General features: G+C 43.4%; 1 long non-coding RNA gene across 1 annotated transcript; it reads left to right on the top strand.

The window, feature by feature from the left end:
- The first annotated feature begins 20,991 nt into the window (after positions 1-20,991).
- LOC123426042 lies at positions 20,992-22,402 on the top strand. The gene is made up of 2 exons (XR_006621994.1): positions 20,992-21,878; positions 22,323-22,402. It is a non-coding gene; the product is annotated as an uncharacterized LOC123426042 (long non-coding RNA).
- The last annotated feature ends 49,687 nt before the right edge of the window (positions 22,403-72,089 follow it).

Below are 72,089 nucleotides of genomic sequence, written 5' to 3'. Positions count from 1 at the left end.
CACGCTTTTGTGACGTGCTCTCTTGAGCCAGGCGGGCGAGCTCTCCCTGGAGGGTCTGGGTCGCCTCGGTCTCCTTCGCCAGCTGAGCCTGCACCTGTGTCAAGGTGGCGTCCTTCTCCTTCAAGGCGGCGTCCTTCCACTTCGCCTCCTCAAGATGAACCTTCTCCAATCGCTCCAGGTCGGCGGTGTGGGAAGAATCCTTCTCCTGCAGGGCGGCGCACAATTGCTCTAGTTTCGTCTGGTGTGCCGTCTCGCGGTCCTTCTTCTCCGTCTGGAGAAGACCCAGCTGCAGGCGAAGCTGCTTGTCCTCTTTGATCAAGGCATTATGCTCCGAGACGGCAGCGTCCAACCGGCTCTGAAGGTCGCCGGTTCGGCCTTCAGACCCCTGGATCTGGGCCAGCAGCGTGTTGTATGCCTGCACATGGGCGTCATGGAGTTCCTACGAACATCACAAGCAAAGAAAAGAATGAGATTCAGAACGGCAAACTCTTAGCCGGCCTGATTCTCGGGGTCTACACCTAGTGGGTGCACTAGCACGCCCCCACTAAAAAAGAAACAACAAGCAAGGCAACAATGACATTCGGCATGACTAACTCTCAACCGGACCGATTCTCGGGGGCTACACCCAGTGGTTGCGCTGGCGCCCCCCACTGACGCAAGAACAACGGGGAAAACCAAACCAAAACAACTAAAAGTCGTAGGTTTCAAAACTTACTGCAGTCCGTCCATCGAGGCGCTCCAAGTCGCATTTAGCCACCACGGCTGCGTGCGACACCTTCTCGCGACTACGGGAGAATTCTGCCACCAGCTCCCGGATGCCGCTCAGAGCAGCGCTTGGAGGTAGATCTGCGTGTTCAGCATTAGCCACGTGCAAGGTCTTCATGGGCCGGCTCTCGAAGATGGGGCCGGCTCCGGACGAGGACGAGTTGCGATTGACTACGACTATGGTGTCGTCTCCGAGCGGTGGTCTTGCGGCCGGCTTCCTTGACGCCTCGGCCGACGCCATCTCCGCAGCAGGAGGTGGACTTGCCGTCTCCGGCACCTCCGTCGTCATCTCCGGCGCGCCGTCTACATCTGCTTCAGGCGCGTCGGGGATCACGTCGAGATCCCCTGGCATGGAGGGCTCCGGCTCGGCGGTCTGGGCTGTCCCGGCCGCCTCGGGGCGGTCCTGAGCTGGCTCGCCGGTCGGAGTCTGCACACGCCTGTGGGGTGGGGTCATGCCTCGTCTTGGACCGCCTCTCCTTGGCAGCCGGCTTCTCGTCCCGGCTGGGTTGGGTTCGGCCTTCGGCCGCCTCTTCCCACGGGCGGTGTTCTTCCTCGACCAGAGCCTTCCTAGCAGCATGAGCGGCAGCCCAGGCGGCTCACTCGGCGGCGGAGGTAGTATCTTCCTCCGCCTCCTCAACATCCCAGCCGGAAGGAAAACTGATAAAGGAATGTCTTTCTTTCCAAAAAACTAGAAAGGAGGGGAAAAGTGTTCCCTTACCTGGAAACGAGGGGCACCACCCTCCTGCCGGTGGTGGCTTGCTGCTTCTTTGTGCCGCCGCCTCGGCCTCCACCCGTAGGTCCCGTTGCGACATGCTTGGGAGCCGGCTTGGCAGTGGCAAGCTTCTTGCCCTTCTGTCGGGCAGCTTCGCCCTGTGCCGCCGTCTCGCCGGCGGATCGACGAGCTTGTGTCATGGGAGGGCTAGAGACCTCCTCTAGGTCCTCTTGGCCCTCTCCGAAGGCTGCATCATGCAGAGGAGGTGGAGTTTTATCATCATCCGTCCAATCGAGAAGAGTAGACTTAAGATGCTCACCAGGAGGCTCGGTGCCCTCCGACTCCGCTGCGTCTTCCACGTCTACGGAGGCGGAGACCTGCGGCTCCACCAACCCTTCATCCTATATGTCAGTCGGATCCGACGCCTCCACGTCGGCAGCCGGCTACTGATAGATCTGCAGATGCTTGAATAGCTGGAGAGCGGAGCCGACATCCGGCGTCAGAAAATGAAAAGTATACTCAAGATAAGAAAAGAGGATCTGGGAAAATGCTTTCCACTTGAGCCATATGCTTCGGTCGTAGGGGGCCATGCCCCATTCCCAATCTCCACCTTTGTCCATGTTGGCGGAGGAGATCAGGTGTTGGGTAACATAGCATAAATTCAAAAAAATTCCTACGCATGTTCAGATCTTCCTATGGAGAGACCAGCAACGAGAGAGGGGTAAGAGCATCTTCTTACCTTTGAAGATCGCTAAGCGGAAGCGTTGCTAGAACGCGGTTGATGGAGTCGTACTCGCGGCGATTCCGATCTAGTGCCGAACAACGGCACCTCCGCGTTCAACACACGTGCAGCCCGGTGACGTCTCCCGTACCTTGATCCAGCAAGGAGGAGGGAGAGGTTGGGGAAGAAGTCCAGCAACACGACGACATGGTGTCAGTGGAGAGACGAGGTCTCCCGGCAGGGCTTCGCCAAGCGCCGGCAGAGAGGAGGAGGGAGAGGAGCAGGGTTGCGCCGAGAGAGAGATCAAACGGTGTGTCAAACAGCCCCGAACCCTCATCTATATATAGGGGGAGAGGGAGGGGGCGCAGCCCTTAGGGTTCCCACCCCCAAGGGGTGCGGCAGCCCCAGATGGGAGAGGGGGTGGCGGCCAGGGCAGGGAGGAGGGGTGGCGCACCCCTCTGGTGGGCCTTAGGCCCACCTATGCCAGGGTTCCCCCTTCCCACCTTTCTCTGGTGCGCATGGGCTGGGTCGGGGCGCACCAGCCCACCTAGGGGCTGGTTCCCTTCCCCACATAGCCCATATAGCCTCCCGGGGTCGTTGTCCCCCTTCGGTGGTCCCGGTGGTCCCGGTACGTTACCGTGACGCCCGAAACACTTCCGGTGTCCAAAACCATCCGTCCTATATATCAATCTTTACCTCCGGACCATTCCGGAGCTCCTCGTGACGTCCGGGATTTCATCCGGGACTCCAAACAACTTTCGTTAACCTCGTACAACAATTCCCTATAACCCTAGCGTCATCGAACCTTAAGTGTGTAGACCCTACGGGTTCGGGAGACACGCAGACATGACCGAGACACCTCTCTGGCCAATAACCATCAGCGGGGTCTGGATACCCATGGTGGCTCCCACTAGCTCCACGATGATCTCATCGGATGAACCACGATGTCAAGGATTCAATCAATCCCGTATACGATTCCCTTTGTCTGTCGGTATAGAACTTACCCGAGATTCGATCGTCGGTATACCTATACCTTGTTCAATCTCGTTACCGGTAAGTCTCTGTACTCGTTCCGTAGCACGTCATCGTGTGACTAACTCCTTAATCACATTGAGCTCATGATGATGTTCTACCGAGTGGGCCCAGAGATACCTCTCCGTCACACGGAGTGACAAATCCCGATCTCGATTCGTGCCAACCCAACAGACACTTTCGGAGGTACCCGTAGTGCACCTTTATAGTCACCCAGTTACGTTGTGACGTTTGATACACCCAAAGAACTCCTACGGTATCCGGGAGTTGCACAATCTCACGATCGAAGGAAAAGATACTTGACATTAGAAAAGCATTAGCATACGAACAATACGATCTAGTGCTAGGCTTAGGATTGGGTCTTGTCCATCACATCATTCTCCCAATGATGTGATCCCGTTATCAATGACATCTAATGCCCATGATCAGGAAACCATGATCATCTATTGACTAACGAGCTAGCCAACTAGAGGCTTGCTAGGGACACATTGTGATCTATTCATTCACACATGTATTACTGTTTCCTGTTAATACAACTATAGCATGAACGATAGACGATTATCATGAACAAGGAAATATGATAATAACCATTTTATTATTGCCTCTAGGGCATATTTCCAACAGTCTCCCACTTGCAGTAGAGTAAATAATCTAGTTACATTGTGATGTATCGAACACCCATAGCATTATGGTGATGATCATGTTTTGCTCGTGGAAGAGGTTTAGTCAACGGGTCTGCAATATTCAGATCCGTGTGTACTTTACAAATATCTATCACTCCACTCTGGACATGGTCCTGGATGGAGTTGTAGCGGCGCTTGATGTGCTTCGTCTTTCGGTGAAACCTGGGCTCCTTGGCTATGGCAATGGCTCCAGTGTTATCACAGAAGAGTGTCATAGGACCCGACGCGCTTGGAACCACTCCAAGGTCGGTGATGAGCTCCTTCATCCAAATTCCTTCATGAGCCGCTTCTGAAGCAGCTATGTACTCCGCTTCACATGTAGATGCTGCCACGACTTCTTGCTTGCTGCTGCACCAGCTCACTGCCCCACCATTCAACACATATACGTATCCGGTCTGTGACTTAGAGTCATCCGGATCTGTGTCGAAGCTAGCATCGACGTAACCCTTTACGACGAGCTCTTCGTCACCTCCATAAACGAGAAACATTTCCTTAGTCCTTTTCAGGTACTTAAGGATATTCTTGACCGCTGTCCAGTGTTCCGCACCGGGATTACTTTGGTACCTCCCTACCAAACTTATGGCAAGGTTTATATCAGGTCTGGTACACAGCATGGCATACATTAGAGAGCCCACGGCTGAAGTGTAGGGGACAGAACTCATCTTCTCTCTATCTGCTGCCGTGGTCGGCGACTGAGTCTTACTCAATCTCATACCTTGCAAAACTGGCAAGAACCCTTTCTTTGACTTTTCCATATTGAACTTCTTCAATATCTTGTCAAGGTATGTACTTTGCGAAAGACCTATGGGGCGTCTCGATCTATCTCTATAGATCTTGATGCCTAATATGTATGCAGCTTCTCCAAGGTCCTTCATTGAAAAACTCTTGTTCAAATAGGCCTTTATGCTCTCCAACATCTCTATATCATTCCCCATCAATAATATGTCATCCACATATAGTACGAGGAAAGCTACAGAGCTCCCACTCACTTTCTTGTACAGACAGGCTTCTCCGTAAACCTGTATGAACCCAAACGCTTTAATCACCTCATTAAAGCGAATGTTCCAACTCCGAGATGCTTGCACCAGCCATAGATGGAGCGCTGGAGCTTGCACACTTTGTTAGCACCCTTAGGGTCGACAAAACCTTCTGGTTGCATCATATACAACTCTTCCTTAAGGTTCCCGTTAAGGAACGCTGTTTTGACGTCCATTTGCCAAATTTCATAATCATAAAAGGCGGCAATTGCTAACATGATTCGGACTGATTTCAGCTTCGCTACGGGAGAGAAAGTCTCTTCGTAGTAAATTCCTTGAATTTGTCGAAAACCCTTTGCGACAAGTCGAGCTTTGTAAACGGTTACATTACCGTTTGCATCAGTCTTCTTCTTGAAGATCCATTTATTTTCTATGGCTCGCCGGTCATCGGGCAAGTCCACCAAAGTCCATACTTTGTTCTCATACATGGATCCTATCTCGGATTTCATGGCCTCAAGCCATTTGTTGGAATCCGGGCCCGCCATCGCTTCTGCATAGTTCGAAGGTTCACCGTTGTCTAACAACATGATTTCCATCACAGGGTTGTCGTACCACTCTGGTGCGGAGCGTACCCTTGTGGACCTTCGAGGTTCAGTAGTAACTTGATCCGAAGCTTCATGATCATCATCATTAACTTCCTCTTCAGTCGGTGTAGGCGCCACGGGAACAACTTCCTACGCTGCGCTACTTTCCTGTTCGAGAGGGGGTGTAATTACCTCATCAAGTTCTACCTTCCTCCCACTTACTTCTTTCGAGAGAAACTCTTTCTCTAGAAAGGATCCGTTCTTGGCAACATAGGTTTTACCTTCGGATCTAAGATAGAAGGTATACCCAATAGTTTCCTTAGGGTATCCTATGAATACGCATTTCTTCGCTTTGGGTTCGAGCTTTTTTGGTTGAAGTTTCTTCACATAAGCATCGCAGCCCCAAACTTTAAGAAACGACAACTTAGGTTTCTTGCCAAACCATAGTTCATACGGTGTCGTCTCAACGGATTTAGACGGTGCCCTATTTAAAGTGAATGCTGCAGTTTCTAATGCGTATCCCCAAAATGATAGCGGTAAGTCGGTGAGAGACATCATAGATCGCACCATATCTAATAAAGTGCGATTACAACGTTCAGACACCCCGTTGCGCTGCGGTGTGCCAGGCGGCGTCAGTTGTGAAACGATTCCATGCTTTCTTAGGTGTGTGCCAAACTCGTGACTCAAATATTCTCCTCCACGATCAGATCGTAGACATTTAATTTTTCTGTCACGTTGATTCTCAACCTCACTCTGAAATTCCTTGAACTTTTCAAACGTCTCAGATTTGTGCTTCATCAAGTAGATATACCCATACCTACTCAAATCATCGGTGAGAGTGAGAACATAACGATAACCACCGCGAGCTTCAATGTTCATTGGACCACACACATCGGTATGTATTATTTCCAATAAGTCGGTTGCTCTCTCCATTATTCCTGAGAATGGAGTCTTAGTCATCTTGCCCATGAGGCACGGTTCGCATGTGTCAAATGATTCAAAGTCAAGAGACTCTAACAGTCCATCAGTATGGAGCTTCTTCATGCGCTTAACGCCGATATGACCAAGGCGGCAGTGCCACAAGTATGTGGGACTATCATTATCAACTTTGCATCTTTTGGTACTCACACTATGAATATGTGTAACATCACGATCGAGATTCATCAACTATGAATATGTGTAACATCACGATCGAGATTCATCAAGAATAAACCATTCACCAGCGGAGCATGACCATAAAACATATCACTCATATAAATAGAACAACCATTATTCTCTGACTTAAATGAGTAGCCGTCTCGCATTAGGCAAGACCCTGATACAATGTTCATGCTTAAAGCTGGTACTAAATAACAATTATTAAGGTTTAAAACTAATCCCGACGGTAGATGTAGAGGTAGCGTGCCGACGGCGACCACATCGACCTTTGAGCCATTCCCGACGCGCATCGTCACCTCGTCCTTGGCCAGTCTCCGCTTATTCCGCAGTTCCTGCTTTGAGTTGCAAATGTGAGCAACATCACCGGTATCAAATACCCAGGAGCTACTACGAGCGCTGGTAAGGTACACATCAATAACATGTATATCAAATATACCTTTAACGTTGCCGGCCTTCTTGTCCGCTAAGTATTTGGGGTAGTTCCTCTTCCAGTGACCCTTTCCCTTGCAATAGAAGCACTCAGTCTCAGGCTTGGGTCCGTTCTTTTTCTTCTTCCCGGCATCTGGCTTACCGGGCGCGGCAATAGCTTTGCCGTCTTTCTTGAAGTTCTTCTTACCCCTGCCTTTCTTGAAACTAGTGGTCTTGTTGACCATCAACACTTGATGCTCCTTCTTGATTTCTACTTCTGCAGACTTGAGCATCGAGTACAACTCGGGAATGGTTTTCTCCATCCCTTGCATGTTGTAGTTAAGCACAAAGCCTTTGTAGCTTGGTGGGAGAGACTGGAGGATTCTGTCAATGATAGCATCATCCGGAAGTTCGACTCCAAGTGAAGTCAGACGACCGTGTAACCCAGACATTTTGAGTATGTGCTCACTGACAGAACTGTTCTCCTCCATCTTACAGCTGAAGAACTTGTCGGAGACTTCATATCTCTCGACACGGGCATGAGCTTGAAAAACTAGCTTCAGCTCTTGGAACATCTCATATGCCCCGTGTTGCTCAAAACGTCTTTGGAGCCCCGTTTCTAAACTGTATAACATGCCACACCTGACCAGAGAGTAGTCATCAGTCCGCGCTTGCCAGACGTTTAGAATGTCCTGGGCTGCTGCGGGAGCGGGAGGGTCACCTAGCGGCGCAATAAGGACATAAGCCTTTTTACTTGCTTCAAGGATGAGCTTCAGGTTGCGAACCCAGTCCGCATAGTTGCTACCATCATCTTTCAGCTTGTTTTTCTCTAGGAATGCGTTGAAGTTGAGGTTGACGTTGGACATCTACAATATTTGTAAAGACAACTTTTAGACTAAGTTCATGACAATGAAGTTCATTTAATCAAATTAAGTATGAACTCCCACTTAAATCGACATCCCTCTAGTCATCTAAGTGATACATGATCCATGTCGACTAACCCGTGTCCGATCATCACGTGAGACGGACTAGTCACCATGGTGAGCAACTTCATGCTGATCATATTCAACCATACGACTCATGTTCGACCTTTCGGTCTCTTGTATTCGAGGTCATGTCTGTACATGCTAAGCTCGTCGAGTCAACCTAGGTGTTTCGCGTGTGTAAATCTGGCTTACACCCGTTGTATGCGAACGTTAGAATCTATCACACCCGATCATCACGTGGTGCTTCGAGACAACGAACCTTCGCAATGGTGCACACTTAGGGGAATACGTTCTCGAAATTTTAAGAGGGATCATCTTATTATGCTACCGTCGTTTTAAGCAATAAGATGTAAAACATGATAAACATCACAATGCAATCATATAGTGACATGATATGGCCATTATCATCTTTGCTCTTTCGATCTCCATCTTCAGGCATCGCATGGTCATCATCGTCACCAGCGTGACACCATGATCTCCATCATCATGATCTCCATCATCGTGTCTCCGTGAAGTCGTCACGCCAACTACTACTATCACTACTACTATGGCTAACCGTTAGCAATGAAGTAAAAGTAGTAAGCACATGGTGTTGCATCTCATACAATAAATTAAGACAACTCCTATGGCTCCTGCCGGTTGTCATACTCATTGACATGCAAGTCGTGAAACCTATTACAATAACATGATCATCTCATACATCATACATGCAACATCACAACTTTGGCCATATCACATCACATGTCAAACCCTGCAAAAACAAGTTAGACGTCCTCTAATTGTTGTTGCAAGTTTTACGTGGCTGATTTGGGTTTCTAGCAAGAATGCCTTCTTACCTACGTGACAGCCACAACGATGATATGCCAAAGCTATTTACCCTTCATAAGGACCCTTTTCATCAAATCCAATCCGACTAGAGTAGGAGAGACAGACACCCGCTAGCCACCTTTATGCACGATGTGCATGTCTGTCGGTGGAACCAGTCTCACGTAAGCGTACGTGTAAGGTCGGTCCGGGCCGCTTCATCCCACAATACCGCCAGAAAATAATAATACTAGTAACGTCAAGCAAGTTGACAAACCATCGCCCACAACTTTTGTGTTCTACTCGTGCATAGAATCTACGCATAGAAAACCTGGCTCGGATGCCACTGTTGGGTAACGTAGCATAAATTCAAAAAATTTCCTACGCATGTTCAGATCTTCCTATGGAGAGACCAGCAACGAGAGAGGGGTAAGAGCATCTTCGTACCTTTGAAGATCGCTAAGCGGAAGCGTTGCTAGAACGCGGTTGATGGAGTCGTACTCGCGGCGATTCCGATCTAGTGCCGAACAACGGCACCTCCGCGTTCAACACACGTGCAGCCCGGTGACGTCTCCCGTACCTTGATCCAGCAAGGAGGAGGGAGAGGTTGGGGAAGAAGTCCAGCAACACGACGACATGGTGTCAGTGGAGAGACGAGGTCTCCCGGCAGGGCTTCGCCAAGCGCCGGCAGAGAGGAGGAGGGAGAGGAGCAGGGTTGCGCCGAGAGAGAGATCAAACGGTGTGTCAAACAGCCCCGAACCCTCATCTATATATAGGGGGAGAGGGAGGGGGCGCAACCCTTAGGGTTCCCACCCCCAAGGGGTGCGGCAGCCCCGGATGGGAGAGGGGGTGGCGGCTAGGGCAGGGAGGAGGGGTGGCGCACCCCTCTGGTGGGCCTTAGGCCCACCTATGCCAGGGTTCCCCCTTCCCACCTTTCTCTGGTGCGCATGGGCTGGGTGGGGGCGCACCAGCCCACCTAGGGGCTGGTTCCCTTCCCCACATAGCCCATCTAGCCTCCCGGGGTCGTTGCCCCCCTTCGGTGGTCCCGGTACGTTACCGGTGACGCCCGAAACACTTCCGGTGTCCAAAACCATCCGTCCTATATATCAATCTTTACCTCCGGACCATTCCGGAGCTCCTCGTGACGTCCGGGATCTCATCCGGGACTCCGAACAACTTTCGGTAACCTCGTACAACAATTCCCTATAACCCTAGCGTCATCGAACCTTAAGTGTGTAGACCCTACGGGTTCGGGAGAAGGGCAGACATGACCGAGACACCTCTCTGGCCAATAACCATCAGCGGGGTTTGGATACCCATGGTGGCTCCCACTAGCTCCACGATGATCTCATCGTATGAACCACGATGTCAAGGATTCAATCAATCCCGTATACGATTCCCTTTGTTTGTCGGTATAGAACTTGCCCGAGATTCGATCGTCGGTATACCTATACCTTGTTCAATCTCGTTACCGATAAGTCTCTTTACTCGTTCCGTAGCACGTCATCGTGTGACTAACTCCTTAATCACATTGAGCTCATGATGATGTTCTACCGAGTGGGCCCAGAGATACCTCTCCGTCACACGGAGTGACAAATCCCGATCTCGATTCGTGCCAACCCAACAGACACTTTCGGAGGTACCCGTAGTGCACCTTTATAGTCACCCAGTTACGTTGTGATGTTTGATACATCCAAAGCACTCCTACGGTATCCGGGAGTTGCACAATCTCACGGTCGAAGGAAAAGATACTTGACATTAGAAAAGCATTAGCATACGAACAATACGATCTAGTGCTAGGCTTAGGATTGGGTCTTGTCCATCACATCATTCTCCCAATGATGTGATCCCGTTATCAATGACATCTAATGCCCATGATCAGGAAACCATGATCATCTATTGACTAACGATCTAGCCAACTAGAGGCTTGCTAGGGACACATTGTGATCTATTCATTCACACATGTATTACTGTTTCCTGTTAATACAATTATAGCATGAACGATAGACGATTATCATGAACAAGGAAATATGATAATAACCATTTTATTATTGCCTCTAGGGCATATTTCCAACATCAGGTTCATGTTCCGGGCCACTGCGCCGGCTCGGAAGTTCTTGGTGTAGAGCCGACAGGGGTCGTGCCGGCTGCCCATCTCGCATATCAGGTGCGGCCGCCGTTGCAGAGGCATGACCTGGCGTGCTACAATTGTGGCGAGAAGGTCACGGGCCAAGAGGCCTCGGATCTTCATGTTATCGAGGTGAGCGCATATTTGCGCCACCTCGCTGATCGGCTTCGAAAGTGTCGCCTTCCAGTTCTGCTTCACTTTCGGTGGAGCGATGGCGAACGGAGGCAGGTTGATGTAGTAGCGGGAGGGTCGATGTTCTTCACATAGAAGAACCCCTTATGGCACTTCTTTATGGAGTCCTGCAGCGGTAGCTGCAGGAAGCCGGACGACGTCCGGTGGTGCACCAGCGCGGTGCCGCAGGGGGTCATTGGCTTGGGCCCCGACTGCTCCCTGCCGCGGACTTGTCCGTCGTCATGGACTGTTGCTTGAAGAAGAACAACTTGCGCCAGAGTTCCAAGCGGGGTTCAATCCCTATGAACCCCTCGCAAAAGACGATGAAGGCGGCAAGCTGGAGAATGGCGTTGGGCGCCAGGTGATGCGGCTGCAGACCGAGGAAGGACCGGAAGCGAGCAAAGAAGTCGCTCGCCGGAAGCCCGAAGCCACGGTAGAAGTGTTCCTCGAACACCACAACCTCGCCCTTTTCGGGAGTCGGGGTTGCTTCGGCTCCGGGCACCCGTGCCGCCACGAGGTCTTCTGAGGGAAGCATGCAGCGATGGCGAAGCGCCTCGATATGCTCGGCGCTAACCTCGCTGCCCACCCACGCGCCTCAGAACTACCCCTTCTTAGGGCCGCCGCTAGACATGGCGGGTGGTGGCGAGGATTGAGGTGGAATCCCAACGGCGAACGGCGACCTGAACTGCGGTGAAAGAGAGCGGTGCTCTCTTCTTTCTATGGCTCAAGGAAGGAAGGGGTGTTCGTGCGGGGCGAATGGCCTCCTCAACACACCCGCACCCCATTTAAACCCCCGTCGAAACGATAAGGGAAGAGGACCCATGACACCACTATATATAGAGGATAGGTTGCTTCATAGAGAAGGGCGATTCATTCACCCACTAGCACCATGCAAGGTCACCTAGCCTCCGGAGGCGTCTAAGCACTATACTAGTTCATCCACTAACCTCCGCAAGAGGCAATCCACAAAAGCAGGAGTAGGGTTTTATGCTTCACAGTGGCACAAACCTGGGTAAACTTCTGTGTTCTGTGTCCCCCTCACCATCGAGTGAGTTTCCTGCCATCCCAAGCGAGTAGCGAGCTAGGTGAGGCGAACCGGTGAGAGATCTTTGTTCATGCCCCTGAGTTCGAATCTTTAGGGTTTTGAGGAGCCCAAAATCCGACACCGCCCCCATCCCCGAGGCGCCAAAGATCACCCCATCACAGCCTCCACCATCTCCATCACCCGGGCGGGGGCCTCCGCCGTCACGTGGACCACCAACGCAACCAAGGAAGAAGCCATGCTCTCCAGGACCCCTCTAGAGAGCATGGTCGTCCCTAGTGGCCAAAGGTGGGAATTCCCGCCCATGTGCGCTAACTATGGCGCCATGGGCGGGGGACTCCACCGCGATACCCAAAGAAATGTTGCCGTATCCACCTGCCGACAGCCAGGTACCTTGCCGGCGATTTTTTTGCATCACCAAGAAGAAAGAGCACAAGTGTTTGGGATATACCCTGCGGTGTAACCCGGCTTGAAGTATGATCTGGCTGCATCTTGGCGACTCACTGGCGACTCATTATTGACCTGGCGGGCGGCTCATACATGACCCGACAGGCGACTCACACAAACAACAAAGGCCCAAGGCCCAGCGTGCACCCCGGCATTAGGCGGCTCATAGAGAGGCCAGGAAGGTCGGTTCACAAAGAAGGCCCAAGAAGAGGAAAGACTTCCCCGAGAAGGAAACAAGACCCGGATTAGGATTCAATAGAGACTAGTCCTATTCCTACTCCTAGTAGGACTCTACATGTAAAACCTACCCCTTCTACCTATATAAGGAGGGGTAAGGCGCCCCAAGAGGGGCAAATTAGGTTGAGCCATGAAAGGTCAAGTCATTACAGATAGATAGATTAGAGAGACCCTCGAGATTAGAGGTAGCGATTCCGCACCCTTGTAATCGAGATCATCATCATCATCAATGAAACACAAGCAGGACGTAGGCTTTTACCTCCATCGGAGGGGCCGAACCTGGGTAAACTCGCATCTCTCTATTCCGACCAACCCCTCTCAAGCCACCACATAGTTGCGATGGCTCCACACCTAAGTCCTTGCACGAGGACATATGCCGTGACAAAACCATGACAACAGGGGCCACATTCCATGTGGCTTCTCAACTTCCATTACCATAGCAAAAGTGTGAGGGAGGCGCAAACGAATGCGGGGAGGGCCGTGCAGCTTGACGACAAACTCCAGAGGCGTGTCAAGACACCAAACAACAGCCAGCTAAGCAGTGGCAAAAGCCTGCCGGGGACGCACCCCCGCTTTCCACATAAGCCTGCATTTATGGCACTTTGTCTTGAGTGCTAGAGTTAGGTATGATAGCACTATTAGCTATCTAATCATGTCTGTTTTCCATTGTGGACGCCCCTTGAGCTATAAAAGGAGGCCCAAGGCAACCTAGCACAAGAATCAGATCCCAACGGAATTAGGACCCTAGAGTATTTGTACGCATAGTAACTCTCCGCTACAACCCTTGTCGAGGCAAAATGTTGTGTAAACTTCGTCTCCCCCAAAGCAATCCACCAAAGCAGGAGTAGGGTTTTACGCTTCTCAGTGGCCCGAACCTGGGTAAATGCCCCGAGTATAATCATCCAAAGTCTCGGAATTACACTTCCTTAGAATTTATTCATACTCATGCTCAGGCATACTATGCGTAATAACACAATCTACTCCTTAATAATATGTGGGTCATCCCAAAAGTAATGTCGAAAATCATAGAAGAATTTGTTGTTTTGTTGATAGGTGAAACTTGGTGGAATATGTTTAGCAACAACGTAATTGGCATAATCTGCATACCAGGGAGTACTATGTGAAGTGTTTATAATAGAAAGTTGCTCATCGGGAAAATTATCATCAATAGGAAGTGGGTCATCAAGAACATTTTCCATCCTAGACAAGTTATCGGCTACAAGGTTACAAGCTCCCTTCCTATAAAGATATGCATATCAAATTCTTAGAGTTGTAACACACGTTTAATAAGTCTAGGTCTAGCATCTTTAGAATCAACAATGTTCAATGTGAATAGTTACTTTAGAATCAACAATGTAAGGTCTAAACTTATCACATACAAACACAACTGCAAAAATCTTCTTTTTAGTAGTAGCATAATTTCTTTGAATGGTGTCTAGGGTCTTATTAGCATAATGAATAACATTCACTTTCTTGTCTACTGTTTGCCCTAAAAAACCAACAACATAATCAGTAGCATCACACATAATTTCAAATGGTAGGTTCCAATCAGGTGGTTGAACAAAAGGTGTAATAATTAAGGCTTTCTTAAGTATTCCAAAGGCTTTTACATAATCATCATCATAAACAAAAGGAACATATTTTTGGAGAAGGTTAGTTAATGGCCTAGAAATATTTGAGAATTCTTTAATGAAATGCCTATAGAAACCAACATAATCAAGGAAACTTCTTATACATTTGATATCTCTTGGGCAAGGCATGTTCTCTATTGCATCAACTTTGGCATTATCCACTTCAATACCATGTTCAGAAACTTTATGCCCAAACACTATACCTTAATTCACCATAAATTGACACTTGTCCCAATTTAAGACAAGATTAATTTCTTCACATCTCTGCAAAACTCGACCAAGGTTGCTCAAGCAATCATCAAAGGAAGTCCCATAAACGGGAAAATCATCCATGAAGATCTCAACAATCCTTTCACAAAAGCTAGATAATATAAGAGTCGTATATCTTTGAAAGGTAGCATGTGCATTGCATAGGCCAACAGGCATACGCCTCTAAGCACAAGTTCCAAAGGGGCAAGTAAAGGTAGTTTTCTCTTGGTCCTGTTTTGACACTGGTATTTGACAGAATCCATAGTAACCATCAAGAAAGCAAAAGCATGTGTGATTAGATAATCTTTCTAACATTTGATCAATAAAAGGCAAGGGGCAATGATCTTCTCTAGTAGACTTATTCAACTTCCTGAAAGCAATTACCATCATATAACTAGTTACTATCCTTTGTGGAATAAGTTCATTTTTATCATTAGGAACAACCGTTATACCACCTTTCTTAGGAACACAATGAACACGAATCACCCATCTACTATCAGAAATTGGATGGATTATACCTGAAGTTTTAGTATTTCACTTCTTACCACCTCTTTCATTTTAGGGTTAAGGCGACATTGATGATCAACAACTTGTTTAGCATCCGGTTCCGTATTAATATTCTGCTGACACAGAGTGGGGCTTATGCCTATAAGATCATCAAGAGTATATACAATAGGAGCCCTATGATTCTTTAAAGTTATGAGTAATATCTTTTCTTCATGTTCTGAATGGTTAGCACTAATAATAACATGATATATCTTATTGTCATCAAGATATGCATGTTTAAAATTATTAGCTAAAGCCTTAAGCTCATATACATGATTTCCCTTGGGTGGAGGGGGATCACCTAAAACTTCAACTCGAAATTGTGCTTAAGGATAGGTTGTTGATTAATAAGTATTATATCTATTTCATTTCTTTCATTCAAATGCATATAATTCTCATGGTGTAGCAAATATTGTTGTAGTAGATATGAAGAAGGTCACTACAAGAAATATGTCAACTAACGACCTTCTCTCAATGACACTCGTAGAATTGGTCGTAAATCTACGACCATTTGAGACCAATTGGTCGTAAGCTGTCCGGAGGAGTCCTAACCTTAAAAACTAACGACCTTTTTCATCAGAAAGGTCGTAACGTCCTTAGTGGAAAAGGTCGTAAAGAAGATAGCCCTGTTTCGCTGCCTAATTTGTAGCTAATTACGACCAATATAGATGGTCATAGCTATGACTAGGTGCCACATCATCAGTTTTGCCTATGTGTCATGTCCATGTGTTATTTTTTGCCTAGTTTGTGAAGCAACCTACTATTCTACCATTCAAAAAATTCTCGAAAAACTCCCATAAATATTTTGGATCATATATTCCTCAAATATGCGAGAACCCTTCCTTCCATAGTTCGAAAGTAGTTCAGCAATATTCATTTTCCTATTCTGCTCACAATAGCACTTTGTGAAGGAAGTGTTATTTCTATATCTTTGATAACCCTCAAATTTTTTGGACACTCTTTACTATCCAAATCATTGCCTCATGAAAACTTTCGTAACCATTTGCCTTGTAAAACTTTCTCAGCAAATTTCCAAAGTTTGTGTTCAGCTAACAACTTTGTGAAGGAAGTACTAGATAGGAATATCGTGATGAGTTGAATTTTTTCCGCATCTTCTATGTGCCCAAAACATAGATCTCCACAAAATTTTAGCCCCATCTAACAATCCATGTGAGCCCAGTTTCAAATACCATTTTGTGTCCAAATTGACACATTGTGAAGGAAGTGTCACTTTGGCATGTCCAAATGGTATAACTTTTTTACAATGCCTTCATATGCCCTAATTAACATCATACACCACATTTCAACTCAATCCATTGATTCATTTGATCCCAGCATAAACATCCATATTTCTGCACAGTGTGATACTTTGCAAAGAAAGTGTCACCTAGGTTCATCCATATAAGCTAAAATTTTGGCAAGAGCGTCTCCTTAGTAGACGATCATCCTCAGCCAAAATTTAGGCCCATTGTCTATGTGCATTACCCGCAGCGCTAATCAAACACTTGGCTGCTAATTCATGTTTCAGCTTACTTCGGTCTCCTCGTGAGATTCTTCTGTTGTATTCTTCTTCTCGACACCTATCGAGGGACTGTCCAACAAACCAGACATGCCTAATCCACCCAGAACGCGTGGCAACGCAACGGTCAGGCGGTGACCATGCGACTGGCATGCAAGTTCACGCCCTCTCGAGTTGGGGCCCTCGACCACCATCCAAACCTCGAAGTCAAGCCACCACACCATGTATTTTTGATTAAATAGATACTTCTTTACCAAAAAATAATTTTTAAGAAAAAATAAAGAGCAAACTATGAGGCACCTCTAGTTCAAATTTGACCCGCTTCCTACTAAATCGGCGGCAATTTGTCTTTTTCACTATAGGTGTATAAAAGCTTTTAACACCCAACCATTTTGTCAATTGTACATTAAATATGGCCTAGTATTTTATAAAAATGATTTTCTCCAATTTTGAAACAAATATATGGTAGGTCCTTCACAAAAAAACTCATTTTGGGCACTTGAAAAATGGAAAATGAATTTTTCATACAAGGAAAATGAAAACTTCCTTAATCAACATTGTTTGCCATTCCAATATGCACCCTTGTGAATAATATTAGATCATTTCAACAAACTATGCCATGAATGTAGTCAAAAGATTGATCATTCGGCTTGAAAGCCATAACTCTTCACACATGATAAGTCATTTCCATGAACACTTTTTTGAAACAATTACCGTATTACAAGTTTATTATTTTTCCTCGTAACTTGGTCACATGTTATGACACAACGCGAGGTTTTTTGCATTTTTTTGATTTTTTTTAATTTGTTATGACCGTTTCAAAATGCGGTCGAAACGGTGGGCATGACCGTTCATAGCTAGGGGTTGAATGTTGACAAAATTTTGTTGGATCTTTGATTAAATAGATACTTCTTTACCTAAAAATGATTTTTGGGAAAAACCATGAGAAAACTATGAGGCACCTCTAGTTCAAATTTGACCCGCTTCCTACTGAATCGGCTTCAATTTTTCTTTTTCACTAGAGGTGGATACAAGATTTTAACACCCATCCATTTTGTTAATTGTACATTAAATATGGCCTAGTATTTTAGAAAAATTATTTGGTCCAATTCTGAAACAAACATATGATAGGTCCTTCACAAAAAAAGTCATTTTGGGCACTTGAAAAATGGAAAATAAATTTTTCATACAAGGAAAATGAAAACTTCCTTAATCAACATTGTTTGCCATTCCAATATGCACTCTTGTGCATAATATTAGATCATTTCAACAAACTATGCCATGAATGTGGCCATAAGATTGATCATTTGGCTTGAAAGCCATGAATCTTCACACATGATAACTCATTTCTACGAACACTTTTTTGAAATAATTACCGTATTACAAGTTTATTATTTTTCCCGGTAATTTGGTCACATATTAAGACACAACGCGAAGGTTTTGTATTTTTTTGATTTTTTTTAATTTGTTATGACCGTTTTAAAATGCGGTCGAAACGGCGAGCATGACCGTTCATAGCTAGGGGTTGAATCTTAACAAATTTTTATTGAATCTCTGATTAAATAGATACTTCATTACCTAAAAATGTTTTTTGGGAATAATCATGAGAAAACTATGAGGCACCTCTAGTTCATATTTGACCCGCTTCTTGCTGAATCGACGACAATTTGTCTTTTTCACTAGAGGTGGATAAAAGTTTTTAACACCCAACCATTTTGTCAATTGTACATTAAATATGACCTAGTGTTTAAAAAAATGATTTGGTCCAATTTTGCAACAAATATATGATAGGTCCTTCACAAAAAAACTCATTTTGGGGCACTTGAAAAATGGAAAATAAATTTTTCATACAAGGAAAATGAAAACTTCCTTAATCAACATTGTTTGCCATTCCAATATGCACCCTTGTGCATAATATTAGATCTTTTCAACAAACTATGCCATGAATATGACCATAAGATTGATCATTTGGCTTGAAAGCCATGAATCTTCACACATGATAGATCATTTCTGAGAATACTTTTTAAAAATAATTACCGTATTACAAGTTTATTATTTTTCGTGGCAAATTGGTCACATGTAATGACACAATGCGAAGGTTTTACAATTTTTTGATTTTTTTTTTAATTTTAAATGCCCATTTCAAAATGCGGTGCAAACAACGGGCATGTCCGTTCCGTACTTGTGGTTGAATGTTGGATTTTTTTGGTATTTATGTAATTAAATGGATAATTTTATATCTATAAATGACTTTTTCTAAAAATAAAAAGGAATCTATGATGCAGCTGTAGTTTAAATTTGACCCGCTTGAAAAATAAAAAGGAATCTATTATTAATCGATTACGACAAATTAAGATGGTCATAACGTCATCGAAGCCTATACTTCGTTCTGATTGGTCTATGAGCATGTCACGCGAATCAAGCATTAGAGAATGTCGGATACTCCGAAATCCAACGGCCCACAATCCCACCAACCGCAAGCTACCCCTAAAAAAACCACCAGGACCTCCTCTCTCCCCTGCACACCACTCCTTTCTCTCCCCGTGTAGTTGAACCCTAGCCCTCCCCGATCCAGATCCCTCCCCTCCCCTCCCCTCGCTGTCGTCCACCGCCGCTCGCCGTCATCCACCGCCCCTCGCCGCTAACGCCGGCCTCGACCCCCTCCACCCCCACCCGAACCTGCTGCTGGACAGGGACAGAGCCACCGCGGCCACGGCCCACCAGGCGTCCTACGAGGTCGACGCGGCCAAGACCGGCGATAAGGGCTCCGACGGCTAGGGTTCCTCGCCGCCGCCGGCCCGCCGCCCCTCCCTCTCCCCAACAACCAGAGAGAGAGAGATCTGCCTCCATCCCGAGCGCGACATCTAGGGTTCCTCGCCGCCGCCGGCCCGCCAACCCTCCCTCCGCGGTGCGGCCATCCGGCCGAGGCCCCCGCCGCCCCGTCGCCAGCCGGCAGCAGCGCCTCCCACCTCCTCGGCGCCGGCATGGAGGGCGCGGACCCCACATCGGCTTCACTGGAGTGGTCGCCGGTGTCGGCCGCGACCCCGGGGACCGCGCCGGCGTGCTCGCCATGGTGGATTAGAGGACCGGGAAAAGGTACGAGGTCAAGCTTTCGGAGGAGGGAACCGTCCACGCCACAGACTTCAAGAAGGTAACTGGCAGTCCGGCCTAATCTTGGCTTCTGTTCTCCGGCGGTGGGTGCAGCCTGATCTGCGCTGTGCTGTGTCCACGGTAGATAGCCTGTGTTCTGCAGTTCGGTTAGCAGTAGGCTGGTCTTGCGGATTGGGGATCGGGGATTGGGGTTAGGATTTTTATTCTATACTTGCCGTGGCTAAGCGCATGTAGTAAATGAGCTTAATTTTTGGTTGGAGGTGGAGGTTCCAGTCCAGTAATTTGGGGCAAGTGTTGAACCTGTAATCAGATCTGATGATACAACAATTGATGAAGTGTTCCTTTGTAGAAATTGTAACTGGGGATGATAGATAGATGTAATTTCAGGAACCACGTGAGGTTGAAATTGAGCTGGTAATAAAGCTTGAAATTTGTTTTGACGGGTAATTGTTGCAAGTAACAATGTTATAGCATGGTCTAGGAAAACTTGTCTAATTCATAACTGACGATGTATGCAACGACCACTGTTTCTCGACGAACAGTAGTTGTCGCGTGGTTTTTCCCAGCGCGTGCTCGAGTTCACATCAACTGGAAGGGATCCTTCCTGGTAGGTGTTTGCGGGTAATGCTTGCAGGGGTGGGCAAATCTTCACGAAATCGCAATGGTTTGACTTTTTTAAGAGAGATGGGCAAATGTACGTGTTAGGAATAGTGAAACATGTTAGACTGATTTTTTTTTCCAGATCAAGCCGTTTTATTTAATCCGCACTGCCTCGACCTGAAACCATTAAACTGTATCGCAGTAGCGTGCAGTTTGAGATTGAGAGCAGCAGGAGCTTTGCCTAGGTTACAATGGCCCAAATTGGTTAACACATTAGTGGTTCTGTTGTGTTGTGTAGTTGATGTTATTATAAACCGTTTAAAGTGGTTGACCGTTTCTCCATTTGCATGTTAGATGGTCGCGCCTTCTGGTGGAGGGTCTCATGCCAACAATTCTGGATGCATCTATGACATGGTGGACAGGGCAGCAGAAGCGAGTCAGTGTGAGGTGGCAGCCGAGGGAGTTGTTTTCCAGGTAATTATTGTATTTGAATTGGTCCATGGTTTCTGTCGAGAAGCAACAATCGAATACTGCAAGCACTGAACATGCCAGTCATTTTGTCTTCATGTCAAACTGGACTTGTAAGCATATTCACGAAGATTCAGCAGCATGGTGCAAGGCTGACAGGCACTACTTGTTCATAACAATCAGATACGGGAATAGCAACACTGCATGATAATTTTTGGAGTCTCTGTTCGGACAGTTCAGTAACATATTGAAAACCTATACGACTCACAAGATTTAAGTGTTGTGATGATTGGACAAGGAGCATCAGATCATGTCGTTGTCTTGTCCCCTATTTAAGTCTTATTCTAGTTTTCAAATTATAATTGCATGGTAGTCATCAGCCCCTGCTTTGCCTTAGTTAGACAGCTACTTCTTTTCCACAGGTTAGAACAGCACATTCATTTGCATTGGCCTAAGTAAACTAGAGTGGCTTAAAAAAAGAAGCTAATGCAGCACATACATAATGTACGCATTAGTGATAAAATATGTGGAAAAGGAATAAAATCTAGTAGTAGCAGTTTCTTCCCGTCAAGACCAAATCATTACGTAAAACTTCTAAATTTATGAGGCTATAAAAGAGCTATAAAAACACAAAATCACGAGCAATTCCATGACCGCTTGTATCCTTGGTGAATTGCCCCAACATTTCGAGAGGACGAGGCAAGATGTCGGTCGAGGACGTCGGCGTGTAGTCGCCCGAGGCGTCGCCGGGGCACTACGTGGGGCGGGTCGACGAGGTGCCGCCCGATGATGACGGCTGCGACGACGCCCTTGAGGCCGACGGGCGGGGCACCGGGGATGATGACCCCTTCGACATCCCCGCCGAGCGCAAGCCGGTCGAGAGGCTATGGCGGTGGAGGGTGAGTCGCCATTCCCTACTCAACTTGCTGCATTCTGCTCGACTTGCTGGGGCTGCACGGTGCTTGAGTTACTTTCCATTTGGATCCTCTAATGCAAGTGTTAGTGATATCTCTGCAACATTCTATTTAGTGAACAACATACACTGTTATGGACCATGTGCTAGTTAATAGGTTATAATAATTTATTCATTTGTGCTCAGATGTTAAAAATATTGTTGCTTGCATGGCCCTTATCCAATAATTAAATGTTTTATCAGCATTAAATCCAATATATAAAAAAGCTTCAGTTTTGGATTGTTGATTTAGCAACATCAAACATTAATTTTAATCCAATTTCAGTTTCTGTTGATTGTCGATTGTTGATTTAGCATTCGGCAATGCGACTTCCAGCTTTAGTTTCTGCATCTCCTCTTATTTTGATCATTGCGTTTGTTTTGCTTGTAGGTTGCTATGACGCGGACAAGCTGCTGCTGCAGGTGGACGAATCCTCATGGATGCTCAACCTATCTCTCCTACGACCACACGTGGTGAGCTCCACTTCGTCTTTCTACCCATGCAGATATGATGTGATGTGCACAAAATACTTGCAATTGTTCTCGACACAACACCCCATCACGTGTTGTTCGATTCGGATGTGCAATTTCATTGCTATTGTGTTGTTTGATGCTTGCTTCACAAGAGGGAAATCATGGATATAAGTTGAGCTTCCTTTTAATTTTATAGTAATAATAATCATTTGGTTCCATTTTCTCTGGTGCTAGTATAGTTTGCTGTTGCAGTAATCTCATTGTGATGAACTCTGCAATAACCAATTTTCTCATTACACTGATGATGCAAGGCTTCTCCTGCTGCTGCATGTCTTCGTCGACTTAGTTCTTCCACAGGGAGAGATATAAATCATTTGCTTGTTCACTTTGTAATCTGCAGATTACTTCTTCCATTAATCATCTAGTGCTCCTATTAGTGAGATTCATCTAGTATTTTTTGCAAAGCATGCAATGATTTGGAGTACTTGATCATGACCTGATGAAACCTACATGTCGTTAGCATGTATATATATTAAATGCATTAAATCTGGTTAAATGCATTCTACTACAACAGCCAGAAGCAATCCATTTTATTAAATGCATTCAGGTCGGGATTTGGTCATAGCATCACCTTGTTAATCTGTTTTCAATCTGGTTGCAAGTTATTATTTTCTAGAACCAACATCTTACATTTTGGGCATTGGAATTTAGGAATTTCAGTATAATTTTAGTCCTAGATGTGTCCAATGCAAACATTACTGTGAGCTGACAAATTGATTCTAAAATGTCCTATTAACTTTATTTCAGATGGTGATTTCTGTACTTAATACCAATTTATTGTTGCTCTGGCCTATGCATTGTACCTTGCTTTGTACCAATTTATTGCATTATTTGTTATTTACTGTTAAATATGCTGTTAGATTATTTTTATTTTGTTCCTAACCATTTTGTTGTATATCGTGCAGATGCTAGCCTTTCAGGTTTCTTCACAAGTATCGGAGAAGAAGAAGCATAGTTCAGTGGATCTAGTTCTCGGAGTAATGAAGCCCATGCGATGCTTCATTACTATACACTTGTAGAGCTTTTTATCTCATTGTAAACTTAATGCTAATCACATTTATATGTGTTATATTATGATAAGATTGCTTTTTGCTGTTATTGGATGTATTGTGTCTTTTTTTTGTCTATTTTTATTTAAATATTGGTTGTTTAATTATGAGCATATTGAAATTTGAAAAACATGACCTTGACAACACGGGCCCACAAAGCAGAATGTGACATGTGGGACCCACTTAACAGAACTTGACAATTGGGGTGCATTAAAAAACAAAAAGCAAAGGCTACAACCCAAATATAAAACGCTAAAATGTTGGGCCTGACCCATTTAGCTGATGAAAATTAATAGGAAAAAATAATAAAAAGGTTGATTTGTTGGGTTCGGGGTTGATTTGTTGGGTTCGGTCCATGTAAAACACCGAACTGGATCGGGTTGATTCTTACCAACGACCAATCCAATTGGTCGTTACTTTGTCACGTCAGCTTGTCACGTTGGATCCGATGTGGTTTGGGAAGACAACCAATGACCAAAATAATTTCAATGCTTTTGTTTGGTCATAAAATCCTACGACCAATCCAGCAAAAAAGTCGTTATAGTTTATTAGAGACCCTCAGCTTTTGACCGTCTGTTTTTGGTCGTAAAAAGGTCGCAAATGGAAATCAATGACCATTCGGTGACCAATATTGAAGGTTGTTAGTTGACATATTTCTTGTAGTGGGTACAACAATAGAAGCAAGACCAATTATTTCATCTTTACTAGGAAATTCATTTTCATGTGGTTGCTTTCTAAATTTAGAAAAGTTAAACTCATGAGAAATACCACCAAAGATCACTTTAACCTTCTCAGTAGCACAACTAATTTAAGCATTAACCATATTCAAGAATGGTCTACCAAATATGATGGGGGCAAAAGTTATGTTGTTCCAAACAAAGTACTAAGACATTAGTGGGGTACTTGACCTTTTCAAACAAGACTTCAACATATCTAATAATCCCAAGTTGCAAAATAGTATCACAGTTTGCAAGCTTAATAGTGACATCAATATCTTCAATTTGAGAGGGTGCTATATCATGCATAATTTCTTGATATAATGTAAAGGGTATAGCACTAATACTAGCACCTATATCACACAAGCCATGATAGCAATGCTCTCCAATTTTAACTGAGATGGTAGGTGTGCCTACCCCCGATTTTTTTATTTAGTTCATCTCATTTGTTTGTAACAGGTTTTGCAATTCTAGCGGCTTCATCATAGAGGTAAATAACCCGCACATCAATATTATCGACTAGGAGATCTTTAACTATAGCTACATTAAGCTCAACATTTATTTGTTCCGAACGTGTATGTGTTCCAACATAACTCTTATTACACTGTTGTACCTTTAGCATGTTCTTTAATCCTAACAGGAAAAGGAGGTTTCTCAATGTAAGCAGTAAGAATAATTGGATAAACATGGTTAACAATTATTTCTTCCTTCTTAATTATAACATGTTCCTTCGGTATTTTTTCAATGAAGGATGATATTTGAACCACTTTTGCTTAGGCAGGTCAACATATGTAGGAAAAGTTTCGCAGAAAGAAGCTACTGTCTGAGTGTTAAGGCCATATTTGTTGCTAAACTCATGAAAATGGGATGTTGCCATAAAAGATTTTACACTATTAAAATTAAGCTTAATAGCTTACTCCGTACCTTCATCAAGTTTCCAACCTTCAGCACCGCATTTAATATATTCTAGAAGATCCCACCTGAATTCAATTGTCTTATTCATATAGGAACTGACATCACAAGCATGAAGTAATGTTTGATCATCATGACAAAGCTGATACATCTCCAATGTATCTATAATTTTTGATTGTTCTATGCTGTTACATTATCATTCTTGGATGTTTTATTATCATTTTATAGCAATATTATATCATTTTTGGGACTAAGCTATTAACATAGTGCCTAGTGCTAGTTGTTGTTTTTTTCCTTCGTAGAAAATGCATATCCGATGAGGTCCAATTGCTACGAAACTTTATAGAGATTTTTTTGGACCAGAAGGAAACTTAGGGGCCAAGATTAAGCAGCAGCCATGGCTGAGGGGCCCCACTAAACACCACAGTGTGCGAGAGGCCCCTAGCGCGACCTGGTGTCTGGAAGCTTCTCCGCCGCCTGTGAGCTCTATAAATACCCCAATATTCAGAAAACCCTAGGGGAGTTGATGAAAAATTATTTCAGCCGCCGCAAGTTCTAGATCCACGAAAACCAATCTAGAGCCCGTTTCGGAGAGGAACACGGTCACGGCGGGGTTCATCATCCTCAATGGTGCTCCTTCGATGATGCATGAGTAGTTCATATCAGACCTACGGGTCCGTAGGCAGTAGCTAGATGGATTTCCACTACAAGAAATATGTCAACTAACGACCTTCCATATTGGTCACCGAATGGTCATTGATTTCCATTTGCGACCTTTTTACGACCAAAAACAGATGGTCAAAAGCCGAGGGTCTCTAATGAACTATAACGACCTTTTTGCTAGATTGGTCGTAGGATTTTACGACCAAACGAAAGAATTGAAATTATTTTGGTCGTTGGTTGTCTGCCCAACCCACATCGGATCCAACGTGGCAATCTGACGTGGCAAAGTTACGACCAATTGGATTGGTCGTTGGTAAGAATCAGCCCGGTCCAATTCGGTGTTTTACATGGGCCGAGCCCAACAAATCAGCCTTTTTATTATTTTTTCCTATTAATTTTCGTCATCTACATGGGCCAGGCCCAACATTTTAGCCTTTTTATTTTTGGGCTGTAGCCTTTGTTTTTTGTTTTTTTAATGCACCCCAATTGTCAAGTTCTGGTAAGTGGGTCCCACATGTCACATTCTGCTTTTTGGGCCCGTGTTGTCAAGGTCATGTTTTTCAGATTTCAATATGCTCATAATTAAAAAACCAATATTTAAATCAAAATAGACAAAAATAGACACAATACTTCAAATAACAGCAAAAAGCAATCTTTTACATAATATAACACATATAAATGTGATCAACATTAAGTTTACAATCAGATAAAAAGCTCTACAAGTGTATAGTAATGAAGCATCGCATGGGCTTCATTACTCCGAGAACTAGATCCACTGAACTATGCTTCTTCTTTTTTGTCCTGATGCTTGTGAAGAAACATGAAAGGCCAGCATCTGCACGTTATACAACAAAATGGTTAGGAACAAAATAAAAATAATCTAACAACATATTTAACAGTAAATAACAAATAATGCAATAAATTGGTACAAAGCAAGGTACAATGCATAGGCCAGAGCAACAGTAACTTGGTACTAAATCTAGAAATCACCATTTGAAATAAATTTAATAGGACATTTTAGAATCAATTTGTCAGCTCACAGTAATGTTTGCATTGGACACATCCAGAACTAAAATTATATAGAAATTCCTAAATTCCAATGCCCAATGCCCGAAATGTAAGATGTTGGTTCTGGAAAAATAATAACTTGCAACCAAATTTAAAACAGAACGAACAAGGTGATGCTATGACCAAATCCTAACCAGAATGCATTTAATAAAATGGATTGCTTCTGGCTGTTGTACTAGAATGCATTTAACCAGATTTAATGCATTTAATATATATACATGCTAACGACATGTAGGTTTCATCAGGTCATGATCAAGTACTCCAAACCATTGCATGCTTTGCAAAAAAATACTAGATGAATCTCACTAATAGGAGCACTAGATGATTAATGGAAGAAGTAATCTGCAGATTACACAGTGAACAAGTGAAGGATTTATATCTCTCCCTGTGAAGAACTAAGTCGATGGAAGACATGCGGCAACAGCAGGAGAAGCCTTGCACCATCGGTGTAATGAGAAAACTCGTTATTGCAGAGTTCATCAGAGTGAGATTACTGCAGCAGCAAACTATACTAGCAAGAGAGAAAATGGAACCAAATGATTATTATTAGTATAAAATTAAAAGGAAGCTCAACTTATATCCATGGTTTCCCTCTTGTGAAGCAAGCATCAAACAACACAATAGCAATGAAATTGCACATCCGAATCGAACAAGACGTGATGGGGTGTTGTGTCGAGAAAAATGCAAGTATTTTGTGCACATCACATCAGATCTGCATGGGTAGAAAGACGAAGTGGAGCTCACCACATGTGGGCGTAGGAGAGATAGGTTGAGCATCCATGAGAAGTTGTCCACCTGCAGCAACAGCTTGTCCGCGTCATAGCAACCTGCACGCAAAACAAACGCAAGGATCAAAAGATGTAGAAACTAAAGCTGGAAGTCGCGTTGCCGAATGGTAAATCAACAATCGACAATCAACAAAAACTGAAATTGGCTCAAATTAATGTTTAATGATGCTAAATCAACAATCCAAAACTGAAGCTTTTTTATATATTGGATTTAATGCTGGTAAAACATTTAATCATTGGATAAGGGCCATGCAAGCAACAATATTTTTAACATCTGAGCACAAATTAATAAATTATTATAACTTATTTACTAGCACATGGTCCATAACAGTGTATGTTGTTCACTAAACAGAATGTTACAGAGATATCACTAACACTTGCATTAGAGGATCCAAATGGAAAGTAACTCAAGCACCCTGCAGCCCCAACAAGTCGAGCTGAATGCAGAAAGTTGAGTAGGGAATGGCGATTCACCCTCCACCGCCATAGCCTCTCGACGGACATGCGCTTGGCGGGGATGTCGAAGGGGTCGTCGTCCCCGGTGCCCCGCCCGTCGGCCTCAAGGGCGTCGTCGCAGCCGTCATCATGGGGCGGCACCTCGTCGACCCGCCGCACGTAGCGCCCCGACAACGCCTCGGGCGACTAGACGCCGACGTCCTCGACCGGCATCGCGGCTCGTCCTCTCAAAATGTTGGGGCAATTCGCCAGGGATACAAGCGGGCATGGAATTGCTCGCGATTTTATGTTTTTATAGCTCTTTTATAGCCTCGTAAATTTAGAAGTTTTAGGTAATGATTTGGTCTTGACGGGAAGAAACTGCTACTACTAGATTTTATTCCTTTTCCTCATATTTTATCACTAATGCGTACATTACGTACGTGCTGCATTAGCTTCTTTTTTAAGCCATTCTAGTTTACTTAGGCCAATGCAAATGAATGTGCTGTTCTAACCTGTGGAAAAGAAGAAGTAGCTGTATAACTAAGGCAAAGCAGGGGCTGATGACTACCATGCAATTATAATTTGAAAACTAGAATAAGACTTAAATAGGGGACAAGACAACGACATGATCTGATGCTCCTTTTCCAATCATCACAACACTTAAATCTTGTGAGTCGTATAGGTTTTCAATATGTTACTGAACTGTCCGAACAGAGACTCCAAATTTTTTCATGCAGTGTTGCTATTCCCGTATCTGATTGTTATGAACAAGTAGTGCCTGTCAGCCTTGCACCATGCTGCTGAATCTTCGTGAATAAGCTTACAAGTCCAGTTTGACATGAAGACCAAATAACTGGCATGTTCAATGCGTGCAGTATTCGATTGTTGCTTCTCGACAGAAACCATGGACCAATTCAAATACAATAACATGCAAAAGGGTAAACGGTCAGCCACTTTAAACGGTTTATAATAAAATCAAGTACACAACGCAACAGAACCACTAATGTGTTAACCAATTTGGGCTAGTGTAACCTAGGCAAAGCTCCTGCTGCTCTCAATCTCAAACTGCACGCTACTGCGATACGGTTTGATGGTTTCAGGTCGAGGCAGTGCGGATTAAATAAAATGGCTTGATCTGGAAGAAAAGTCAGTTTAACATGTTTCGCTATTGCTAACACGTACATTTGCCCATCTCTGTGAAAAAAAGTCAAACCACTGCGATTTCGTGAAGATTTGCCCACCCTTGCAAGCATTACCCGCAAACACCTACCAGACAGGATCCCTTCCAGTTGATGTGAACTCGAGCACCCGCTGGGAAAAACCACGCGGCAACTACTGCTCGTTGAGAAACAGTGGTCGTTGCATACATCGTCATTTATGAATTAGACAAGTTTTCCTAGACCATGCTATAACATTGTTACTTGCAACAATTACCCGTCAAAACAAATTTCAAGCTTTATTACCAGCTCAATTTCAACCTCACGTGGTTCCTGAAATTACATCTATCTATCATCCCCAGTTACAATTTCTACAAAGGAACACTTCATCAATTGTTGGATCATCAGATCTGATTACAGGTTCAACAATTACCCCAAATTACTGGACTGGAACCTCCACCTCCAACCAAAAATTAAGCTCATTTACTACATGCGCTTAGCCACGGAAAGTATAGAATAAAAATCCTAACCCCAATCCCCAATCCGCAAGACCAGCCTACTGCTAACCGAACTGCAGAACACAGGCTATCTACCGTAGACACATCACAGCGCAGATCAGGCTGCACCCACCGCCGGAGAACAGAAGCCAAGATTAGGCCGGACTGCCAGTTACCTTCTTGAAGTCTATGGCTTGGACGGTTCCCTCCTCCGAAAGCTTGACCTTGTACCTTTTCCCGGTCCTCGAATCCACCATAGCACGCATGCCGGCGCGGTCCCCGAGGGTGCGACCGACACCGGCGACCTCTCTAGTGAAGCCGCCGAGGAGGTGGGAGGTGCTGCTGCCGGCTGGCGACGGGGCGGCGGGGGCCTCGGCCGGATGGATGCACCACGGAGGGAGGGGCGGCGGGTGATACATGTCCAACGTATCTATAATTTTTGATGGTTCCATGCTATTATCTTGTCAAACTTTGGATGTTTTGTATGCCTTTTATATCTTTTTTGGGACTAACTTATTAACTCAGTGCCAAGTGTCAGTTCCTGTTTTTTCCATGTTTTTGACCCTTTTCAGAGGAGGATTTTAAACAGTGTCCAAACGGAATAAAATTTCCGAAAATATTTTTTCCGGAACAGAAGATACGCACGGGACGTGAGAACCAAGGCAGAGGCCACCAGGGGACTCCACAAGCCCCCTAGGTGCGGCCAGGGGGGCCGCGCCTAGCAGGCTTGTGGGCCCCCTGTGGCCTATAAATTCCTGAAAAATCCAAAACTACAAGGGAGATCCACGAAAATACTTTTCCGCCGCCGCAAGCTTCTGTCTCCGCAAGATCTCATCTGGGGCACATTCTGGTGCCCTGCCGGAGGGGGGATTCGGATACGGAAGGCTTCTTCATCAACACCATGACCTCTCCAATGATGCGTGAGTAGTTCACCATAGACCTTCGGGTCCATAGCTAGTAGCTAGATGTCTTCTTCTCTCTCTTGGATCTTCAATACAAAGTTCTCCATGATCTTCATGGAGATCTATCCGATGTAATCTTCTTTTGCGGTGTGTTTGTCGATATCCGATGAATTGTGGATTTATGATCAGATTATCTATGAATCTTCTTTGAGTTTCTTCTGATCTCTTATATGCATGATTTCATATCCTTGTAATTCTCTTCGAGTTGTGGGTTTTGTTTGGTCAACTTGATCTATGATTCTTGCAATGGGAGAAGTGCTTGGTTTTGCGTTCATACCGTGCGGTGACCTCACCCAGTGACAGAAGGGATAGCGAGGCACGCATCATGTTGTTGCCATCAAGGGTAAAAAGATGGGGTTTACATCATTGGTTTGAGTTTATCCCTCTACATCATGTTATCTTGCTTAAGGCATTACTCTATTCGTCATGAACTCAATACACTAGATGCATGCTGGATAGCGGTTGATGTGTGGAGTAATAGTAGTAGATGCAGAAAGTGTCGGTAAACTTGTCTCGGACGTGATGCCTATATGTATGATCATTGCCTTAGATATCGTCATGACTTTGCGCGGTTCTATCAATTGCTCGACAGTAATTTGTTCCCCCACCATAATATTTGCTATTTTGAGAGAAGCCTCTAGTGAACACTATGGCCCCCGGGTCTACTTCACATCATATTTTCAGCCTTACACTTTTACTTCGTTGCACTTTCCGCCTTCAGATCTCACTTTGCAATCAATGTTGAAGGGATTGACAACCTCTTTATACCGTTGGGTGCAAGCTCGTTTGTGTTTGCGCAGGTACTTTGGACACTTGGCCTGATTCTCCTACTAGATTGATACCTTGGTTCTCAAAACTGAAGGAAATACTTACTACTCCTGTGCTGCATCACCCTTTCCTCTTTAAGGGAAAACCCAACGCAAGCTCAAGAGGCAGCAGAAGGATTTCTGGCGCCGTTGCTGGGGAGGATCAAGTCAAGAACTCATCCAAGTAAGTGTCGCAAACTCATCTCTTGCATTTACTTTTTTGCCTCTCGTTTTCCTCTCCCCCACTTCTGAAAAACAAAAATTTACAAAAATATTTGCCTTTTTCGGTTGCCTTTTTCGTTCGCCCTTTTCTCTCGCTTGCTTTCTGTTCGCTTGTCTGCCTGCTAAGACCTGTATGGCCCAACCAAGGGATTTTGATACTTACTATGAGAGGTAGGAAGAGATTGAAACTAGTGTTAAAGGCTTCATGTCTACACAATTTGATTATAACAGTTACTTCCGTAGGGAACTGAAGGAGCAAAATTCTTTTTTGGCTTTTATGAATAAAGAAGTTGATGATATGGCCAAAGAATTCCTTGCGCTAAATTCTCAGTTTGCTCGTCTTGTAAAATTGGTAGGCCAGATTTCTGATAAACAGGCTACCTTAGTCAGTAAAATGGCTCCTAAACCTGAAATTTGTGATGAGAATCACGAAGATCTTAAAGTGCTTGGTGTGACTCCCATTGAATCCTTGTTTTCTTGTGTCAAACCTAATGATAATGGGGTTGGATATGAATCCACATTGGTTGAAAAAGGCCCCAATGATTCGGAGTCCATGTATCTTGATGCTAAAAGCATTGAAAGTGGAGTAGAAGAATCAAAACTTTGAGTAGTAATGAAACTACAACTTTGGATTTGAAGGAATTCAATTATGATAGTTGCTCCTTGATTGAATGCATTTCCTTGATGCAATCCATGCTAAACTCTCCACATGCTTATAGCCAAAACAATACCTTTACCGATCATATCGTCGATGCTATGATAAAATCTCTTGAAGAGAAACTTGAGTTGGAAGTTTCTATTCCTAGAAAGCTTCATGATGAGTGGGAACCTACTGTCAAAATCAAAATCAAAAACTATGAATGCAATGCTTTGTGTGATTTGGCTGCTAGTGTTTCCGCGATTCCAAAGTCTTTATGTGATGTTCTAGGCTTTAATGAGATTGAGGAGTGTTCTCTTAATTTGCATCTTGCGGATTCTACTGTCAAGAAACCCACGGGCAGGATCAATGATGTTCTTATTATTGCAAATAGGAACTATGTACCCATGGATTTCATTGTGCTTGATATTGATTGCAATCCTACATGCCCTATCATTTTTCGTAGACCTTTCCTAAGGACTATTGGTGCTATCATTGATATGAAGGAAGGGAATATTAGATTTAAATTTCCTTTAAATAAGGGCATGGAGTATTTTCCTACAAAGAAAATAAGATTACCTTATGAATCCATGATGAGGGCTACTTATGGTTTGAGCACCAAAGACGACGATACGTGATTCCATCACCTTATGCCTAGCTAAGGGCATTAAACAATAGCGCTTGTTGGGAGGCAACCCAATGAATTTATCTTTTTCTTTCTATTTTGTTGTGTACACACTATCACAATTCTGTTATGATTATGTTTTTTGTGTTTGAGCCAAGCCAAACCTTTATGACTAGTTTGGTGTTGGTTGTCTGATCCAGCTGGAAAAAGAAAGAAACTTTTCACTCACGAAATTATTTTTATTTTTTATTGAGAAAGAGCTTTAGAGTTGATTCATTTTGCTCCTGGTTGATATGCTTTTTGCCCACGCTGTCGTAATTTTTCAGAATTTTTGACGTACCAGAAGTATACGAAGTATACAGATTGCTACAGACTGGTCTGTTTTTGACAGATTCTGTTTTTGTTGTGTTGGTTGCTTGTTTTGATGAAGCTATGGATAGTATCGGGGGGTACTAGCCATGGAAAAGTGAGAATACAGTAACCTAAAACCAATATAAATATAAATAAAGATTGCTACAGTACCTAAAGAGGTGGTAGTTTGTTTTCTTGTGCTAATGATATCACGAGTTTCCGTTTAAGTTTTGTGTTGTGAAGTTTTCAAGTTTTGGGTGATGTTCTCATGGACAAAGGGATAAAGAGTGGAAAGATCTCAATCTTGGTGATGCCCAAGGCATCCCAAGGCAAATTCAAGGACACCAAAAAGCCTAAGCTTGGGGATGCCCCGGGAAGGCATCCCCTCTTTTGTCTTCAATCCATCGGTAACATTACTTGGAGCTATATTTTTATTCACCACATGATATGTGTTTTTTTGGAGCGTCTTGTATCGTAGGAGTCTTTTCTTTTTGTTGTGTCACAATCATCCTTGCTGCAAACCTTTTGAGAGATACATGCACTCATCGTGAATTTGCTAGAATACTCATTGTGCTTCAGTTATATATTTTGAGCTAGGGAATTTTGCTCTATGTGCTTCACTTAGATCTTTTAGAGCACGGCCGTGCGTAACTTGGTAGTTGTCTTGTGCTATGGAAGTAGTTCCAAAGGTGATAGGTATCCAAAGAGGATACAATAAAACTTCCATCTTCATGTGCATTGAGTAGAAAGAGAAGTTTGATTCCTCTCAATTAGTTTTGAGACGTGGATTTGGTAATATTAAGAGTTATGTTAGTAGGGTGTTGTCAATCTAGAAATACTTGTGTTGAAGTTAGTGATTCCCGTAACATGCACGTATGGTGAACCATTATGTTAGGAAGTCGGAGCATAATTGATCTATTGATTGTCATCCTTTGTGTTGCGGTCGGGATCAGGCGATGGTTTACACCTACCAACCCTTCCCCTAGGAGTATGCGTTTAGCACTCTGTTTCGATTACTAATAAAAACTTCCGCAACAAGTATGTGAGTTCTTCATGACTAATGTGAGTCCATGGTATATATGCACTTTCACCTTCCACCATTGCTAGCCTCTCTAGTACCGCGCAATTTTCGCTGGTGCACAAACCCACCATATTCCTTCCTCAAAACAACTACCATACCTACCTACTATGGCATTTTCATAGCCTTTCCGAGATATATTGCCATGCAACTCCCACCGTTCCGTCTCATGACTTGTGTCGTCACTCTCATATTGCAATTGCATGATCGTAAGATAGCTAGCGAGATGTTTCAACGTCATACGCGAAGCTAGATCGTTGCACATCCCGGTACACTGCCGGAGGCATTTCCTAGAGTCATCATTGTTCTAAGCTTTGAGCTGTGAGTAAATAAAAGTGTGATGATCATCATTATTAGAGCATTGTCCCATGTGAGGAATAAAAAAAAAGAGGCCAAAGATGCCCACCAAAAAAATGAAAAGAGGCCAAAGAGCCCAAACAAAAAAAAGAGAGAAAAAGAGAGAAGGGACAATGCTACTATCTTTTTCCACAATTGTGCTTCAAAAAGCACCATGTTCTTCATGATAGAGAGCCTCTTGTTTTGACACTTCCATATACTAGTGGGAATTTTTATTATATAACTTGGCTTGTATATTCCAATGATGGGCTTCCTCAAAATTGCCATAGGTCTTCGTGAGCAAGCAAGTTGGGTGCACACCCACTAGTTCCCCTTTTGAGCTTTCACACACTTATAGCTCTAGTTCATCCATTGCATGGCAATCCCTACTCATTCACATTGATATCTATTGATGGGCATCTCCATAGCCCATTGATACTCCGAGTCAATTTGACCATCTCCTCCTTTTTGCCTCACAACCTCCACCACACTCTATTCCACCTATAGTGCTATATCCATGGCTCACGCTCATGTACTGCGTGAGAGTTGAATTTTTTTAGAAAGTAAGAGTGCAAAAACAATTACTTGGACAATACCGGGGTTGTGCATTATTTAAATTAGTTGAGTGGGGATGATGGAGCATAGCCAGACTATATGATTCTGTTGGGATAACTTCCTTTGGCCTTGTTATTTCGAAAGTTCATGATTACCTTGCTAGTTTGCTTGAAGTATTATTGTTTTCATGTCAATAGAAAACTATTGTTTTGAATCTTACGGATCTGAACATTCATGTCACATGAAAGAAGTTACAAAGGAAAACTATGCTAGGTAGCATTCCACATCAAAAATTCAGTCTTTATCACTTCCCTACTCGAGGACGAGCAGGGGTTAATCTTGGGGATGCTTGATACGTCTCCAACGTATCTATAATTTTTGATGGTTCCATGCTATTATGTTCTCAAACTTTGGATGTTTTGTATGCCTTTTATATCTTTTTTTGGGGACTAACTTATTAACTCAGTGCCAAGTGCCAGTTCCTGTTTTTGCCGTGTTTTTGACCCTTTTGAGAGGAGGATTTTAAACGGTGTCCAAACGGAATAAAACTTCCGAAAAGATTTTTTTTCCGGAACAGAAGATACGCACGGGACGTGAGAACCAAGGCAGAGGCCACCAGGGGACTCCACAAGCCCCCTAGGCGCGGCCAGGGGGGCCTGTGCCTAGCAGGCTTGTGGGCCCCCTGTGGCTCGTCTTCCTTACCTCTTCCGCCTATAAATTCCGGAAAAATCCAAAACTGCAAGGGCTATCCACGAAAACACTTTTCCGCTGCCGCAAGCTTCTATCTTCGCAAGATCCCATCTGGGGCACATTCTGGTGCCCTGACGGAGGGGGGATTCAGATAAGGAGGGCTTCTTCATCAACACCATGACCTCTCCGATGATGCGTGAGTAGTTCACCATAGACCTTTGGATCCATAGCTAGTACCTAGATGGCTTCTTCTCTCTCTTGGATCTTCAATACAAAGTTCTCCATGATCTTCATGGAGATCTATCTGATGTAATCTTCTTTTGCGGTGTGTTTGTCGAGATCCGATGAATTGTGGATTTATGTCAGATTATCTATGAATCTTATTTGAGTTTCTTCTGATCTCTTATATGCATGATTTCATATTCTTGTAATTCTCTTCGAGTTGTGGGATTTGTTTGGCCAACTTGATCTATGATTCTTGCAATGGGAGAAGTGCTTGGTTTTGTGTTCATACCGTGTGGTGACCTCACCCAGTGACAGAAGGGGTAGCGAGGCACGCATCATGTTGTTGCCATCAAGGGTAAAAAGATGGGGTTAACATCATTGGTTTGAGTTTATCCCTCTTCATCATGTCATCTTGCTTAAGGCGTTACTCTGTTCGTCATGACTCAATACACTAGATGCATGCTGGATAGCGGTCGATGTGTGGAGTAATAGTAGTAGATGCAGAAAGTATCGGTCTACTTGTCTCGGACGTGATGCCTATATGTATGATCATTGCCTTAGATATCGTCATGACTTTGCGCGGTTCTATCAATTGGTCGACAGTAATTTGTTCACCCACCGTAATATTTGCTATTTTGAGAGAAGCCTCTAGTGAACACTATGGCCCCCGGGTCTACTTCACATCATATTTTCAGCCTTACACTTTTACTTCATTGCACTTTCCGCCTTCAGATCTCACTTTGCAATCAATCTTGAAGGGATTGACAACCCCTTTATAGCATTGGGTGCAAGCTCGTTTGTGTTTGCGCACGTACTCTGGACACTTGGCCTGATTCTTCTACTGGATTGATACCTTGGTTCTCAAAACTGTGGGAAATACTTACTGCTCCTGTGCTGCATCACCCTTTCCTTTTCAAGGGAAAAACCAACGCAAGCTCAAGAGGCAGCAGCGGGCCGGTGGCGGCAAGGAACCCTAGCTGTCGCGCTCGGGATGGAGGCATCTCTCACTCTCTCTCTGGTCGTTGGGGGAGAGGGAGGCGGATAGGGGGGAGAGGGAGGGGCGGCGGGCCGGCGACGGCGAGGAACCCTAGCCGTCGGAGCCCTTGTCACCGGTCTTGGCCGCGTCGACCTCGCAGGACGCCTGGTGGGCCATGGCCGCGGTGGCTCCGTCCCTGTCCAGTAGTAGGTGTGGGGTGGGGATGGAGGGGGTTGAGGCCGGTGGCAAGCGAAGAGGGGTGGTGGATGACGGCGAGCGGCGGTGGATGGTAGCGAGGGGAGGGCAGGGGAGGGATCTGGATCAGGAAGGTCTAGGGTTCACTCCACGGGGAGAGAGAGGAGTGGTGTGCAGGGGAGAGAGGAGGTCCTGGTGGTTTTTTAGGGGTAGCTTGCGGTTGGTGGGATTGTGGGCCGTTGGATCTGGGAGTATCGAACGGTCTCTAATGCTTGATCCGCGTGACATGCTCATAGACCAATCAGAATGAAGTATAGGCTTCGATGACATTATGACCATCTCAATTGGTCGTAATCGATTAATAATAGATTCCTTTTTATTTTTCAAGCGGATCAAATTTGAACTGCAGCTGCATCATAGATTCCTTTTTATTTTTAACAAAACTCATTTATAGGTATAAAATTATCCATTTAATCACATAAATACCAAAAACAAAATCCAACATGCAACCACAAGTACGGAATAGGCATTCCCGTTGTTTTGACCCCATTTTGAAATGGGCATTTAAAATTCAAAAAAAAAAATCAAAAAGTTGCAAAACCTCCGCATTGTGTCATTATATGTGACCAATTTACCAGGAAAAATAATAAACTTGTAATACGGTAATTATTTTTAAAAAGTGTTCTCAGAAATGAGCTATCATGTGTGAAGATTCATGGCTTTCAAGCCAAATGATCAATCTTATGACCATATACATAGCACAGTTTGTTGAAACGATCTAATATTATGCAGAAGGGTGCATATTGGAATGGCAAACATTGTTGATTCAGGAAGTTTTCATTTTCCTTGTATGAAAAATTCATTTTCCATTTTTCAAGTGCCCAAAATGAGTTTTTTTGTGAAGGACCTACCATATATTTGTTTCAAAATTGGACCAAATCATTTTCTTAAAATACTAGGCCATATTTAATGTACAATTGACAAAATGGTTAGGTGTTAAAAGCTTTTATCCACCTCTAATGAAAAAGACAAATTGTTGCCGATTCAGCACGAAGCGGGTCAAATTTGAACTAGAGGTGCCTCATAGTTTTCTCATGATTTTCCCAAAAATAATTTTTAGGTAAAGAAGTATCTATTTAATCAGAGATCCAACAAAAATTTGTCAAGATTCAACCCCTAGCTATGAACGGTCATGCCCGCCGTTTCGACCGCATTTTGAAACGGTCATAACAATTTGAAAAAAATCAAAAAAATGCAAATCCTTCGCATTGTGTCATAATATGTGACCAAATTACCAGGAAAAATAATAAACTTGTAATATGGTAATTATTTCAAAAAAGTGTTCATGGAAATGAGCTATCATGTGTGAAGATTCATGGCTTTGAAGCCAAATGATCAATCTTATGGCCACATTCATGGTATAGTTTGTTGAAACGATCTAATATTATGCACAAGGGTGCATATTGGAATGGAAAACAATGTTGATTAAGGAAGTTTTCATTTTCCTTGTATGAAAAATTCATTTTCCATTTTTCAAGTGCCCAAAATGATTTTTTTGTGAAGGACCTACCATATATTTGTTTCAAAATTGGACCAAATCATTTTCTTAAAATACTAGGCCATATTTAATGTACAATTGACAAAATGGTTAGGTGTTAAAAGCTTTTATCCACCTCTAGTGAAAAAGACAAATTGTCGTTGATTCAGCAAGAAGCGGGTCAAATTTGAACGAGAGGTGCCTCATAGTTTTCTCATGATTTTTCCCAAAAATCATTTTTAGGTAAAGAAGTATCTATTTAATCAGAGATCCAACAAAAATTTGTCAAGATTCAACCCCTAGCTATGAACGGTCATGGCCGTCGTTTCGACCGCATTTTGAAACGGTCATAACAAATTAAAAAAAATTCAAAAAAATGCAAAACGTTCGCATTGTGTCATAATATGTGACCAAGTTACGAGGAAAAATAATAAACTTGTAATACGGTAATTATTTCAAAAAAGTGTTCATGGAAATGAGCTATCATGTGTGAAGATTCATGGATTTCAAGCCAAATGGTCAATCTTATGGCCACATTCATGGCATAGTTTGTTGAAATGATCTAATATTATGCACAAGGGTGCATATTGGAATGGCAAACAATGTTGATTAAGGAAGTTTTCATTTTCCTTGTATGAAAAATTCATTTTCCATTTTTCAAGTGCCCAAAATGAGTTTTTTGTGAAGGACCTACCATATATTTGTTTCAAAATTGGGCCAAATCATTTTCTTAAAATACTAGGCCATATTTAATGTACAATTGACAAAATGGTTAGGTGTTAAAAGCTTTTATCCACCTCTAGTGAAAAAGACAAATTGTCGTTGATTCAGCAAGAAGCGGGTCAAATTTGAACGAGAGGTTCCTCATAGTTTTCTCATGATTTTTCGCAAAAATCATTTTTAGGTAAATAAGTATGTATTTAATCAGAGATCCAACAACAAATTGTCAAGATTCAACCCCTAGGTATGAACGGTCATGCCCGCAGTTTCGACCGCATTTTGAAACGGTCATAACAAATTAAAAAAAATTCAAAAAAATGCAAAACCTTCGCATTGTGTCATAATATGTGACCAAGTTACAAGGAAAAATAATAAACTTGTAATACGATAATTATTTCAAAAAAGTGTTCATGGAAATGAGCTATCATGTGTGAAGATTCATGGCTTTCAAGCCAAATGGTCAATCTTATGGCCACATGACATAGTTTGTTGAAATGATCTAATATTATGCACAAGGGTGCATATTGGAATGGCAAACAATGTTGATTAAGGAAGTTTTCATTTTCCTTGTATGAAAAATTCATTTTCCATTTTTCAAGTGCCCAAAATAAGTTTTTTTGTGAAGGACCTACCATATATTTGTTTTAAAATTGGACCAAATCATTTAAAAAAAATAGTAGGCCATATTTAATGTACAATTGACAAAATGGTTAGGTGTTAAAAGTTTTTATCCACCTCTAGTGAAAAAGACAAATTGTCGCCGATTCAGCAAGAAGCGGGTCAAATTTGAACTAGAGGTGCCTCATAGTTTTCTCATGATTTTTGCCAAAAATCATTTTTAGGTAAAGAAGTATCTATTGAATCAGAGATCCAACAACAAATTGTCAAGATTCAACCCCTAGCTATGCACGGTCATGCCCGCCGTTTCGACCGCATTTTGAAACAGTCATAACAAATTAAAAAAATAATCAAAAAATACAAAATCTTCGCGTTGTGTCATAATATGTGACCAAGTTACCAGGAAAAATAATAAACTTGTAATACGGTAATTATTTCAAAAAAGTGTTCATGGAAATGAGCTATCATGTGTGAAGATTCATGGCTTTCAAGCCAAATGATCAATCTTATGGCCACATTCATGGCATAGTTTGTTGAAATGATCTAATATTATGCAAATGGGTGCATTTTGGAATGGCAAACAACGTTGATTAAGGAAGTTTTCATTTTCTTTGTATGAAAAATTCATTTTCCATTTTTCAAGTGCCCAAAATGAGTTTTTTTGTGAAGGACCTACCATATATTTGTTTCAAAATTGGACAAAATCATTTTTCGAAAAAACTAGGCCATATTTAACGCGCAATTGAAAAAATGGCTGGGTGTTAAAAGCTTTTATCCACCTCTAGTGAAAAAGACAAATTGTCGCCAATTCAGCACGAAGCGGGTCAAATTTGAACTAGAGGTGCCTCATAGTTTTCTCATGATTTTTCCCAAAAATCATTTTTAGGTAAAGAAGTATCTATTTAATCAGAGATCCAACAAAAATTTGTCAAGATTCAATCCCTAGCTATGAATGGTCATGCCCGCTATTTCGACCGTATTTTAAAATAGTCATAACAAATTAAAAAAAATCAAAAAAATGCAAAACCTTCGCGTTGTGTCATAATATGTGACCAAGTTACGAGGAAAAATAATAAACTTGTAAGACGGTAATTATTTCAAAAAAAGTGTTCATGGAAATGAGCTATCATGTGTGAAGATTCATGGCTTTCGAGCCAAATGATCAATCTGATGGCCACATTCATGGCATATTTTGTTGAAATGATCTAATATTATGCACAAGGGTGCATATTGGAATGGCAAACAATGTTGATTCAGGAAGTTTTCATTTTCCTTGTATGAAAAATTCATTTTCCATTTTTCAAGTGCCCAAAATGAGTTTTTTTTATGAAGGACCTACCATATATTTGTTTCAAAATTGGACCAAATCATTTTTCTAAAATACTAGGCCATATTTAATGTACAATTGACAAAATGTTTGGGTGTTAAAAGCTTTTATCCACCTCTAGTGAAAAAGACAAATTGTCACCGATTCAGGAGTAAGCGGGTCAAATTTGAACTAGAGGTGCCTCATAGTTTGCTCTTTATTTTTCTCAAAAATCATTTTTAGGTAAAGAAGTGTCTATTTAATCAAAAATACATGGTGTGGTGGCTTTACTTCGAGGTTTGGGTGGTGGTCGAGGGCCCCAATTCCAGAGCGCGTGAACTTGCATGCCAGTCGCATGGTCACCGCCTGACCGTTGCGTTGCCACGCGTTCTGTGTGGAATAGGCATGTCTGGTTTGTTGGACAGTCCCTCGATAGGTGTGAGGAAGAAGAATACAATAGAAGAATCTCACGAGGAGACCGAAGTAAGCTGAAACATGAATTAGCAGCCAAGTGTTTGATTAGCGGTGCGGGTAATGCACATAGACAATGGGCCTAAATTTTGGCTGAGGATGATCGTCTACTAAGGAGACGCTCTTGCCAAAATTTTAGCTCATATGGATGAACCTAGGTGACACTTGCTTTGCAAAGTACCACATTGTGCGGAAATATGGATGTTGAAGCTAGGATCAAATGGATCAATGGATTGAGCTGAAATTTGGTGTATGATGTTAATTAGGGCATATGAAGGCAGTGTAAAATTTTTATACCATTTGGACATGCCAAAGTGACACTTCCTTCACAATGTGTCAATCTGGACACAAAATGGTAATTGAAACTGGGCTCACATGGATTATTAGACGGGGCTAAAATTTTGTGGAGAGCTATGTTTTGGGAACATAGAAGATGTGGAAAAAATTCGACTCATCAGGATATTCCTATCTAGTACTTCCTTCACAAAGTTGTTAGGTGAACACAAACTTTGGAAATTTGGTGAGAAAGTTTTACTAGGCAAATGGTTATGAAAGTTTTCATGAGGCAATGATTTGGATAGGAAAGAGTACCCAAAAAATTTGAGGGTCATCAAAGAAATAGAAATAACACTTCCTTCACAAAGTGCTATTCTGAATAGAATAGGAAAATGAATATTGCTGAATTACTTTCGAACTATGGAAGGAAGGGTTTTCACATATTTCAGGAATATATGATCCAAAATATTTATGAGAATTTTTCGAGATTTTTTGGAATGACGGAATAGTAGGTTGCTTCACAAACTAGGCAAAAAATAACACATGGACATGCCACGTAGGCAAAACTGATGATGTGGCACCTAGTCATAACTATGACCATCTATATTGGTCGTAATTAGCTACAAATTAGGCAGAGAAACAGGGTATCTTCTTTACGACCTTTTCCTGTATGGAAGTTACGACCTTTCTGATGAAAAAGCTCGTTAGTTTTTGAGGTTAGGACCCCTCCGGACAGCTTACGGCCAATTAGTATCAAATGGTCGTAGATTTACGACCAATTCTGCGAGTGTCACTGACAGAAGGTCGTTAGTTGACATATTTCTTGTAGTGTTCCCTCTCGTTTTTTCTCAATACAATGGTCTCTTGGAGATCCATATGTTGTAACTCTTTCGTTTGCGGTGTGTTTTTTGGGATCCGATGAATTGTGAGTTTATGATCAGATTTATGAAAACATATTCATGTTTGATTATTTAGTTTTTTTCTGGCCAACTTGATCTTTTATCTTGCAATGGGATGAGATGCTTTGTGATGGTTTTGATCTTGCGGTGCTCAATCTCAGAGATAGAAAGAGACATGCCATGCATATATCATTGTCATTAAGGATAAGATGACGGGGTCTATTCCTACATGAATAGTTCTTGTCTATATCATGTCATCATTCTTACGACATTACCCCGTCTCTCCGTGAACTCAATACACTAGATGCATGCTGGATAGCGGTCGATGTGTGGAGTAAAAGAAGTAGATGCAGGCAGCAGTCGACCTACTTATGTTGGACGTGATGCCTATATACATGATTATTGCCTTGAATATCTTCATCATTATTAGATTTTCTATCAATTGCCCAACAGTAATTTGTCTACCGATCGCTTACTATTTTCTCGAGAGAAGCCACTAGTGAAACCTATGGCCTCCGGGTCTACTTCACATCATCTATTTGCAATCTCTACTTTTCTATTTGATTTTCTACATTGTTTTCTCTTTTATTTTGAGATCCATATTATCAGAAAAATCCAAAAATACCTTGTTGCAATATATTTGATATCACTCTTATTTGCATCTATCAATCTGTCCTTACTTTAACCATGAGGGATTGACAAGCCCTTTGCGTGTTGGGTTGCAAGGATTTTTTGTTTGTGTGTAGGTGCTTCTTACACAGTCTTGTGGATCTTCCTACTCGATTGATACCTTGGTTTATTAAGTGAGGGAAATACTTGTCGTCGATGTGCTACATCACCCTTTCAGCTTGGATGGAAACCAACACACTCGCGAGGAGTCAAAAGCCGAGCATAAAAAATTTGTATAGCCAATTCCTTTGAGAGCACATGGTTGGGGAAGGTGTGGATCGTAGATTTAAGCCTCCCCCAAGCTGGAGCGATGCTTTGTCCTTCACGAGGCCAATTATAAATGAAGTTCCGATCATGATGGATTAGATGTATAGGACAAAACTTCTGATGTAATTCCAGCTTCAAGCGATTCCAATCCCATCAGCTAATATCATCCAATAGCTTATACCACATTAGTGATTTTCTCTCCAAAGATAAAGGGAAAACTTCCATCTTAACTTTGCCTCCTAGTAAACCTGAAAGCTTAAACAATCCACCAATCTCATCAACATATATCAAACTGTAATCAGGATGAATTGAACCATTATAATTATTAGCTAGCGGTTTCTCTACCATACCCGAAGCAATCTCATAATAAATATTTTTTAGTAGGTTCATAAAGTTGAGGAAAAAATTCTTCAACTTCCGTTCGAGGCAAAGATGCCTCGAACAAGCCACTCAAAGGGTGACCGTTCATAGTGACAAGCAACAACAAATTTCAGTACGTACCGAATTTCCACTTAGCAAAGGCGCTTCACTCCTCGGCAACGGCTCGAGAAACGAGTCTTGATGACCCATAAGTATAGGGGTTTAATTGTAGTACTTTCAATAAGTAAGAGTGTCGAACCCAACGAGTATCAGAACGAAATGATAAGTAGTTTTCAACAAGGAACTCTACAAGTGCTATAAGTAACAGTAAAAGATAGTTTTGTAGCAAGATAATTCGTAACAATTGACAAGTAATAATATTAGCAAAGACGCATCAAGATGGCCCACTCATTACTATATCTAAGGATGGTCTTGAAAGTTCTCTTTTATAAAGCAAGCGCTCCCGAGGACACATGTGAATTTCTGTCTAGTCATGTTCATCATATTAATTTGATTCACATTCGCTAGTTTGATGATTTGATATGTGGGTGGACCAATGCTAAGGTGCTATTCTTACTTGAACTAACAACCTACTTACGATTACCCCATGTCGCAAGCATCTGCAACTACGAAAGAAGAATTAAGAATAATTTGACCATAACATGAAACAGGTGGATCCAAATCAACCCCTTATGAAGCAACACATAAACTAGGGTATAAGCTTCTGTCACTCTCGCAACCCATCATCTATTTGTTATTACAGAATGACTTCCCTTAGGACCGTAACATGGTGAAGTATCATGTAGTCGACGTTCACATGGAATCACTAAGAGAAGTAACAACATCCATATCATCAAAATATCAAACGAATACCAACTTTACATGATTATTTATAAGAAAACTTGTGACATGTCCTCGGGAACAATAATTACTACTCACACAATATCAACATTTTCAACATCAGAGGTGTAATAATAATAATTAAGGATTTGAACACAATATCTTCAACCAAGTAATCCAACTAGCATCAACTACAAGATGTAATCAACACTACTAGCAACCCACACGTAACAATCTGAGGTTTTGAGACAAAGATTGAATACACGTGACAAACTAGGATTGTATATGAGATGGTGTTGGTGAATATGATGATGAAGATTTGTCCTCCCACGAAGGAGGAAGCCTTGGTGGTGGTGATGGCATCGATTTCCCTCTCTCAAAGGGTAATTCTCGTGGCACAATCCCTCTTCCCAAGTTTCCGCCTTGAGATGGTGGCGCATCATCCTGAAAGATAACTTATGATTTTCTCTAGTGTAAAACACACCATATAGGAGAACATGGCCGCTAGAAGGCCAGCTGGGGCCCCACAAGCTATCAAGGCGCGACCAGGGGGGCACCCTTATGGTTTGTGCCCAGCTGGTGGCCCATCTCTAGTTTTTTTAGCCCAGAAGTTCTTAAATATTCCATAAAAATTCTCTGTAAAGTTTTAGGTCATTTTGAGCAAGTTGATTTTTCTGCCTTTTTCTCGGTTTCTCGGTCTAGAATTCCAGTTTCCAGATATATTCCCTCTCAGTGGTGTACCTTGCATATTTAGAAAGAAAAGACATAAGAATTGTATGATAATAATGGATAATGGACAAGATCAACGAAAATATCATTAGTAACTCATGATGCAAAATGAGCATATTAGGTACTATCATGATTAACTCTACATCTTTTGGCAGTAATGTTATAAATATGTGTATCATCACTGTCGAGACCCAAGAAGAATAAACCATTCACATTGGGTATATGACCATAAAATATAGTACTCTTATAAAAAGAACGACCATTATTATCTATTCCGTAATTCCTATTTTGAGTTACAAATATGAGCAACCAAACAGGTATCGAATACCCAGGCAGTACTACGAGAGATAGTAAGGTACACATCAATAACATGTATATCAAATATACCTTTGTTGATGTTGCTAGCCTTCTTATTTTCCAGATACTTGGGGAAATTCTGCTTCCAGTGGCCAGTCCCCGTGCAATAGAAGCACCGAGTCTCAGGCTTGGCCCAACCTTGGGTTTGTTCACGGGAGCGGCAACTCACTTGTTGTTCTTCTTGAAGTTTCCCTTGTTTTTGCCCTGGCCTTTCTTGAAACTAGTGGTTTTGTTCACTATCAACACTTGATGCTCCTTTTTGATTTCTACTTCCGCGACTTTCAACATTGCGAACAGCTTAGAGAGTGACATGTTCATCCCTTGCATATTATAGTTCATCACGAAGCTTCTGTAGCTTGGTGGCCGTGACTGAAGAACTCTGTTAGTGACCGTCTCAGGTGGAAGCTCAACTCCTAACTGACTCAACCGGTTGTAGTACCCAGACATTTTGAGTATGCGTTCACTAACAAAACTATTATGCTCCATTTTCTAGGCAAAGAATTTATCGGAGATCACATACCTATCGATTCGGGCATTAGCTTCAAAAACTAACTTCAACTCTTGGAACATCTCATATGCTCCATGGCTTTAAAATTCCTTTGAAGTCCTGATTCCAAGCTATACAACATGGCGTACTGAACTATCGAGTAGTCATCAGCACGCGCCTACGAGACATTCACAACATTTACAAGCGCGACGAGGGGGTGCTGCCTCAAGCGGTGCATCAAGGACATAAGCATTTTGCAAAGCCATGAGGATAATCCTCAGATTACGGACCCAGTCCGCATAGTTACTTCCATCATCTTTAACTTAGCCTTTTCTAGGAACACATTAAAACTCAGGGGAGCTATTGTGCGAGCCATTGATCGACAACATAATTTACAAACACAACTTCGACTACGTTCATGATAATGGGTTCAATTGATCATATTACTTAAGAACTCCCACTCAACTCAACATCCCTCAGGTTGTTCGAGTGTTACAAGATCCAAATCCATCAACCCAAGTCTGATCATCACGTGAGATGAGGTGGTTTCACTGGTGAACATCTCCATGTTGATCATATCTACTATATGACTCACGTTCGACCTTTCAGTCTCATGTGTTCTGAGGCCATGTCTGTACATGCTAGGCTCTTTAAGTTTAACCCAAGTGTTCCACATGTGCAAAATGGCTTACACTCGTTGTATCCGAATGTAGAGTCTATGACACCCGATCATCACGTGGTGCTTTGAAATGACAAACCTTTGCAACGGTGCACACTTGGGAGAATGCAGTTTTATGTTGAAATTTTAGTGAGGGATCATCTTATAATGCTACCGTCATCCTAAGCAAAATATAAAGCATAAAAGGATTAACATCCCATGCATATCATAATAGTGGCATGATATGACCATCATAATCTTGTGCTTTTGATCTCCATCTCCAAAGCACCAACATGATGTCCATCTTCACCAACATGACACCATGATCTCCATCATCATGTCACCATTGGGGTTGTCGCGCCAACTATGTTCTACCAGTATTGGTAACTCATAGTGATCAAGTAAAGCAAAAAGGCACAAAAAATAAAGACAATCCTGTGGCTCCTTCCGGTTGCCATAGTCATCGACATGCAAGTCGTGATAATCTACACAAAACATGATCATCTCATACATCACATATATCTCATCATGTCCCTGACCATATCATATCACAACATACCCAGAAAAAACAAGTAAGGCGTCCTCTACTTTGTTGTTGCATGTTTTACGTGGCCGCTATGGGTAACTAGCAAGAACAGTTCTTATCTACGCAAAGACACAACGGTGATATTTAAGTTGCTATTTAACCTTCTACAAGGACCGCCTCTGTCAAATCGGATTCAACTAAAGTGGGAGGGACAAACACCCAACAACCATCTTTATGCAACAAGTTGCATGTAAGTCACTGGAACCGATCTCTCGTACGTGGATAAGGATGGCAATGGGTAGGGTATGTGCAAGGTAGAGCAATACATACCCATACCCATGTAATCAATGGGTAGAAAATTCAACCAATACATGTACCCATGTGTATAAAACTTCACCCATACCCATACCCGACGATTACCCTACCCAATGGGTACCCAGCAAGTAGAACGAATAGTACACAATTTTACACTCACTGATAGCACATTTGACACAAAACTGAATTATCTCAGCTAAATAATAGGTACATGAGTACATGACCACCATCAAAATTTTGAAATCACAAAATACTCATGGGTCAATAGGATTAGATGAGTCACATGACAAATTAATGATTAATTAATGATAACTTAACATTAGTTCACCAATAGGTAGGGTATGCATATACCCATGGTAGAAGGCTATACCCATACCCTACCCATGACTTAATAGGTAGGGTATGGGTAATACCCATGGGTATAGAAGTGTGCCCATACCCTGCCCATATGGGTACGGTACCCGCGGGTAAAATTGCCATCCTTATATATGCACGAGTAAGGTTGATTTGGGACGCTTCATCCCACAATACCGCCGAATCAAAATAAGACTAGGAAGTAAGAAATCTGAACATCAACACCCACAAACCTTTTGTGTTCTACTCGTGCATGTTATCTATGCATAAACCTAGCTGTCATACCACTGTTGGGAAACGTCACATCGGAAAAAATACCTACGCTCACCAAGATCAATCTATGGAGATCAACTATGAGAGGGAGATTGCATCTACATACCCATTTAGATTGCTAGTGGAAGAGTTGAGAAACGCGGTTGGTGTAGTCGAGTGTCTTCGCGATCCAATAACGAGCCCTCCCACGATCTAATCACGTATGTCCCGATCAAGTGTTGAACGGACGACACCTCCATGTTCAGTGCACATGCAGCTCGATGACGCCTTCACCACCTTGATCCAGCGAGCGTGGGTGAAGTAGTAGCTGAGTTCTCCGGTAGCACGACAACACGGTGGCTGTGGTGGTGGTGCAATCTCAGCAGGGCTTCACCAAGCAATGTCACGATCACGATGATGGAGAAGAACTACGAGAAAGAGAGGAGGGGTATGTCGTGGCCTTACAGGTGAGGATGCCGTCCCTCTCCTCTAGTATATATAGGGGGGTGTGGAGGAGGCCGGCGTCCTAGTGTTTCCCTAGGGTGGGGCGGAGGCCACCAATTGGTGGCTTGGCCCCTAAGGAAGGAGGGGCGGCAGCCGCCTCTTGGCTAGCCCTCCCCCTTGCTGCATGGTCCTTAGGTGGGAGTGGCGGCCAGCCCACGAGGGGCCGGTGTGCCACCCCTCACATCCCATGGGGCCCTCTGGGCCAGTGCACCCTTGAAACTCTACCGGAAACCTACTCACAAAACCGGTAACCTCCCGAAACTCTTCCGAAACTTGAATATCAACTTCCCATATATCGATCTTCATCTTCGGACCATTTTGATTCTCCTCGTCATGTCCGGGATCTCATCCAGGATTCTGAACAAACTTCATTCACCAACACAATAGCCAAACTATATGTATGTCGTCATCGAACATTAAGTGTGCAGACCGTGCGGGTTCGAGAGCTATGAAGACATGACCGAGACATGTCTATTGTCAGTAACCAATAGCGGGACCTGGATTCCCATATTGGTTCCTACATATTCTACGAAGATCTATATCGGTTGAACCAACGATGTCAAGGATTCAGTTAATCCCGTATATCGTTCCCTTTGTCCATCGGTATGTTACTTGCCCGAGTTTCGATCGTCGGTATCTCCATACCTAGTTCAATATCGTTACCGGCAAGTCTCTTAACTCATTTCGTAATACATGATCCCGTGACTAACTCATTAGGCACATTGCTTTCAAGCTTATTGTGATGTTGTATTACCAGTGGGTCTCGAGTACCTCTCCGTCCTATGGAGTGACAAATCCCACTCTTGATCCATGCATATCCACACACAACTTAGGAGATACATGAAGAGCATATTTATAGTCACCCGGTTACGTTGTGACGTTTGATACACACAAGCCATTCCTCTAGTTTCAGTGAGTTACATGATCTCATGGTTAGAGGAACAGAAACATTGGCATGTAGAAAGCAATAGCAACAAATTGGATACGTTCAAACGCTATGCTTAAGGTTTGCATTTTATCCATCACATCATTCTAATAATTATGTGACCCCATTATCAAATGACAACTCATGTCTATGGCTAGGAAACATTACCCATCTTTGATTAACGAGCTAGTCTTGTAGAGGCATACTAGGGACACTTTGTTGTCTATGTACCGACACATGTATTTGAGTTTCCAATCAATACAATTATAGCAAGCACAATTAGCGATTATCATGAACAAGGAAATATGATAATAACTACTTTATTATTGCCTCTAGGGCATATTTCAAACACGGTGGTTACTCGAAGTATGGGAGGAGGGGAGGTGAATGAGCAACACTTCCCTTAAACCTATTTTAATAGGAAGTAGGCGGGGGGAGGGGGCCTGGCTCTTCACCACTCCGGGGAGCAATTACGCACCACCATAGCGACCGCCCAACTCTACCAATACCACGCCCTGCATGCAACATGCGTCTTGAAGGGAAGAGTATCAGACGAGATAGCTCACTAAGGGGGACAGGCCGGGGCGTGTAGCGCCCCTGGGAATTCCTTTTTATTTTATTTTTACAAGGGTGGAAGATGAAGAGACCACCCTCCTTGTTCGACGAGCCCGCGTCTTCCCAAGACGCGCTCCGCGGGCACCATTTCGCTCCACCACTCCGATGACCTGCATTCGACGCGTGTCGTGGGAAAATAGTGAAGAACCATCATCACATGCGCTAATACGTCTCCAACATATCTATAATTTTGGATTGTTCCATGCTATTATATTATCATCTTAGGATTCTTTTTGGGTCATAATTTACCAATTTATATTATTGTTGAGAACTAACCTATTGACCCAATGCCCAGTGCTACTTGCTATTTTCTGTGTGTTTTTTACTTTTCAGGTTTTGTCATACCCTCATTTTGCTATTTTGGATTGTTCCATGATATTCCGAGCTTGTTAAAACTTTTTCAAAACTAATGTTGTGAGTGCCATGATTGACATTGTATGCTTGTATGCTTGATCATGTGAGGTTTTAAAACCCTAAAATCCTTTTTGGTATTTTACTGATTTCCAAAAACCTTTGTTAACCAAAGTAAAACCACCTTAAGATTGCACTGCATGTCTTTGGTAACAAGCAGTGCTACTACTCACATTTGGTAATCTTATTTTTACCTATCTTTATATTTCAAAACCACAAAAATAAATATTTTTGTGAGTATTTTCCTAATTAAATAACCTGTCCATTTCTAAGGTCAGAATTGGTATTCCAACATGGAAAAATACTTTTCTGCTTTGGAAAAATCTGATTAAATTTAGAGATGATCAGAAGGACATATATTTTCCATACATAGGATTTTAAACCCCATTTTATATTATGTTTATTGATTAAAAATATAAAAGCTAGATATTCAGTCCGTTTTGGCATTTTGAGATATTTCCAAAGGAAATATTCTCAATAAATTCCTAGAAAATTCCAGTGATGCCCCTAAGCCTTGTTTGGTGTCCACATAAAGTTTCACCTTGATCAAAGGTGGATAAGGACCCCAAATAACCCAAAAAACCCTGTCTGTCTAGAATCAAGTTAGAGCAACTCTACATAGCAAAGTTTGTCCAATGAGGCTAAAACTTCTCAGGAGTGCCTAATACCTCAACCGAGGGTTCTACACAAAAAATGGGATTTGTGGGACTTAGTTTGCCCACACTCCCTTTGGAAGGAACATATCTTGTCATATTGGAGTGATTTCAAGTTTACAAAGTTAAACTTGTCCATTGAAGCCCAAATTTGGTGGAACTCCATGGTTTATCACCAAAACAAAACCTGTTAAGCCTCAGAACCAGTGGTGGGGTGCAACCCCCTGTGACCACTGTCAAACACCTTCTGACAGATAGGAAAAAGCCACCTTAGCCACAGCTAAACCAAACTCCTTTGCTTCAAACTCTTAGATTAAGCAGCCAGCACCTGTATCTAACCCCACTCAACTGGCCCCTCACTATTTCAAAGTGGAAAGGCCAAAACCCCCAATTTAGACCTCAGTTCATGACTGATAGCACCAATATTTCTTGCCTCCTTTGACCGGCCGAAGCTCCCACTAAAACCAAACGGCTAGCCACACCCCCAGCAAGTGCCAGGACATGCTAGACACGTCCAAAGTGCCTCAGAGCACACCAGCATGCCGTGGCATGCCAAAACTACCCTCTAAGCGCGGTACAGGGAGTCACCGAGGTGGTGGTGACGCCCTCGGCCAGTTCCAGCCTCCCCCAAGATGTCCAACCTCCTCCCCGACAGCCCCTCTGCGTAGGGAAAGCCTCAGGGCCCCTCCTCTCTCGCGCTAGAGCTCGCGCGACGCGTGCCCGCACGCTCCAGATTCGGCCAAGCTTGCGCGGCCACGAATGCACGGCTCTCCTCTCTCTCTCTGCAGTAGACGGTTCGGGCAGTCCAATACCACGTCCTGAGACCGTGGTTTCAACCCCAACGTCTCTCTGCACCCCCATGTGCGCCACAGTGAGTCACCTACGCTCCCGAGTTTTCTCACCATCGCGTGCCTATAAATAGCCCCCCTCGCTCCAGCACCCCTCGGATAGCTTCGCCGCAGCCACTAGCACCTCCCTAGCCACCCCAGCAAACCAGCAGAGCCCCGGTGCTCGAGGTCGACCGAGGCCCCTCCGCCCCGGAGCTCCGGTCGATCTCCGGCTACATGAAGGCTCCTGCGCCCCTCGACCCACCAAACTGACCCCTTGACCCCAGGAAGCTTTCCCCTAACTCGCCCGAGCTTTTCCATGTCTCTAGCCACCCCCTCGACCACTTCCCGAAACCCCTCCGCCACGACCTCCTCGTCGCCAGCGAACCCCTGCCTCCCCGTCGTTGTTCCGACCACCAGCAGGTAGGCGAAGGTCTGGCAAACCCATTCCCGTGCTCATTGGAGCTTGAGCAGGTCGGCAACCACGTTGGCGTCCTCCTCCTCCTCTCTGGCTGGAGGTAGGAGACGACCCCGACAAGTGTGCCCCACCTGTCGGTGGCCGAGCCTCCTCCCTCGCGCTGGCCTCGGCCACTGACCGCAGGGCCCCGCGCGTCAGGTTCGAACCTGACGGCGCGCGTGCTTGGGCAGGCCGTCGGCTGGCCATGGGCCAGCCCAGCTCTGGGCCGAGCCAGGCCAGGAGCTGGCCTGTTTTTCTTTTATTTTTAAACTTGGGTTTCTAAGATTTTTATAAAAACATTTAACCAGTGTAAAAATATTATTCTTCCACTATTATTCTTCTAAAAATGTGTAGTATTTAATGATATGCTTAGATGAATTTTTACAGCAACTAATCTATTTTACAATATTAAAAAGGGCTAAAATGGAATAGTTTTGCTTCTGCTTGGTTGTTTTTAAAAATATTCCTTCAAGGAAAATTAAGCCACGTATTTTTAAAATGATATCTTAGATTTATCAGAAATAGGGAACAATTTTTAAATGACTTTGTGGACTGTTTCTGTGTGAGCTATTTCTTACTTATTGTTTTATCGACGATAGAAAACCCGTGTGACGAGGGAAACGGAGCGGAAGACCTCGAAGACCCCGGATACTTAGCTGACCAAGGCAAGCAGCCCTTTAACCATGACTGAGCATACGTTACTTTGCATGTTAAAATGGCAAGTATTCCCGTTGCATATGATCATAAGTGCCGGTACTCATCTGACATGATGTTACCGAAGGCTATTTCGGAGCACATGCATTGAGCTTGACTCTACCCTTAGTGTCATGCTAATACCATGTTGACAAGTAAAGATAGAAGTAGTATTATTCATGAGCATGATGTTGTCATAAAGAAAGAGTTTGTGAAAACCCCGTCGGGTGCCACTAATGCCCGAGGGTGATGATGAGTTAGGTGGTCACTTTTGGTGAAGTGATGCAGCCGGTATTTGTGTGAGTAAGGTTTTGGAAATGGGATTAGATTTATGATGTGTCGACCGTCCCAACCTTACCAGTACGACGACGTTACCCCTTATGGGACGATGCTATGTTAATTACTCTGGTCGGTGCTAGCAAAGACCCACATTACTAGTGGCGGGAGTGATTGTGGTCACTCTCATGATGGGTCGTGCCGGGTAGGACGACTATGCCATTTTTATGAGTTCCAGTCACACCGTTGGTCCCCGCATGGTTGGAATTGTCCAGAGTTGGTGCTCGTAAGACGTACAACATGTGGGCTGGGTACCAATCGAGTGGACCTCTTTGTCTAGTATCGTCAGGGGAAAGACATTGATCGAGTACTTACCTCGGGTATGTGATATACCGCGAGTCGTGGATGAAACGGAAGTTTCCCGGATCTCGTGGGTCCAGCGTACTACCTCTGCAGAGTGTAAACTATTCAAATAGCCGTGTCCATGGTCAAGGACAGTTGGGTAATCCTGCTTAAACTACGTCCTGATATTTCCGCATAAACCAAGTGTGCGTAAGTGTGAGTATGTGTATGGAGATAAGAAAAGTGTTGCTACGATAGCAATGCTATGACCATGTTTGGTGACTTGGCATATAGTGTGAACCCGGATGGTTCAGCCCTCAACAGATATGTTGATATCTGTAACCTGTTCTTCAAGAGTAATTCTTTAACTTGATGCATAAGCAATGATCATTCGACCCCAATGAGTTATACTAGAAATGCATATTGTGATCCTTCACTTTCATTGTTCATATCATGGGTTGTTTGCGAGTACATTCAAAGTACTCATTGGCTTGCCACTGGTTATGTTATTGACCAGACATGGAAGGACCAGAGTTTGGAGATGAGTACGTCTTCGGCGACACCCCTGCGAACTAGGATGCTTCCGAGTCAGAATGCTTGTCGGTGTAGGCTTGATGGCATGGGCACCCGCTTAGACCCCTTGTTTTCCGCTATTAGTGTACTCGTGTGATTTGGCCTTAGGCCCTGTCTTGTGAACTTGACCCTTCGGTCACGTGTTGTAATAATCGGTACTCGGATGTAAGACTCTTTATTCAGTATCTGTGTTCGGTGAGCATTGATCTCTAGGATCACTAAGCACATCGATTCTCGACTAGTAAGTCGGGGTCCCCACAGAGCTGGTATCAGAGCCATCGTGACTATAGGAAGCCTTAGGTAGCACGGGCGATAGCCGGACAATTAGTGGACATTGATTGACCCGAGAACCGCACCCACTTTATATTTCTAACCCTCTCCTCTACACCTTGTAGATGGCCGCCGTACCAGAGACGCTTCTGGAAACGGGCTTTCCTCTGCTTTTGAGTGATAGCCTCGAGAAGTGTCAAGTGCGTCGCACATCCGTCTTTCTCTACCACAAACACTGGGTCAACGTCGACACCAAGGAGTATCACGTGGACGTGATAATGAAGGCTAATGACTCCCCAACTAGTTGGTTCTTTGAAGGACCACCAATGAAGGATCTGATGTTAGCCGTGGTGACTACAGCACGAGAGGCACTCGTGCGACTCCACGACATCCTTCCTGAGATGGCGAACGAACCCGCTACTCGTCACTTACCTTTTGTTAAGGATAAGATAGACGGAAGCTGGACACTCAACCCCTTATCTGAGGACAGGATGCCATTAAGGTTTCAGACCTACTTCAGCCTCTCCTCAGACACCTTGACGCATCTTTTGACCAAGGAGTCAACTAGGATTCGCCAAGAGCTGCACCAAGTTAAGGACCTACTTCGTATGGAGAAGATGAAGAACAGCAAGGTGAAGAAAGAAGGAGCACCTGTAATATCACCTGGCTTTGCTTTCCGAGGAGGAATACCCCCGCTTCAGGTGGTTCCTCTTCAGAGTCGATGTTTAACCGCAGAAGAGTACACCGAGCCTTTTGCTACCTCACCAACCAAGAGATGACGACATGGTTTACTTCCTTCCCCTACCCCTTCGAGGAAGGGAAGCACTAATGAAGATGAAGACAAAGATGAAGATGAAGACGAAGATCCCACAGAGCCGGCATATGAGACCGCGAAGTCGATCGCGTAGCAGCGTAGGATGTACCGAACATAGGAGTTCTTGTATCAGGATTTTATGACCCGGATGTTGTGTGAACCTGTTGGATGCAAGTCACATTCTGCCTTAAGCAACTTGTGAGCGACTGCATCGCTTGCTTTAAATTAATGCAATAGTTCTTTCAAAAACATTTGTCATAAAACCTTGCACACTAGCACACACCAGACCCCCTCTTTACTAGAACGTCATCCCTTTTGAGTGCAACCAGTTCAGCAGAATTTGACCTGTCTACTCCCCTGACAGGATGGTGAATGCAACTCGCAACAGCACTTTCGGCAACCCCGGCTCTGCCTCTTCAGGACAGCAGCAGGGAACCGGAGGGGAAGCTCACGCTGGGGATCACCATGTGCAGCAAGACGATGTACCTCCGTCGCCGCCTCCCCCTGAAAGCTTGACGATGGCTCAGTTCCTTCAAGCTCTTCGGGAGGAGGGTCAAGCCAACAATGCCGCTATCCGACAGCTGGCTCAAACTTTGGTGAACCACCCGCCATAGAACGGGAATGGCAACGGTAGCTCAACTCTCTCTGAGTTTATGCGGACTACACCGCCCATATTCACGGAGACGACTAAACCCTTGGATGCTGATGACTGGATCCGCACTATCGAAGACCTTCTCGCATTGGTCAAGTGCACTGACGACAACGAGAAAGTTCTCTATGCAACCCACTGTCTCGGAGGCACGACCATAGCCTGGTGGGATGGATTCCAAATCATGCGAGCCGGGCAAGTCATCACTTGGGCTGTGTTCAAGGATGGATTCCGCGCCGCTCACATTCCTCCCAGGATGATGACCATTAAGAAGCGGGAATTCCGAGCCTTAAGGCAAGGCAGTGGATCAGTCAAGGAGTATTTGCAGAAGTTCAACCTTCTATCAAGGTATGCACCTGAAGATGTCAGCACTGAGGCTGCCAAAGTGGATCGCTTTATGGAAGGACTGCAACAGTCACTCCAATATCAACTGGTTGTTTGTGAATGTCGGACCTTCAGTGACCTGGTTAATAAGGCTCTTATGTTGGAAGGCAAGCGTCGTGCAATGGACGACACCCATAAGCGCAAGCTAATAAGTAGTGGAGGACCGATCAACTCAAAACCACGACCATGGCAGTCAGCCCCAACAAGACCCAACTATCAGCAGCAGCAGTACAAGCACCCAACATTTTGCCAGAATTACCAACCGCAGCAAGTCAGCGTCAAGCCAGCAAGCTCTCCGCCAAACAATGGTGGGAGCAAGACCAATCTTCTAGCACAAGTTACCTGTTTCCGGTGTGGACAACCAGGGCACTATTCCAGGAAGTGCACCAATAAGAAACCGGATGTTCCGCGCCCCAATGCGCCAAATCTAGGCCAAGGAGCACCAGGTAGGAACCAGGCTCCCCGCAATCAGCAGTATCACAACAAGGGGCGGATTAATCATATTTCCGCAGAAGAGGCACAGGAAGACCCGGACTGCATTCTAGGTACGTTCCTCGTCAACTCTACCCTAGCAACAATATTGTTTGATTGTGGTGCTTCGCATTCCTTTGTTACGCAAAAGTTTGCGGAAAAGTGTGGACTAGAACCTACCTTGCTTCCTGGGCATATGGCAATTCAAATCCCGGGAGTAGTTTTGAGAACCAACCTAGGGTGTAGGAAGGTTGGGATAGTTATCAATGGGACGAGCTTCTCAGCAGATCTCATTGTGCTTAAGTCGCAAGGCCTAGAAGTAATCCTCGGTATGTACTAGTTGTCCAAGCATCAGAGTATCTTGGACTGTGCTAACAGGGCCATTACCATGACAAGTGACCAAGGGGTCAAAGTCAAGTATGTCTCTGAGCTAGTACCACTCGAGTGCCACGAGTTAACGGCCTATCAGAGGAAGGACTCGATCGAGTGCCAATAGTCTGTGAGTACCCGGATGTCTTTCCTGATGAGCTACGAGGGATGCCTCCTGGCCGAGACATCGAGTTCATCATCGAACTCATGCCAGGATCAAGGCCTATCTATAAGAAGCCTTACAGGATGGGATCCTAAGAGCTAGCGGAGTTGAAGAAGCAACTGGATGAGCAACTCAGGAAAGGGTTTATTCGTCCAAGTGCGTCACCTTGGGGATCGCCTATTCTCTTCGTGTCCAAGAAGGATGGGACAATCCGACTATGCGTCGATTACAGATCACTCAATGAGGTCACGGTCAAGAACAAGTATCCACTGCCCAAGATTGAAGACTTGTTCGACCAGCTTAATGGAGCAAAGTTATTCTCCAAGATTGACCTCCGATCTGGATATTACCAACTAAAGATTCGACCCGAAGACATTCCGAAGACGACAATTGTGACCCGGTACGGTCTGTACAAATGCACTGTCATGTCCTTTGGATTCATAAATGCCCCAACTTACTTCATGTACCTCATGAATAAGGTCTTCATGGAATATTTGGCCAAGTTTGTCGTTGTATTCATTGACGACATATTAATCTTTTCCAAGTCTGAAAAAGAGCATGAGCAACACTTGAGGTTAGTATTGGAAAAGCTTCGAGAGCACCAACTGTATGCCAAGTTCAGCAAATGCCAGTTTTGGCTGAACGAAGTTGGATTCCTAGGTCATACCATGACGGCAAGTGGATTGGCAGTTGATCCCTCTAAGATTACCACGGTAACCAACTGGGAATCACCAATCGACGTGAAGGAAGTCTCGAGTTTTCTTGGACTCGCAGGGTACTACCGCAAGTTCGTAGAAGGGTTCTCCCGCATCGCGTGACCTATGACTCAGCTCTTGAAGAAAGGCAAGAAGTTCGAATGGACGCCAGAATGTGAGGCAAGCTTCCAAGAGTTGAAGAAGAGGCTAACCAACGCCCCGGTATTGGCCACTCCAGATATCAGCAAGTAGTTCCTCATATACTGTGATGCCTCCATAACCGGGCTAGGTGGGGTTCTAATGCAGGATTGCAGGGACGTGGCATACTTGTCGCGGCAACTGCGCTCGCATGAGGAGAATTATGCCACCCATGATCTCGAGTTGGCAGTAGTAGTGCATGCCCTGAAGACATGGCGACATTACCTTCTGGGAAAGCGATGTGAAATATACACCAACCACAAGAGTGTGAAGTATATTTTCACCCAAAGGGAATTGAATATGAGGCAACGGAGATGGTTGGAGTTAATCAAAGATTACGACCTCAGCATTCAATATCACCCCGGTAAGGCAAATGTAGTGGCTGACGCCTTGAGTCGGAAGACCAACACCTTAAACGTCATGCTTAAGGAAAGGCAGCCCGCCTTATACGAAGAATTGGAGAACTTCGGATTGGGACTGGTGGAACCAGGATTCCTAGATAATCTCGAAGTCAAACCAACGCTGGAAGAGGACATCAAGGAGGCCCAGAAGGGTCACAAGAGCATCGAAGGTATCAAGAAGAAGATTCCAGAAGGCAGGCCCCCAGGATTCTTGGAGGATGATCAAGGAGTGGTGTGGTTTGGGAAACGTTTATGCGTACCCAACAAGGTCGAACTCAAGGAACTCATCCTATGGGAAGCTCAAGATACACCCTACTCCATTCACCCCGATGGTACCAAGATGTATCAAGATCTTCGTGAAAGATTCTGGTGGCACAACATGAAGAGGGAAATCGCGTCGTACGTGGCCAAGTGCGATGTGTGTCAGCAAGTTAAGGCTGAGCATTAGCGACCTGCAGGACTGCTACAACCTCTCCCGGTGCCGGAATGGAAGTGGGACAAGGTAGGGATGGATTTCATTACCGGTCTACCAAGGTCTAGCAAGGGCCATAACTCGATATGGGTCATTGTCGACCATTTGACCAAGGTGGCCTATTTCATCCCTGTCAACACCACATATGACGGGAACAAGTTGGCGAGTCTCTATATCGAGCGCATAGTAAGCCTTCATGGAGTTCCCAAGGAGATTGTATCTGACCGAGGCACGCAGTTCACCTCAAGGTTTTGGAGGAAACTTCAGGAAGCCCTCGGTACCAATCTCTCTTTCAGTACCGCCTTCCACCTGCAGACGGGAGGACAGATGGAAAGGGTAAATCAGATACTCGAAGTAATGCTCCGCGCATGTGTCCTAGCGCATGGAGCCAAATGGGAAGACTGTGTGCTGTTCGCTGAGTTTTCATAGAACAACAGCTACCAGTCCAGTCTCCAAATGGCCCCGTTCGAAGTGCTGTACGGATGAAAATGCCGCACCCCGCTCAACTGGTCAGAAACCGGAGACGGGCTGATTTTCGGACCAGAAGTTTTGCACCAGGCAGAGGAGAAGGTGCAACTAGTCCAAGAAAATCTGAAGGCAGCCAAGTCGCGACAAAAGAGTTATGCGGACTCTCGCCGCAGGAATGTGGAGTTCATTCCCGGAGATCTGGTATACCTCCGAGTCACACCTCTTAAGGGAACCAAGTGTTTCCACGTTAAGGGGAAGCTCGCTCCAAGGTTCATTGGGCCATTCAAGATCACGACAAGGCATGGAGAGGTCGCTTATCACCTGGAATTACCTCCGGAACTTTTGGTTGTGCACATCATTTTCCACGTGTCACAGCTTCGGAAGTGTCTCCAGACGCCAAGTCGTTCCGATCCTTATAAGGACATTGATCACCGGACCATTGACCTTCAGTCTGATGTCACCTATCGCGAGAGGCCATCCGCATTCTGGATGAAGCAGAGCGATGCACTCGAAGCCGCACCATCAAGTATTTCAAGGTTCAATGGAGCAACCACACCGAAGCCGAAGCTACATAGGAGCGTGAAGACTATCTCCGATCTGAGTTTCAAGATATGGGACGAGATTCTTGTAAGGGGGATAGGTGTGTCACACCCTGATTTTGCTATCACTTGTCTTTATTGTAAAATTCTGAGCTTGTTAATTTTTTTTTCAAAACTAATGTTGTGAGTGCCATGATTGACATTGTATACTTGTATGCTTGATCATGTGAGGTTTTAAAACCCTAAATTCCTTTTTGGTATTTTATTGATATCCAAAAACCTTTGTTAACCAAAGTAAAACCACCTTAAGATTGCACTGCTTATCTTTGGTAACAAGCAGTGGTACTACTCACATTTGGTAATCTCATTTTTACCTATCTTTATATTTCAAAACCACAAAAATAATTTTTTTGTGAGTATTTTCCTAATTAAATAACCTGTCCATTTCTCAGGTCAGAATTGGTATTCCAACATGGAAAAATACTTTTCTGCTTTTGAAAACATCTGACTAAATTTAGAGATCATCAGAAGGACATATATTTTCCATACATAGGATTTTAAACCCCATTTTATATTATGTTTATTGATTAAAAATATAAAAGCTATTTCTGTTTGTTTTGCCATTTTGAGATATTTCCAAAGGAAATATTCTCAATAAATTCCTAGAAAATTCCAGTGATGCCCCTAAGCCTTGTTTGGTGTCCACATAAAGTTTCACCTTGATCAAAGGTGGATAAGGACCCTAAATAACCCAAAAAACCCTGTCTGTCCAGAATCAAATTAGAGCAACTCTACATAGAAAAGTTTGTCCAATGAGGCTAAAACTTTGCAGGAGTGCCTAATACCTCAAATGAGGGTTCTACACCAAAAATGGGATTTGTAGGACTTAGTTTGCCCACACTCCCTTTGGAAGGAACAGATCTGGTCATATTGGAGTGATTTCAAGTTTACAAAGCTAAACTTGTCCATTGGTGCTCAAATTTGGTGGAACTCCATGGTTTATCACCAAAACCAAACCTGTTAAGTCTCAGCACCAGTGGTGGGGTGCAACCCCCTGTGACCACTGTCAAACACCTTCTGACAGATAGGAAAAAGCCACCTTAGCCACAGCTAAACCAAACCCCTTTGCTTCAAACTATTAGATTAGGCAGCCAACACCTGTATCTAACCCTAGTCAACTAGCCCCTCACTGGTTGAAAGTGGAAAGGCCAAAAACCCCAATTTAGACCTCAGTTCATGACTGGCACCACCAGTATTTCTTGCCTCCTTTGACCAGCTGAAGCTCCCACTAAAACCAAACGGCTAGCCACACCCCCAGCAAGTGCCAGGACATGCTAGACACGTCCAAAGTGCCTCAGAGCGCACCAGCATGCCGTGGCATGCCAAAACTGCGCTCTGGGCGCGCTACAGGTAGTCACCAAGGTGGGGGCGACGCCCTCGACCACATCCAGCCTCCCCCGAGATGTCCAACCTCCTCCCCGACAGCCCCTCTGCGTCGGGCAAGCCTCAGGGCCCCTCCTCTCTCACGCTAGAGCTCGCGCGACGCGTGCCCGCGTGCTCCAGATTCGGCCAAGCTTGCGCGGCCATGAATGCACGGCTCTCCTCTCTCTCTCTCTCTGCAGCAGACGGTTCAGGAAGTCCAATACCACGTCCTTAGACCGTGGTTTCAACCCCAACGTCTCTGTGCACCCCCATGCGCACCATGGTGAGTCACCTGCGCTCCCAAGTCTGCTCACCATCGCGGGCCTATAAATAGCCCTCCCCCTCGCTCCAGCACCCCTCAGATAGATTCGCCGCAGCCACCCCAGCAAACCAACAGAGCTCCGGTCCTTGAGATCGACCGAGGCCCCTCCGCCTCGGAGGTCTGGTCGATCTCTGGCTACACGAGGGCTCCTGCGCCCCTCGACCCACGAAACGGACACCCTTGACCCCAGGAAGCTTTCCCCCAACTCGTCCGAGCTTTTCCGTGTCTCTAGCCACCCCCTCGACCACTTCCCGAAACCCCTCCGCCACGACATCCTCGTCGCCGGCGAACCCCTGCCTCCTCGTCGTTGTTCCGACCACCAGCAGGTAGGCGACGGTCTGGCAAACCCATTCCCGTGCTCATTGTAGCTTGAGCACGTCGGCAACCACGTCGGCGTCCTCCTCCTCCTCTCTGGCTGGGGGTAGGAGACGACGCCGAAAGGTGTGCCCCACCTGTCGATGGCCCAGCCTCCTCCCCCACGCTGGCCTCGGCCACTGACCGCAGGGCCACGCGCATCAGGTTCAAACTTGACGGCGCGCGCGCCTGGGCAGGCCGTCGGCTGGCCATGGGCCAGCCCAGCTCTCGGCCGAGCCAGGCCAGGAGCTGGCCTGTTTTTCTTTTATTTTTAAACCTGGATTTCTAAGATTTTTATAAAAACATTTAACAAGTGTAAAAATATAATTCTTCCACTGTTATTCTTTTAAAATGTGTAGTATTTAATGATATGCTTAGATCAATTTTTGCAGCAACTAATCTATTTTACAATATTAAAAGGGCTAAAATGGAGTAGTTTTGCTTCTGCTTGGTTGTTTTTAAAAATATTCCTTCAAGGAAAATTAAGGCAAGTATTTTTAAAATGATATCTTAGATTTATCGTAAATAGGGAACATTTTTGAAATGACTTTCTGGACTATTTCTGTGTGAGCTATTTCTTATTTATTGTTTTATCGACGATAGAAAACCCGTGTGACGAGGGAATCGGAGCGGAAGACCTCGAAGACCCCGGATACTTAGTTGACCAAGGCAAGCAGCCCTTTGACCATGACTGAGCATACGTTACTTTGCATGTTATAATAGCAAGTATTCCCGTTGCATATGATCATAAGTGCCAGTACTCATCTAACATGATGTTACCGAAGGCTCCTTCGGAGCACATGCATTGAGCTTGACTCTACCCTTAGTGTCATGCTAATACCATGTTGACAACTAAAGATAGAAGTAGTATTATTCATGAGCATGATGTTGTCATAAAGCAAGAGTTTATGAAAACCCCGTCGGGTGCCACTAATACCCGAGGGTGATGATGAGTTAGGTGGTCACTTTTGGTAAAGTGATGCACCCGGTATTTGTGTGAGTAAGGTTTTGGAAATGGGATTAGATTTATGATGTGTCGACCGTCCCAACCTTACCAGTACGACCACGTTACCCCTTATGGGACGGGGCTATGTTAATTACTCTGGTCGGTGCTAGCAAAGAGCCACATTACTAGTGGCGGGAGTGATTGTGGTCACTCTCATGATGGGGTCGTGCCGGGTAGGACGACTATGCCATTTTTATGAGTTCCAGTCACACCGTTGGTCCCCGCATGGTTGGTACTGTCCAGAGTTGGTGCTCGTAAGACGTACAACATGTGGGCTGGGTACCAATCGAGTGGACCTTTTGTCTAGTATCGTCACGGGAAAGACATTGATCGGGTACTTACCTCGGGTATGTGATATACCGCGAGTCGTGGATGACACGAAGTTTCCCGGATCTCGTGGGTCCAGCGTACTACCTCTGTAGAGTGTAAACTATTCGAATAGCCGTGTCCATGGTCAAGGACAGTTGGGTAATCCTGCTTAAACTACGTCCTGATATTTCCGCATAAACCAAGTGTGCGTAAGTGTGAGTATGTGTATGGAGATAAGAAAAGTGTTGCTACGATAGCAGTGCTATGACCAAGTTTGGTGACTTGGCATATAGGGTGAACCCGGATGGTTCAACCCTCAACAGATATGTTGATATCTGTAACCTGTTCTTCAAGAGTAATTCTTTAACTTGATGCATAAGCAATGATCATTCCACCCCGATGAGTTATACTAGAAATGCATATTGTTATCCATCACTTTCATTGTTCATACCATGGGCTGTTTCCGAGTACATTCAAAGTACTCATTGGCTTGTCACTGGTTATGTTATTGACCAGACATGGAAGGACCGGAGTTTGGAGATGAGTACGTCTTCGGTGGCACCCCTGCGAACTAGGACGCTTCCGAGTCAGAATGCCTGTCGGTGTAGGCTTGATGGCATGGGCACCCGCTTAGCCCCCTTGTTTTCCGCCATTAGTGTACTCGTGTGATTTGGCCTTAGGACCTATCTTGTGAACTTGACCCTTCGATCACGTGTTGTAATAATCGATACTCGGATGTCAGACTCTTTATTCAGTATCTGTGTTCGGTGAGCATTGATATCTGGGATCACTGAGCACGGCGATTCTCGACTAGTAAGTCGGGGTCCCCACAGGTTTATAGTACCAAATCAAGTCCAATTGCCCTGAAAAAATTTATGCTTTTTTTCTAGACCAAAAGAAGACTTGGAAGCTTCGGGAAAAGGCCGAAATCCACACGAGGGAGGCACAAGCCAACAAGGCACGTCGAGGGGGGTCAGCGCGCCTAGATGGCTTGTTCCCCCCTCGTGGTCCCTTTACCTCCATTCTCTGACCTATAAATTCACATATATTCCGAAAACCCTAAATATCACAGAGAAACACTTTTTCCCTGCAACAAGTCTCTATTCCACGACACTCCCATCTGGAGCTCGATTCCAGCACCCTACCGGAGGGGGATCGATCATTGAGGGCCTCTTCATCAACATTTCCACCCTCATGATGATGTGTGAGTAGTTCACCACAAAACTATGTTTCCATAGTTAGTACCTAGATGGCTATCTCTGTCTCCTGATCTTCAGTATAATGATCATCAGATATTCGCTTTGATCTATCTGATGTATTTCTTTTGTATGTAGTGTTTGTTGGGATCCGATGACATGTGGGTCTATGTTCAGATTATTCATGAAAAGTATTTGAGTCTTCTCTAAGTTTATGATTCTTATTTGCATGATCGTCGTAGCTTCGTAATTCTCTCTAATCTATTGAATTGCTTTGGTCAAGTAGCTTGATATTTCTTCAGTGAGAGGGGTCCATTGTAGTGCGTTCAACCCGATGAGTTTCTATATCCCAGTGATAGAAGGTGACAAGATGCGGAATTCTATTCTTGAAACTAAGGATCAAACGATGGGGTTTATTCGTATTGATTGAGTTTACTTTGTCTACAGCATGTCTTCATTATCCATGCATTACTCTGTTTGTCATGAACTTAATACGTAGAGAGGCAAGCATGGAAGCACTCTTGAAATGGAGTAATAGTAGTAGGTGCAGGCAGGAGTCCTCCTATTTTCTTATGGACGTGATGTCGATATACACATGATCATTGCCATGAAAATCACATAACTATATGCTTTTCTGTCAATTGCCCAACAGTAAGTTGTTTACCCACCATATGTTGCTTTCATGAGAGATGCCACTAGAGAAAACTATGCCCCTAGGGTCTATTCCCTTATATATTCACAAAACTTATATTTTCTCGCTGTTCTTATATGTCTTTCTATTTTATTTTCCAATTTAAAATTATCTACATACCTCATTTGCTTGCAATTAAAGAGATCAAGGGGATTGACAACCCTTTTGCCCGCGGTGGGTGCAAGTTGTTTGCTCTTTTGTGTGCATCCGTTGAAGACAGTTGAGGGTAGATATTCCTATTGGTTCTATATACCTTGGTTTCTTAAATGAGGTAAATGCTTACTGGCGTTGTGCTGCAATTACGTGTTCCTCTTCACGGACTACCCAACGGAGATCACAAGTATCAATAACGATTTCTAGAGCCATTGCCGGGGAATATCATCACCAACTATCAAGTAACTTAACAAAAAGTAACATTAACTTGTTCTTCTTTTTATTTGGTGTTATATTTTGCTTGCATCATAAAAATCAAAAATTCAAAAAATATTTACCTTTGCTTGTTACTATGGCTAGTTCTTCTTCTAGTCCACTTATTCCAGAGAATGAAGTGTTCATTTTAAACAAATGGAGCAGAAAATTTTAAAGATGCTTGGTATAGGATTTGCAATGCTCAAAATATATCAACTTATAAGCAACCCACTACTACCTTGCTTCACAATTTATATGCGGTTGTGACAACTTGGTATAGGTTTGTTCTTGACACCATCACCAGTGGTAATTTCTTAATGTGTCACGCTTTGGATGCCTATAACGCTACTAAAAATCTTGTGCGATCACCTCCCACTATTGCTAATGGAACCATTTTAACTTTGGAAGATGTCATTCTTAGGCTCGATTCTATTGAAATGAAAATTACTACTAATGAACAAATTGAGGAATTAGACAAAAAGGTTCATAATCATATCACTCAATTTTGGTCACGGTAGGAATTACTTTGAAAACTTTGAAGGAGAAGGATACTATTAATGATGAGAGGGTAGAACAAAGTATGAGTAGGATTTATAAAATGGAGGAAATCAATGATAAAGTAGGTTCCACTTTCACACCCTCCAAAACTAATGCTAGTACCTCTCGAAGTAAAAGTCCCAAATTAATATATATTCCCAATAGCATTAGTACCCAACCTTCCAAAAGGAACGAAGATCTAAAAATGATTATCGTGCATCCCATCTTTGTAAACTTGATAATAGATCCTATTTTCAAGTGTCCTATTGTTATTCACGAGCCTGATGTTAACGATGAAAACAATTGATCATATGCATTATGCCTAGCCAGGGGCATAAAACAATAGCACTTGTTGGGAGGCAACCTAATAGTTATCTTATTTTTTGTTTTTTTACTTTATTTATTAGTGTGATGAAATGATTATTGCCTCTATAATTATCTCATTTTTATGTTTAAATTAGTGTTTGTGCCTAGTAAAGCCTTTGGGATGAATTGTATGATATGTAGAATTGATACAGTGCAAAAACAAGAACTTTGACATCTTGTGCAGAATTTCCCTCATTTACTGGAACGTATTTTTAAGCTGATTTTTACATAGTATTGATGTACAAATTCCTTAGGTCTTCCTAATTTTTCAGAATATTTGGAGTTACAGAAGTATATGTTCTTTACAAATCATTACAGACTATTTTGTTTTAGACAAATTCTATTTTTGCTTGCATAGTTTGCTTGTTTTGATGATGCTATAGATTGTATGGGGGTATAAGCCATGTAGAAGTTACAATACAATACCAATTATGCAATAATGAATTATAATATTTAATAGTACCCAAGTATTTGATATGTTTCTTATATTAACGGATCTCATGAAGTTTTCTTGAGTTTTGTGTGATTGAAGCTTTCAATTTTTCGGTGTAATCGCGATGGACAAAGGAATAAGGAGTGGAAAGAGCCTAAGCTTGGGGATGCCCAAGGCACCCCAAGGTAATATTCTAGGAAGACTAAAGCGTCTAAGCTTAGGGATGCCCCATAAGGCATCCCCTCTTTTGTCTCAATTCATTGGTATGTCAATTGGAGCTACATTTCTATTCGTCACATGATATGAGTTTTGCTTGGAGCGTTGTTGCTTTTGTTTTTAGTTTTCCAAAATCATCATTTGATGGACACACCAACTTGAGAGAGACACACACTAATCATGATTTGATAGAATACTCTATGTGCTTCACTTATATCTTTTGAGCTTAGCAGTTGCTCAAGTGCTTCACTTATATCTTTTTGAGCACGGTGGTGTATAGATTTTGTAGAAATATTTGCACTCCTGTTTTTCACTTATATTTGTTTGAGAGTTAATGAACAGTAATAGTAATTTGCGTGGGTCATAAGTATTGTGCAAAAATAATAGGTATTGAATGTATGATAATTGGAACCATCATGTAGCACATAAATAGAAATTGTGGGGTAATGATATTGATGTGGTAATATGAAAAAGGTGTGAGTGCATCATTGTTGATGCAAACAAGTACCAGTATTAAGAGGTGTAAATTTCTTGTTTGTATGACTATTCAAAAGGCATGGCACAGATTGTGAGCATTTCTATTCCTTGTTTAAATCCTAGTGTTGTTTCAGGTTGGAGGCATGCGATGGTTAACTCCTCCCAACCCCCTCCGTCGGGCATGTGAGTACTGCTTTGATTTGTGATATAATTAATAAAACTTTGCAATAAGTATATGAGTTCTTCATGACCAATGTGAAACCATGGACATACATAATCTCACCTCCTCGTATTTTGCTAGCCTCTTTGGTACCGTGCATTACCCATTCTCACCTCGGTGATCGGTGCAAACTTCGCTAGTCCATCTATATCCCGTGGCATGAGATGATATGTCACACATAAGCCTTCCTATATCTTCCTTAAAACAGCCACCATACCTACCTAAGATACAATGCCATGCAAATTCCACCGTTACATCATATGACCAGTTCGTTCATCATCATATTGCTTTGCAAGATCATATAGAGCTGACATAGGATTCGTGGAAAAGCCACCTTTCATCATATTGCTTATGCATATCACATTAGATCATTGCACATACTGGTACACTTCCAGAGTCATTCATATTGAGTCATATTACATCATAGTTCTTCATATTGAGTTCTCACTAAGTTGCAAGTAAATAAAAGTGTGATCATCATCATTGTTAGAGCATTGTTGAAGTGAGGAAATTAAGATGGGTGAGGCCAAATGAGCCCAACATAATAATAAAAAAATGAATTACTTTTTCTCGAAAAAAATGAATGATATAAAAAGAGAGAAGGGACTTTGCTACTATCCTTTACCACACTGGTGCCTCAAAGTGGCACCCTATTCCTCATATAGAGAGTCTCATGTTATGTCATTTCCATTTGCTTGGGGGAATCCGTTTTTCGTTATTATAAACTTGGATTATATATTCCAATGACGGGCTTCCTCGAATGCCCAAGGTCTTCATGAGCAATCAAATTGGATGCACACCCCATTTAGCTTCTGTTGAGCTTTCATACACTTATAGCTCTAGTGCATCATTTGCATGACAATCCCTACTCATTGCACATCTACCGATTGGCATCTCCATAGCCTGTCGGTATGCCTAGTTGATGTGAGACTATCTTCTCCACCTTTTACCCCTTTTATACCAACCACCATATTCTATTCCACCCTTATTCTATGTCCATGGTTCATGCTCATGTATCGCGTGAAGAATAACAATTTAATTCACATTGAAAAAGTATGATCCAATTGCCTCACATGTACACCGTGGTGCTTGAAATTTGTATTAATATGGTGAAGACAAATCCATGTCTTGCTAATATGAAAGATGAATGGGGGTAAACATTCTTTCAGGATCGTATACTTTGAAAGATTGATGATTTTGTTGCTTGTGCTTATAAATATTCCTATGTTGATGTTTGTTAATTTATTGTTTATTAATGAGCATACCGGCAAAAAATTAAATATTGGGTAGCATATAACATCAAAAATTCCATTTTTATCATTTACCTACTCGAGGACAAGCATGAATTAAGCTTGGGTATGCTCGATACATCTCCAACGTATCTATAATTTTGGATTGTCCCATGCTATCATATTATCATCCTAGGATACTTTTTGGGTCATAATTTTACCAGTTTATATTATTTTTGAGCACTAACCTATTTACCCAGTGCTCGGTGCCAGTTGTTGTTTTCCGCGTGTTTTTTTACTTTCAAGTTTACAGTACACAATGGAGTCCAATTTCCCCATAACTTTTTTATGATTTTTCTGGACCAAAAGAAGACCTAGAAGCTTCAAGAGAAGGCTGAAAACCACATGAGGGAGGCACAAGCCTATAGGTCGCATCCAGGGGGGGTCAGTGTACCTTGATGGCTTGTCCCTCCGTGGTGGCCTCTCTACCTCCATTCTCTTGCCTACAAATTCACATATATTCCAAAAAACCCTAAAGATTAGAGAGAAATACTTTTTTACACCACCGCAAGTCTCTGTTTCATGGTGATCCCATCTGGAGCTCCGTTTCGTCACCGTGGGAGAGGGGGGATCGATCGCGGAGGGCCTCTTCATCAACATTGCTGCCTTCATGATGATGTGTGAGTAGTTCACCACAGAGCTACAGTTTCGTAGTTAGTACCTAGATGGCTATCTCTCTCTCTCTTTGTCTTCAATATAATGATCATCACATCTTTGCTTTGATCTATCCGATATAATTTTTTGTATGGTGTGTTTGTTTGGATCCAATAAATTGTGGATTTATGTTCATATTATTCATGAAAAGTATTTGAGTCTTCTTTGAGTTTTATGATTTTTATTTACATGATCATCATATCTTCGTAATTCTATCCGATCTGTTGAATTTCTTTGGCCTAGTAGCTTGATATTTCTTCAGTGAGAGGGGTGCATTATAGTGGGTTCAACCTGACAAGTTTCTATATCCCACTGATAGAAGGGGACATGACGCATATTTGTGTTGTTGCCACTAAGGATAAAAGAATGGAGTTTATTTGTATTGATTGAGTTTACTTTGTCTACATCATGTCATTGTTCTCCATGCATTACTCTGTTTATCATGAACTTAATACGTAGAGGGGAAATCATAAAAGCGCTCTTGAAGTGGAGCAGTAGTAGTTGGTGCATGTAGGAGTCGACCAATTTTATAATGGACATGATGCCTATATACACATGATCATTGCCGTGAAAATCACTTAACTATCTGCTTTCTCTCAATTGCCCAACAGTAACTTGTTTACCCACCATATGTTGCTTTCATGAGAGATGCCACTGGAGAACACTATGCCCCCCGGGTCTATTTTCTTATATATATTCACAAAACTTAAATTTTCTTGCTGTTATTATTTGTCTTTTATATTATTTAGCAAGTTACAATTATCTACACACCTCATTTTCTTGGAAGTAATGAGATCAAGGGGATTGACAACCTTCTTGCCCGCATTGGATGCAAGTTGTTTGCTCTTTTGTGTGCCGTCGCTGAAGACAGATTGTCACACCCTATGTTTTTCCTCTCCTGAGTTCATCAACATAGCTTAAAAACTAGGACAAATTAAAAAAATTGTGTGCTAGTGATGCTTGAATTG

Source organism: Hordeum vulgare, chromosome 2H, assembly GCF_904849725.1.
Source record: "Hordeum vulgare subsp. vulgare chromosome 2H, MorexV3_pseudomolecules_assembly, whole genome shotgun sequence".
Lineage (NCBI taxonomy): Eukaryota > Viridiplantae > Streptophyta > Magnoliopsida > Poales > Poaceae > Hordeum > Hordeum vulgare.
Note: the sequence above shows the minus strand (reverse complement) of the source record. Positions and strands in the feature narration are given on the sequence as shown.